This window comes from Emys orbicularis, chromosome 1, assembly GCF_028017835.1.
Source record: "Emys orbicularis isolate rEmyOrb1 chromosome 1, rEmyOrb1.hap1, whole genome shotgun sequence".
In the NCBI taxonomy this organism is placed as follows: domain Eukaryota; kingdom Metazoa; phylum Chordata; order Testudines; family Emydidae; genus Emys; species Emys orbicularis.
Window position 1 is genome coordinate 98129745 of NC_088683.1, and position 69513 is coordinate 98199257.

General features: G+C 50.7%; 3 protein-coding genes across 5 annotated transcripts in view; all 3 read left to right on the plus strand.

Moving 5' to 3' along the window:
- The first annotated feature begins 14120 nt into the window (after window positions 1–14120).
- Window positions 14121–20131, plus strand: DNAL4 (dynein axonemal light chain 4). Its single transcript, XM_065420044.1, has 4 exons — window positions 14121–14191; window positions 15875–16100; window positions 17733–17816; window positions 18882–20131. Exons 2-4 carry the CDS (start codon window positions 16029–16031, stop codon window positions 19044–19046), a joined length of 321 nt encoding a protein of 106 aa, XP_065276116.1. The 5' UTR covers window positions 14121–14191; window positions 15875–16028; the 3' UTR covers window positions 19047–20131.
- Window positions 20132–24473: 4342 nt separating this feature from the next.
- On the plus strand, window positions 24474–41835 carry LOC135891815 (extracellular serine/threonine protein kinase FAM20C-like). The gene is made up of 10 exons (XM_065419485.1): window positions 24474–24970; window positions 27865–28040; window positions 28191–28269; window positions 30325–30417; window positions 32597–32712; window positions 33387–33567; window positions 35211–35320; window positions 40818–40899; window positions 41147–41206; window positions 41562–41835. Exons 1-10 carry the CDS (start codon window positions 24474–24476, stop codon window positions 41833–41835), a joined length of 1668 nt encoding a protein of 555 aa, XP_065275557.1.
- Window positions 41836–53444: 11609 nt separating this feature from the next.
- The window catches only part of SUN2 (Sad1 and UNC84 domain containing 2), a 19990-nt gene continuing 3921 nt past the window's right edge, over window positions 53445–69513 (plus strand). The window contains exons 1-14 of one of the 3 annotated variants that reach the window (XM_065405192.1): window positions 53445–53569; window positions 54622–54812; window positions 55447–55584; window positions 55968–56063; window positions 57035–57128; window positions 57518–57588; window positions 59425–59561; window positions 60303–60512; window positions 60962–61039; window positions 62255–62298; window positions 62988–63153; window positions 63564–63791; window positions 67784–67868; window positions 68361–68476. In XM_065405192.1, coding sequence (XP_065261264.1) covers window positions 53445–53569; window positions 54622–54812; window positions 55447–55584; window positions 55968–56063; window positions 57035–57128; window positions 57518–57588; window positions 59425–59561; window positions 60303–60512; window positions 60962–61039; window positions 62255–62298; window positions 62988–63153; window positions 63564–63791; window positions 67784–67868; window positions 68361–68476 — 1779 coding nt within the window. Of the gene's footprint in view, window positions 53570–54621; window positions 54813–55416; window positions 55585–55967; window positions 56064–57034; window positions 57129–57517; window positions 57589–59424; window positions 59562–60302; window positions 60513–60961; window positions 61040–62254; window positions 62299–62987; window positions 63154–63563; window positions 63792–67783; window positions 67869–68360; window positions 68477–69513 lie in introns of all 3 variants that reach the window. The other 2 variants (XM_065405199.1, XM_065405208.1) reach the window with 2 other exon arrangements.

Below are 69513 nucleotides of genomic sequence, written 5' to 3' on the forward strand. Positions count from 1 at the left end.
ACCCCTCCAATCCCAGTCAATCAAATATATCTTCCATCCTCTTGGAAAGCAGGTAGTTACAGCCAATAGGATGGGTGGCAAAGCTAATGCCAACTTTACTGATACTTTTTTTATGTATAGCTATATTTATATAATATGACTCAAACTTCATCTCATCAGCAAACCCTTTTTATTGCTAAGAATACAGTAAATGCAAACACACACACACACATTTATACTATATAGGGAGTGGTGATAGCCACATGAAAGATGCATTTATCAGGCACTGTTAGCTTCCTTCCCTGCACTCTGCCCAAGAAGCCATCTCCATTAGAAATACTTCTAACATTCCAAACCTCTGAAGTGATTTAAACAGCTGCCTTTAAAAACCAGCCAACCTGCCAAGAAATGTTCCCTAATTCTTCCTGCTCTAGAGGTGGAATGTTCCCCTCACCAAAATTACAAAGCTGGAGGCTTGGGATGCCCACCCATGGACAAGGTCCAATATCTTGGGACACACCAAAGTTAAAATCAGACGCTTTTACCACTGACAAGGAGTTTTTGTTTCCAGCTCTAATAGATCAAGAGGTAGCTTGACCTCAGAATCATGATGTGACGGTGTATTAGAAAGGCCTTTTAGAGATTTTTTAAAAGCACAAGTTGACCTTTCCCTCTGGGCGGTAAAAAAGTAGATGGAAACAGCACAAGGAACTTCCTTTGCACTGGGGGAGAGGGACAGGGGAGCTGGCCAGCTGGGAGGCCGCACCGTTTGCTCAAGGCAGGGAGAGAAAGGGGAGTGCTCCTTCTGCTTTTAGCAGGGGGGATGGAACTGTGCTCTGTCCTTTAATTTCACCCCGCCTTTGAGACTTGTACAGTTAGACTCCTGGTATGCAGGGAACCTGACTACAGGCAGAGGGATACAAGATAGTTCCAATAATGTTGTTAAAACCTCTCCACTATTTCTTAAAGCATTTTTCTGTGGCCTAAACAGACTCTCTGATGAGGCGGGGTGATCTGAGTGTTCTGTTGGTACTGAATTAGGATGACCTGAATAACTTGCTCAGACCCGTGCCATCCAGGAATAATGTGGTCATCCCATGCTGATCAAGCCTCTCTACCACACCAGCATGCGTTCTCTTTCTGTGCTCTATATTTCATATCTACTGTGTGTATGGAGAGATTGAGCCAGATTCAACTCTGGCTTATGTTAAAGCAGCTCCATTGTAGTCAACTGAGTTCCATTTGCACCCGGTCCAAATCCGATTGGCTGTAGCATAGAAACTGGTGTGTTCTCTCTGAGCCAATCAGAATGCAGCTTTTCAAAACTGGGATTGCCGCTGGGTGGTGTGTTCCTTTGCTCAGCCTTCTTTCCCCACCCCCCAGCCATGCAGGGATTTGGGGTGGGCATGTCCCACTTGCAGCCAGGACTGGGAAGCAGGCAGACAAAAAGCAAACAGTGATCCCAAATCTTTCCCCCTAAAACAAGTTCAGGGCCTGATTCTTCTCTCTCTGGCACCAGCCTGATGTAACTCCACTGACTTGACTGAAGTTACTTTAGATTGTCACTGGTATAGTGAGAGATGAATCAGACCCTTTGGGGTCTGAAGGCTTCGTCTTGTATTTTATCTGACCCTGGACACTTAGCTGAGTCAGTAACCAGCTGTTCCCCCCTCTGCTGCTGGAAAGGCCTCAGTTACAGCCCTCGGTGGAAAAAGCGAAGCAAGCCATTACACCCTGGTCTCAGGGTTGCAACTGGAGTCTCTTCTGAAATAGAGCCAATATGTTTCCTCTTTCCATTTGGCCAACAACCTGCATTTCCCCTCATCACTGACTCCCCTTGGTAGGCTGGGGGCAGAGGGTATTTTCCTTGGTGGGAGTGCTCATGGTTGGCTGTTGCACCTGCTTTGCTAGACTCTGTGCTGCCCTCTGGTGGAGGATCTTTGGGGTAGAAAAGGTTCTGCATATCAAGTTCAAAGGCAGTTGGGAGTAGGGCAAGGGCTAGCATGGCTGTGTTAGCGAGGGCACTGCTTTCCCGTGCTGCCCACCAAGTGGTGGGTGCCACCTCTGTGGTGAGCAAACCAAAGGAAAGGGGGAAGAGGTGCTCCCTTGGGCATGTTTCCCAGATCATGGTCAACAGCTTGTGGGGAGACGACGTTAGAGAGCAAGAAGGAGAGTAGGTGGAATCCAAGATGAATTCCCTGGGGCCAGAGTACAGAAATGAAGGGAAAACAATAGCCCAAGGGATAGATAGTCCAGTCCTGAGTAGTCATACCTGCTCCATAGCCCCTTTACCTGCTAATCGCATGTGGAGGTAGTCTGCCTGTGCTTCTTAGCTGCTCAGCATACCACAGCAGATGTGGGGGGGAAAGGGGAGTTGAAGATGGACTTTCACCAGAGCACAGGGAAAGAGCCAGCACCCTTAGAGGGGAAGAGGCTTGGGGGCGGGGGAGTGGAAAGCTGCTGGACTTGAAGCTGCGGGTGGGGGAGTTCATTTTCCTTTGGAGTGCCTGATCACTCAGTGTTTCCAAGCTGCGTGAAGCCACTGATGTCTGCATACACGATTGTGGGGGGGAGGCGGTATTTTGGGGTTTTGTGATTGCTCGTGTCGTGTTTGGCTTCCCCCTCCTCAAAACCTTCCACTTTCCGTGTCTGGTGGTTCCACCTGCTGGATCTTTTCCCTGTTCTCTCTCAACTACCCAGGGTGGGGAAATGGGGGTGCAGGGGAGACAGACAAATGCATTGTTGTTTCCTGGATTATTCTAGTATCTGTTCTTACTGGATCCCCTGCCTCTCCTCCAGCTGCCCTATGCTCACACCGAGATGCAGCTAACCCCTGCTGGAGGGAGGGACGTATTTGGGTGGGGGAGGAGAGGCTCAAACACAATCATATTCAAATTGTAAAACACTGTGATCTTAGTGCACCATGACTGAGGGGGAAAAACCAACTACGCCAAGCCGCTCTCGCTCTCTCGCTCTCTTTTGTACATCCGTGACATGAGATTCCACGTGCGCGCGTGTGTATATGTATCATATATATTTTTCTTTTGTAAAGCTGATTGTGAACAATAAACGTGATGTTTACGTTTGATTCTCTCTGGGGGCTTAAGAACCATCCAGTGACTTGCCAACTTGGGGCAAGGTGGTGGAGCCGCTGAGATACCTAGACAACGGCTAGTGAGTGCCGCGTTCCTGGTCTGAGAGAGAGGTCATGGAAGCTAAACTTAGATTATTGGGACGAAGGCTTAAATCTAGGGCTTTTATGGTTGCTTTCTCTGTAATGCTTCCAGTTCCTCACAAAGGGCAAGCTAGACAGAAGGACCATCTGGGACTCAGCACATGGATGAGAAAAAATTATAAAGAAAAAGAGACTAATGTACATTGTTTATAGTATTTATCTATTATTTGTATTGGGGTAGCACCTAGGAGCCCTAGGCCTAGACCAGGACCCTGTTGTGCTAGGTGCTGCACAAACACAGCACCAAGAGAGGATCCCTGCCCAAAGAGCTCACAGTCTAAATGCAAGGCACTGGGGCACTTTTGAGAAAGAAGAGAGCCACTATGGAAGTAACGGGCCCCACCTTAACTAAAGTGGAACCAGGCGGCGGGTGCAGCAAAATGCCAAGATTTATTTAGCCTACAAGCAGAGAGAAAGCTGACAGTTGTCAAGGCGCATTCAGGTTGGAGCAAGGTGTCTGCTGGGGATGTCAGGCCTACAAAGTTGACTCTCTATTTGATAATAGGACAGAAATTTCAGCTGCCACGGAGGAGAAGCAAAGCTGGATCAAAGAGCGACTTTCTAGAAAAGTAACAGGGGTGTCAGATAAAGGGGCTAATTAAAATAGGTGCCCTGTCACAAATAACAGCTATAAATATCCATAGACCAATGTGGGATGCATAAAGACAAAACAGACATGAACTAGAATGCCTGGCCATGGGAGAGGTGCTTGTTATAACAGACATTTCTGAAACAAACAAAATCAAATGGAAGACTGTCGTGCTTTGGTATAAACTATACAGGAAGAACCGACTAGGGGCCCAAGTGGAAGAGTAAAAGATTCTATAGGATCTAAAGAGAACACTTCTGCACAGAGAGGACTATCCGATGAAAGCGGTAGGAATACAAATGCTAGAACACAAATCTACAAGGAGGGTGGTGCTACCGGCCTCTCGATCAGAAAATAGCATTGAGTATGTGTGCATGTGTCGTGCTCATGTGCTCCCATGCTGAGGGAGCTCAGCTGAGCAAGAAATCTAATACAACAGTAATAACGGGTGTTTTTAGCTACCCACACATAAACTGGTCATACTGGGACATGGTTTACAGGAGAAACTTCTTAGAACAGCTAGTTCGAAAGCAAATGATGGCTGGGCCTACACTAAACTTTTTTCCTTAATATTTCTCACCATTGCTGTCACTGGCACAGCTCCACCAGGGGTAGCAATAGTGGGGGTGCTAGTAGAGACGAGGCACTGGCATCTGCTAGAGTTTTACCCATAGTATCATCCGAACCTGCTCTGAGCAGGGCTAGACGAGATGGTGGTTCAAATACTGGCAGCCAGTCTGCACAAACTCTCCCACTGTTGCTTCTGCTAGTGGAGCTGTGTCTGGTGCTAACTCGGGTGGGAAATTTTAAGGCTATGTCTGTGGTAGCCACAGCCAAGGAGAGGCTATTCTCAGCTTAGGCCCTGAGTCAGCGAAGCACTTAGGCCCAGATGCTCAAAGGGATTTAGGCACCTAATTCCCATTGAAATCAATGAGCGTTAGGTGCCTAAATGCCTTTGAGGATCTGGCCTGTAAGCATGTGCTTAGGTGCTTTGCAGAATTGGAGTCTTACTCCTCAGCAATCCACAGGAGCTGGTTCAAGACGTAGCCATAACAGAGCCACTAAGTAATAGGGATCTCCATATAACTAGAGCAACATCTTCTGGGGAGACATCATCCAAAAGTGACCACTGTGGTGCTAAATGTTAGAAAAGGGGATTTAAAGAAATAAAGAGGAAACCAGTCAAAAAGACACTAAAGTCAAAACCCAGGATACTACAATCCTTAGACTCATCCTGGAGGCTTCTGGGGTGATATCCTGGCTCCACTGAAGTCAATGGCAAGCTGCTCATCAAAGTCACAGAAGGCATCATGCCCCTGTGCTGGAGTATCTGCCCCTACACAAGCCCTGAGCAGGTTAATGTGGGCAAGGAGAGGCCAATTAACCTTAGATGCTGCAACTGGAGGGGAACCAGAGACTGACAGGGCCTAATGGCTGAAGAAGCCCAGCTGGGGGAGGAGCTGGGCTAGCATTATAAGCCTGGAAGTGAGCGCAGGAAGAGGCTGCAGGGAGGAGAACTGCAGTCACTCCCTGGCGGGGAAAAGGTGTTAGTCGGGGACAAGAAGGAGATCAAGCAGGAGAGTAAGACCCAAGTCCTGCCCTGGACTGGGAAGTCTGGCAAGAGGCTGAGAAGGGTGGAGTAGCCATGGAGAGCAAAGGAATCTCTGGTGATAAACCAGGGATAGGCCAGGAGATAGAGAGGTGGGGTAGGAAGATGCCCAGCAAACAGCAACAGGGTTTGAGTCTGCTAGTCATAGGGTCTCTGGGTTGGAACCCGGAAGAACGGGCAGCCCCAGGTTCCCCTACCAGACACTGGCAAAAGGGTCTAGGGCCAGGAGATGTGAACTGGAAGACTGTCTGAGGCAGCATCTGAACAGTTTGTCTGGTGGGACTACATCATGACCTAGTCCGAGGGCTGGGTCACAAAGAGGGAGCACCCCAAGTCATGGAGAGGGGCCACAGCATGAGCAACTGACAAATGGGGGCACCAGACAGGGAGAGAGCTAATTCCTAGACCCAGTCACAAGGAGTTGCCCCTGTAATGAGTGGACCCCTTCAAAGCTCCTAGACAAAAAAAGGATGGTGGAAAGCAAGGAGCAAAGCACTGGCAAGGTTTTAGGGGTTATTGGAGCCAAATAGTTATCCCTTCAGACCTGGAAATCCAACCTAAGGGACAACAATAGAAAGGAACACAGACTGCCACAAGTAAAATGTGAGGTGGAAATTAGAAGGGTTAGAACCAAGTGGAACAGCAAATAGCCAAAGACATAGAAATCAATAAGAAATTCCTTAAGAATATTAGGAACAAGAAGCCTGCAAAAGATCAAGAGCATCTGTTGTATTACCAGAGAGTAAGGGAAGCAATTAAGGAGGATAAGGCAGAGCAGCCTTGATTTCTTTGCCATCATCCTTCACTGCATACAGTGCTGGAGAGAGATTTCACCCAGACCTACTTTATTCAGGTAACCAAGATGAGGCATAATCAGACTGAGTTGTCAAAAGAGGAGGTGCTGGGGCAAACTGATCCCCCAAAGAAGAGTAAGTCACCAACACCCAATGATATTTCATCAAGGAATTCTGAAGGAATGGAGGAGTGAAGTTGAGCTGCTAACAAAAATATGTCATCTCATTAAAATCAGCCATTGTACAAGAGGACTGGAGGTTTGCACATGTACTTCTCTTGAAAAAGTGCTATGAGTGATCCTGGGAAAATTACACTCATATCACTACCAAGCAGAATTATAATATAACTTGATGAGCATGCTATGCTAGGGACAAACCAGCACAGGTTGTGTAAAGGAAAGCCGCATCGCTCTAATTTTTTAGAATTCTTTGGGGATGTCAACAAAATGGTGTAGAAAGACAACCTGGATGATATAATTTATCTAGCTATTCAAAAAGCCTTTGTCAAAGTCCTCTATATGCAGCTATTAAGGAAAATAAATAGTCATGGCATGAGAGATAAAATACTGCAATGGATTAGAAACTGGTTGAGAGACAGAAAATAAACAGTAGGGACAAATGGTCAATTTTCAACATGGCAAAATGTTAATATGAGGTGCCCCGAAGTGCTGTGCTAGAATCAGTGGTGTTAGTTTATTTATGAGTGATCAAGAAAGGAGGTGAAGGGTGAAGTGGCAAAATCTGCAGATGACACAACATTTTGTTGGTTATTGAAAACAGAAATTCCAGAGGGACCAAAAAAGTTAGTTGATTGGGCAGCATGGTGACAGATAACAAGTGCAAGGTAACTCATACTGGAAGGTTTCAGAGTAGCAGCCGTGTTAGTCTGTATCCGCAAAAATAACAGGAGTACTTGTGGCACCTTAGAGACTAACAAATTTAAAATTTGTTAGTCTCTAAGGTGCCACAAGTACTCCTGTTATTCATACTGGAAGGCGTAATTGGAGCTACTTATACACATTGCTGTGTTCTAAATTAAATGTGGCCACTCAGGAAAAAGATCTCAGCACCATTGTGGGTCAGTCAATGAAAACCTCTGCTCTTTGTGCAGCAGCAGCCAAATATATATATATATACGTGAAGTATATTTATATATATATAAATTAAAAGCAAACAAAATGTCAGAATGCATTAAGGAGGGAATAAAAAAGTTATACTGAAAATGTAATAATGCTATTATAGAAACTGATAGCACACTCTCACCTTGAATACTGGGTTCAGGTCTGGTCATCCCAAGTCAAAAGCCATAGCAGAAATAAAAGAATCCAGAGCTAGGACAATGCTCAGAGAGCTGGTGGAAAGACTTGTATATGAAGAGAGTTGAAAAGATTGGTGCTATTTAACTACGAGAAGAGGTGATTAAAAGAGGACATGACAGAGAAAGAGAGAACAAGGAACGGTGTAGAGAAGATAAAGTGAGCTCTCTTCTTTACCCTCTCTCAGCAAGAGTCATTCAATGAACATGAGAGGCAACACTATTAAAAGTGATCAAAAGAAATATTTGTGTACATTGGCACATAGCTAACTCATCATCACAAATATCACTGAGGCCAAGAGCTTAGAAGGATTAGATCAAAGGATTAGACTTGATCACAGTCCATATGGAGACCTACAGGGGGAACAAAAATTTGATAATGGGCTCTTCAGTCTAGCAGGCAAAGGTACAACAAAAGCCAATGGTTGGAAGTTGAAGCTAGACGATTTCAGACTAACACACGTTTAAGTGAGGAAAATGAACCACTGGGACAATTTACCGAGGGTTGTGGTGGATTCTCTATCATCAGCAATTTTTCAATCAAAACTGGATGTTTTTCTAAAAGATCTGCTCTAGTTCAAAGAGGATTTAATTTTGGGAAGTCCTATGGCTGTGTGTTATAAAGGAGGACAAATTAGATGATGACAATCATCCTTGTTGACTTTATAAGCTCTGATAAAGAGACTACATCAGAGGTGGGCAAACTACGGCCCGTGGGACCCTCCTGCCCGGCCCCTAAGCTCCCGGCCAGGGAGGCTAGCCCCGGCCCCTCCCCTGCTGTCCCCCTGCTGCCCCAGCTCGCTGCGCCGCCAGTGCTTTAGGCAGCGGAGGTGCGTGCTCCTGTCAGGCAGCGCGGCGGCGTGCCTGGCTCCAGCCGGTAAGGGGGCGGGGAGCGGGGGGGTTGGATAAGGGGCAGGAGGTCCCGGGGGGCCTGTCAGGGGGCGGGGGTGTGGATAGGGGTCAGGGCAATCAGGGGACAGGGAGAAGGGGGGGTTGGATGGGGCAGAGGTTCGGGGGGCAGTCAGGAGACGGGGAACGGGGGGGTTGGATAGGCGTGGGAGTCCCGGGGGGCCTTTCAGGGGTCGGGGGTGTGGATAGGGGTCGGGGCAGTCAGGGAACAGGGATCGGGGGGGTTGGATAAAGGGTAGGGTCCCAGGGGGGCAGTTAGGGGCAATCAGAGAACAAGGAGCAGGGGGGGTTGGATGGGTCGGGGGTTCTGAGGGGGGCAGTCAGGGGTCAGATAGGGGGCAGGGGCCAGGGTGTTTGGGGAAGCACAGCCTTCCCTACCCGGCCCTCCATACAGTTTTGCAACCCCGATGTGGCCCTCGGGCCAAAACGTTTGCCCACCGCTGCTCTACATTTACAAATACAAGGGATATAAACCCTCATGCTGCAGGGCATAAGCCAACCACTAACTGGCAGGGGGGTAGAAGAAACATCCCCTATTTATTATCAGTATTGCTGCAGCCCATAGAGGCCCCAGCTGTGTCTAGGGTCCCATTGTGCTAGGCTCTGCACATGCACATAGTAGGCTGCCCATGCCCTGAAGAGCTGATGGGCTGGCTATTCATTATAGACTTTCTTGGACTTTCCTCCGGAGCATCTGCTACTTACCGCTGCTGTTGACAGGATACAGGACTAGATAACAGGTGGTCTGATATGAATTGAGGTTACAGTAGCCTCTCTGCTCTGGCGTGGTGTCAGTTTTATCTCTGTGGCGCTTGTTAGAGGCAGAGCGGGAGCGCTCAGCACAGGGAGCAGACAACTTTCCATTTGGGAGCAGGGTAGGGCAAGCGTTACGCTGTGTTCCAGGCCTTCTGTGAGACAAGATCCCACCAGCCAATTTATCTAGGCAGGGAGCTCCTGGTGTCCTGAACTGGAGGACTCACACAGTACTTCCCTATCCATCCGCTTCAGAGCTGCCTCTGCTCCAAGTGAAACTCGACTATGGCATTCCTGTCGGCTAGCCAAAGAACTCCTGCTGCCCCAAGTGAACCGAGATGACAGCTCCCGCTATGAACTGGCTGGAGAGATCTTGCTGCCCTATGCATGAGTGAATCACAACACCTCCTACTGGCCAAGCAGAGAATGCATGGTGTGGGAAACACTAGATCACAGTGCCCTATCCTGACTGGCTCGAGAGCTCCCACTGCTCCATGCAAAACGTGTTTCTAGCCCAGAGAGCACACCTCTGAGAGCTGATGCTCCCTACGTGAGAAGAGAGGCCAGGGCCTTTTTGAGCCAGCCAGGGTTTCCATTGCCCCCAACTAAACACAGTTAGAGAAGCTCCTGTGGAGTTTATAGAGTCAAAGATTATAAGGTCAGAAGGGACCTCTGCAATCATCTAATCTGGCCTCCTGCACAGCACAGGCTATAGGAAAGGCCAAGTTCAGGAAGAGGAGAGAACTTTAGGATTTCCCTCCACACTGGAGCAGAGACACCCACAGAAGTCTATCCTTTGCTTACGGCCATTGATCAGGAGGATATCATGAACGTCTAAAGAAAACTCCCATTAGCTGGAGGATCCAGAACTCACCCTCCGTGGGCTTAATAATTTAGGAGCTGACAAGCAGGCAGTGCCAAAAGGCAGTGACAATTTTTCAACAGGGGCCATTAATTTTTTTTTAATCAACATTTACTGCAATTAATGGTTAAATTTCCCATTAAAAAAAAAAAGCAATGCCACAAACACCATGGTACAGTCACCTCCCATGCTGCAGAATATATTGATTTTTTTCTTTATTGAACATCACTATATAGACACACACAAAAAAGAGAGAGACTTTGGTCTGAACGAAGACTGGGTGGAATGAATCAGCTGATCTAGGCCCTGAGCTCCAGAGAGTCCCCAACTTCCCCCCCAAAAAACCAACATTTCAGAAAAGGAATCGCCCTCCATATGTGGCCACTCCACCCACCCCACTAGGAAACATGCACATCTGAGTACACATGTTCCCAAAGAAGCACCTACATTTTGTGGTTGCCAATGACTAACCCTTGCAAGTAGGCCCCAGGATACCCTGAAAAGCATCCTCTCTGGCCACTTTCTTTGAATGCCTGAAGGGGCCTAGTCCCATCTGTCATATCCTGAACCTTCATACAGTGGGATCTAGTCACTCAGCAGCATCAAAGATTGAGAAAAAAAAAAAAGAAGAAATCCTCTCTAACTTGCTGCTTAATGACAGGGGTGGGTGAACTACACAGGGATTAGAGCATTTAAAAAACAACAATTGACTCTAGAGTTCGTTGCATCCCTGGAGAGATTACAGCAGCTGCCTGGAAACAAAATCGCAATAGAAAGATCTTCTTCCTCCCAGAGATCCTGTTCCTAATTATCTATCCATTGCAAAAGAGAAGATCTCCAGCTTTTACCCATCTCTGGACGGCCTGGGTGCTGCTACTGCCTCATTCCAAGAGAACAGTGACTTTAAAAAAGGGGAAGAGATGAGTAAAACATCAAGTGGTGAAAGCAATTGAAGTGATTGTAAACAAGTGAAGGACTAGAGGCAGCATTAAGTTTCTATCCTTTATGGTAGCAGAAAAAGTTTCCTAATGTGAATCAAATGAGACCAATGCAGTTTCATCTTCCTGAGACAGCTCCAGTGCCACTGCTGCTTTGTCAGGAAAGAGGAAAATGATATTAACAAAGGTCTGATCAGTTTAATTGCTGCTATTTAGAAACCTGTGGCCAGCAGTTAAATTGTCAAGAGTCAGGGCACTCTACTATTGCTTGGGAAAGGCATAAGCAGCAGCCTAGATGAGCTCTGAAGTTATTCAGAGGGGAAGAAGACCCATGTGGAGGCTGGGGATAAGGGCATCTGACTACACCTTTCATGTTCTTCTCCCATGCTCACCTCTGTGCCTTTTTTTGGGTGGCCCCTTACCTCTAGAAACCACTCCTGGATAGAATAGCAGAAAGAACTCCTCCCCACTTATCTCTGGGGAGAGAGCGAGCTCCTTCTTCAAGCTGCTAGACAGGGGTGGGGGAAGCTTCAAACACATGCTAGCGAAAAGCTGATATGAAAGATGGAGCCTGCAAGTAGAGTGCAAGGAGAGCATCCCGGTAGAAAGGCCTGTACCCTACCTAGCAGTTGGGCCTGGGGAGCTAAATTTCTCCCCAGGATGTTGCTGTTGGAGCTTGTTGGGTGGGGACACCATTCATGTATTTACTTTAGGCTAATCTAGCCCAAAGGCCCTATTAAATTGTTCAACCTCTAGTTTAGAAGGGAGTCAATGCTTGGCTAACTGGACAGTAGATATGATCAACATTTTCTGAAGGAATAGTTTTCCATCTGAAAATGCTGATTCCACATAATCAAAATGTTTCACAGGAACATATTGATTTTGTCCAAATTTTCAGTGGGAAATCATTAAAACTGATTGATTATATTATATTTTAGTCAAAATGAAATGTTCCTTATTGAAATGAAACATTTTCATAAGATGGCAACAAAATATTTTCAGAATATTTCATTTTGCAAAAAATGCTGAGCTTTCAACTATTCATCCCAATTCAGGACTAAATGAAATTTCAAAATCTCGGAATTTCCGACAGGACAGAAATTCTGGTTTTTTTTTTTACCAGACCTACCCTATAGTGAGAGATGCATCACTTTGGTGACGCAGAGGATTTCATAGACAACTACAGGTATAGAAAACCCTCAAAGCAAGCAAAAATTAACGGTATAAAGGTCTTTGCTGGGGTGAGGGGGAGGTCATTAGTGTCACACCATCTCCTTGCTGAAGCATAACACTCTTCCCCTGCCCCTCCTCACCCCCCAGGTTCATATAGGCATTTTTCTCCTCCCCTCCCAAGGCATCAACATGAAAGACTTAAGCTTCTCCCAAATGAGTTTACAATGAGAAACTCAAAAGCTTGAGATTTTCCAGACCCTTCCCAACCTCACTCTCTGCTATTTAAAAGTGGTGGGGGCCTAATATCAAAAATGACATGACATCACAGCATGGCAGGTCTGCACATTGTGACAGCACATTGTGACACCCATTGTGGAGTGGGTAGTGCTGTGGCATAGTGGTTCCCTGGCGTGATGGTCTCACAGTGTTGTGACGGTATGGCAGTTTTATGAATTGCCAGTCTCAGTGGCGCCATGGCATGGATAGCGTTGTGGCATAGAGGTGTCATAGTGTCACAGCATGGATTATGCCATGGCATGGCAATGTGATGGTGTGCAGGTCTCACAGTGCCATGCAGAGGCTGCTCTAGCTATATACCAGCTAGGCATCTGCCTAGGGTAGCAGATTCCTGGGTAGCTGCCAAGGGTGGCAGATTTGATCCAGCTGGCCCCTCCATCATGACAGAGGGGCAGCTGGGACAATTTGAGTGATATTGCAACACTGCACTCCAGGTTGCGATGCCACTTGCAACTGCCTGGCACATCACATTTGACCTGGCCGCCCCCTTGTCTTGACAGATCGGCAGCCGGGCCAATTTGAGTGGTATGGGGCGGTGGCACATGGAAGTGTTGCCTAAGGCTGTAGATTTTGTTGAGTGGCCTCTGGTGCTGTACTGTCATGGCATGCGTGGTGCCACAGCGTGGAACTGCATGGTGCGGCGGTCTCACCGCACCCTGGTGCCGTGGCATGGAAGTGCACGGTGTGGCAGTCTCGCAGCACCCTGGTGCCGTGGCGTGGAAGTGCACGGTGCGGCGGTCTCGCAGCACCCTGGTGCCGTGGCGTGGAAGTGCACGGTGTGGCGGTCTCGCCGCACCCTGGTGCCGTGGCGTGGAAGTGCACGGTGTGGTGGTCTCACCGCACCCTGGTGCCGTGGCGTGGAAGTGCATGGTGCTGGTGCCGTGGCGTGGAAGTGCATGGTGCGGCGGTCTCGCAGCACCCTGGTGCCGTGGCGTGGAAGTGCATGGTGCGGCGGTCTCACAGCACCCTGGTGCCATGGCGTGGAGGTGCATGGTGCGGCGGTCTCACCGCACCCTGGTGCCGTGGCATGGAAGTGCATGGTGTGGCGGTCGCACCGCACCCTGGTGCCGTGGCATGGAAGTGCATGGTGTGGCGGTCTCGCAGCACCCTGGTGCCGTGGCGTGGAAGTGCATGGTGTGGCGGTCTCGCAGCACCCTGGTGCCGTGGCGTGGAAGTGCATGGTGTGGTGGTCTCGCAGGACCCTGGTGCCGTGGCGTGGAAGTGCATGGTGCTGGTGCCGTGGTGTGGAAGTGCATGGTGTGGCGGTCACCACACCCTGGTATTGCAGTGTGGGTGGTGCTGTGCACACCACTGGCATGGCATAGCAGCCTTAGTGTCATGCTCTCGAGGGCAGCGTTATGCTATGTGGGTGGCACTGTGTTGTCAGGGTGCTGTGAGAGCTATATCCCATGATGCCGAGGGACTAGTGCCTGCTGTAAGCTCTGAGCACAACCTCTCATGAACCTGAACCACTGACATAGGGTCTCCCTCCCAATACTTTGGGCTCCCATGTGATCAGGCAGATATTGGACACCTAACACCCCAGCCCCGAGGAGGAGGAAGGACCCTTTCACGACATCGACCAACCTTGGAACCAATAAGATGTTTCGAACTTTCCAAACCAACCAATGAGAAAAGGGAGGCGGGACTTCCGGCGCTGGTTGCTAAGACAAGCACGTTCCTCTCCTTAACAACCAAGCGAAGCTGATATTTTGGGTTCAGAGCCGAGGAGGCGCAGGTGAGACCGAGTCCCTCCCCCGCCTCCTCCCTGCCCCCCCCCTCCAGCCAGCGGGCAGGCCCCCGCCCCCCCAGCCAGGGCTCCCGCCGCAGCCAGGGTCCAGCCCCCGCTCGGGATAGCGCCGTCCCCTCCCCCCAGTCCCTTCTAGGTTCTGGCTATAGCCCCTCCCCCGGCCTGTGTGATCTGCAGGGCCCCTCCATGATGGGGGCTCCTGTCCTTATGTGGCTTGATGGCCCCAGCCACCCCAGTGGGGTCTCCACTGTGCTCTGTGCGGGGGGGGCTCTGAAACCCAGCCCGTGCCCATCACCCAGTGAGGATCCCTGCATAAGACACTGAGGCCCAAAACATGCTGTGTGTGTGTGTGATTATATTTCCTCCATCCAGGCCATATTTCTCCCGCCCCATCTCCCCCATGTCAAGTGGGTCTGATGTCTGGAGCAGGGGGCGTGTGACGGAGGTGCAGTGCTCAGAAGTGGGTCTGATGCCGCAAAACAGGAACGGGTTTCCAAGGAAGCTTCCGTGGGGTTGTTATAAACCAGCTCTATTTAAAATTAAAAGACTTCTATGGGTGAAATGTCTCTCAACAGCATTTTTTCCCAACCTGGTTGGGTGTTTAAACTGTCTGCTGTATATGAAGGACTCTGAGATGGATTGTGTGTGTCATGGGGCCTGGGCTTGTGGGTGAGATGTTTGGGAGATAAACCTGAAACACCACAACAACTCAAAGGAATTGCCTCATCCCAGCCATCTAGTTTGCTATCCTGTCTTCCACCATCTGTGATTACTGCTGACTGAGTACTTCAGAGGAATGTGTAAAACTCCCACAATCCATTCTGGGAGAACCCGTAGCCCATGTTACTTTAGTTAGTGTGTCTGCAGACTGGACTTACTATGGCCTCAGAGAGTTGCTGGGTGTGTCATTGCCCAGTGATGGATCATTAGCTTGTCAGGACCTCTTTTCAAAATACATTTATGATGCTCCTGCTTTCTCTGAGGGCATAGGGGAGAGTCTTATGCCAGATAGGAGAACCAGAGAAGAGACCAAGGTGAAAAGTTCTGAATTTGCCCATCAGAGAGTGCTGTAGGACTGCGTCACCTTCTGAGCGACTGGCCAGGCATAGGCCCAGAGAAGTGGTGCAGCAGAGTCTGATGTGGCACTCCCCTGATTGGCAAATCCTGGAGTTGAAAAAAAGTTGAAAAACAAACCAAAACAGCCCATTAACTATTTCCATCCTGAAATGCACACAAAATCTGTTCCTGTTGCATGCACACTTTGGCCCCATTGTGAACTGTATTGTGTCCTGAAAAGAACAGGACAACAGCCTAAGGCAGAGGATGGTTGCTGCCATGCTCTCTGTTTGGCTATTGGAAAGCACTGCTGTAATTTCATTGTGTCCTGCCCCCTCACTAGCAACCAAGCTGCCATCAAGTCAGAGCCCTATGTCTCTTTATGGAGTTGTGCCCCTGAGAGGTGCAGCACATTTGAAATCTTGACTGTGGAAAGTGACAACTTTTTGTAAGCTCTTTGTCGTAACAGAGTTCTCCAGGTTAATTATATACCGTGGAAAAGGTATGGAGAAGCAGTAAGCAATGGAGGAGATGGCAGGATTCACATCTTGCTTCTCATAGTGATCAAACTGGACCTTTTTAAAATTAAACTTTCTTTTCCCCCCCTCTTTTTAGCAGTGTTCTTTGGGCAGAGAACCTCCTGTTTCTGCTGAAACTGTGTTCTGCCTGATTCTCAAGAGTTCCATCCCTCTCGCCCACCTGCACTGCAGCATCTGGCTGGTCCTAAGTAGGCACCTCTGCCCCCTTTCAGGGTCACAGTGGAAGGACCATGGCAGACACCGGGGAGGGGAAAAAGGAGGAGGCAGATTATAAAAGACTTCACAGCTTCCCGCTGATCAGGGTAAGAACAAGGGTGGGCATGTATGATCATGAGAATGTCAAGGTACAAGGATGGGAGATGAATGTATTTCATTCGTACCTACCCTCCAAACCAGTTTGTCCTCAACTTCTGAGTAGCTACAAGAATATGATCACATCATACCAATTCTATTTGAGGGCTGCACCCGCCTACCATTTCCCCATGTTCCACTCTACTGTGAGGCAACTTAGAGGCAGCCTGCTCCAAAGTTTATTAATGTTGCCACTCAGTCAGCCACAGTGAGCTAGGGCAATAGAAAGCAATCCCTTTCTGACCCCACTCCTTCAGCGCTGAGCATGCTGCCTTTACAGCACTCCCACCACATTCAGGGTACTCTGTGCAGCTTGGGGTTTTTTTAGAGGAGCTTGGATAAGAGACATCTCTAGTCAATGAGACAATAGAATAGGGGGGAACAATGTGTAACTTAGATTTCCCTGTAGGGCTTATTGCAATAATATCTAAGGGCTGCCTAGCTACTCTTACCACAATATGAGCACAAAATATTATGATCTATGAGGAAAAGTTAAGATAAATAAATCTTAAATTCAGCTTGGAATAAACAGTTGCAGTTCCATGGGAGCGTCAGGGCTATAATCAGCAGTGTTGTAAATAATGGTATAAATTGTTCAGAAACTAGTTGTAAGTAGTAACGGAGCATAACTTTTACCTATTTGGCATTGAGTGGTTGTGCAGAAATGAGTGTAGCTGACATGTTGATGCTGCACAGGAGAGGGTGGGATGTATAGGAAAAAGAAATTAGGAGAGCAACTAACATACCTTCCCTTTATCTTAACTCCCCCATTAGTTATTTTTTTCTCTTGTACCTCCCTCTTCTCACCCCTTTATTCTGCCCTCACTTACTCTGGTCTCCCATTGACTACACTGATGCAATTGAGAGCAGACCTTGACTCACTGCATGTGTCATGCTTGTCTTGGAAACACAAGGAATGCCAAATTGGTACAAGGCTTGTTGCTTTGTCACTTACACCTATTTTCTTCTCCAACTCTCCCCACTGCTCACAACACTCCTGAATTTGGCCCTAAATATGTCTAACTTGGCTATGTGGCAATGAAGTACACCAAGAAGGGAAAGGGGAATGGTTTAGGGGGATCCCAGAGGTACAGCTAGGAGTGAAAGGATGAAACTGAGCAAAGGGAAAGCCTCAGATGGCTATCACTGCAAGGTCTGTTAGGCTGTGGAATACTCTTCTAACGGAAAAATTGGAAACTTCATCACTTGTAACTTAAGTCACTGAATCATTGGAATATAAGAAGGGAACAATTCTGCATTGACTGGGAGGGAGGGAGGGATGAACAAGAGGTGACCTAATAAGTCTCTTCCATCTTGGACAGTTACATTTCTCCAAAGGCAGAGCTATTTCTGATCTCAAGCCCTTGGCATTTGAGCTTTCCTATGGGTGATGCTCTTGCGTCCTCTGCGGTACAGATCAGAGGAGCTAGCATGTGTGATTTTTTTTTCTGCTTGTATCCAAGAATGTAGGGCACAGCCGTGCCATGATGGAGGAAGCAGGTAACACCAGCGTATCTGCTCTTCTGTCTTGTGCCCAGCTCTTTGGGTTGCTGAGCTCCCTCTTGTTTGCTTGTTTTTCCCAGCACACAGACATGCCAGAGGAGATGCGAGTGGAGGCCATGGAGCTGTGTGTCACCGCCTGTGAGAAATACGCCACCAACAATGAGGTAACAGCCAGTGCTAAGAAGGTTATTTTGTCTGGACCTGCTGGTTGCAGTCACTCTGTCTCCATACTTGGGGAATCTTCTGGAGCAAGAGTAAAGGGGGAGGCAGAAAGGAGGTCAGACACTCTGGTCCCGATTTCTGTTGCTTTGTTCCTGCATTGAGCACAAGGAGAAAAGGGCTGGGGGAGGAAAGGTGACTGGAGTCCCAGACTAGGCTCCCAGCATTGATCAGAGAAGCTTCAGGCCTGTTCTAACTTAGTCTGCTTCCCATGGCCTCTTGTAAGCGAGCTTTCTGTATTCTGAGTGAAGTGGGAGAGAGGTCTCTGATCCAAGTATCACTTGGGGACACTACACAGGTAGAGAGGTTATGCTCCCTCCTGAATTAACATACTTGGCCTAGTACATCCCTTTATCCCTGGTTCTCAGATGATTTCTGGCTGAGCAACAGGGGACTGTCTGCTTGTTACAATGGATGTTCAGTGCTAGGAATGAGTTAGAATTAGAAGGGAGAGTGGGGGAGTTTTTCATACCTTCCATTTGCTCCCCAGGCTGGGGGAAATGCCTTGTGCCACTCTCCAGCATCTCCCCACATCTCCCACCCCTGCTCTAGCTGATGCATGGTATGGTGTGGTGTGCGGGGAAGGAGGTATCCACAGCCTGGCCCAGTCCCAAAAGTTGTGTCTTGCTGATTCGCTGCAAGGAAAAAGGGATTCCCTCAAAAAACAATAAAGAATAGTGATCTGATTCTCCTGTCAAACTCATTCTTGTGTGACTTAAATGGGCCAAGTCCTGATTCAAACCAGTGTGAGTGAGAGGAGAATCAGGCTCTAGATACAGACCTCTAATATCTCCTACTGGGTTTTCAGAAGTCTGCAGCAAAGGAGTCTGGGTGCTCCTCATTGGAGCTCTGCTCTACTATAACCTCACCCTAGCTCTCACCCTCCTCCTGAGAGTCATGTTAAAGGGAGGGCAACAGCGGGGAATTTGTATGCACAAACACACCCCTCCTATCTCTCTGACCTGCTGCTCCCTCTGCATACTCCTGGACTCTTTCTCTTTATTCCTCAGAGTGCCGCTAAGATGATCAAAGAAACAATGGACAAGAAGTTTGGCTCCTCATGGCATGTAGTGATTGGTGAGGGCTTTGGCTTTGAGATCACCCATGAGGTGAAGAACCTGCTGTACATGTTCTTTGGCGGCAGCTTGGCTGTTTGTGTCTGGAAGTGCTCCTGACACATCTCCTCATGTCCAAGGCTCACCACATACAAGGGATTTCTTCATTCCTTTCACAGGTTTTTGTACAATCTTGAGGCAGGGCTTTATTTTTAATAGGAAAATTTGGGGATTTTTTTTCATACTTATGTACTAGCTCCTTGGGATACGCTGTGTGTGTGTGTGCGCGTGTGTAAATCTGCCGAGCTATCTAATCCAAGTTCAAGGGGTATCTCACTTTGATCTTGTGTGTCTCTTTGCTTAAACGATAAGATTAGGCAGGAAGGGATCTGGTGTGTAGGTAATCCTGTGGGATGCTGTTTATGAAGCCATACATCAGATCTAGGAGTGTGTGTGAAAGGGAAAAGGGTGCCAATCCAGCCATGCCATCTTCTTCTCCTATCTTTCCACACTATTTTCTCTCTTCTCTGAAGTCCCTCCTACACCACGGAAAGGTTCTGGTGACCAATGTCTGCCCCGCCCCGACGATCAATGTTGACAGTATTTCTCCCCTCTCGTTTTCTTTCTGTCCCCATCTAGGATGACCTTTTGGAACAGGTCATGTGAAGGATCCTCCCCCACTGTCCCAAACAGTGCTGGGGGCTAAGTCTGCTTTCCTGCACCTCTCTCCCACTCTCTGGGACAAGAACATGACAGCTGAGCTGCCTGGGTGTGAGAAGAAAGTGACAACTTAGAAATCCAAACCCAGTGGGTGGTTGCTATGCAAACTGACCCCTCCTTTTCACACCCACTGAGCAGTGGCATAGCTCTAAAATGTTTGCCGTTTCTGGCACATGGGGGAGTGGGTGAAAACTCAATACAGCATTTGAATGCATCCTTAGGGGAGGCAAAAGCTCTCTGCACACCATGGGTGCCAGTATTGTGCACCCTCCGTATCTTGTTTAGAGACTGGTAGTAAGGGGGGGCTCCATGTGAGCTGCCAGTTTGTCAGTCATCAGAGATTTAATGTACATTTGTTCTTTAGTCTGTTTTATCTTTTTAAAGCTGTGGAAAGGTGTTAAGAGACAGAATGAACCTACTTGTATTTTACATATATGGCTTATTTATATGAATATGGGGATTTTTTTTAACAATAAAAAGTTTATTACAATGGTGGCTTTTGTGTTTGAGATTTTCTCTTTAGAACCCATCAAGGTGGGGGCACAAAGGGAAGGCAGCCAACTGTGACTTAGTTCAGGCATCATGCTTGGGACATGTCTTCACTCACTCTGCTGTTGGCTGGATGACTTGTAGCAGTGGGAGGAAGGAGGTCTGTCCTCTTTAATTTTGGTTTTGTGCTGGTGGAAGGATTCAGTGCCGAGGGAAGGTTGCCAGATCAACAATGCTGGAGAGCAAAGTCTTCTGTTTATCTCTGGAGCAGGTTCAATATGAGCAGCAGCAGGGCAAGCTACTCACACTCCCCACCTTCTGCCAATCTGCCTCGGTCCTGATCTAAAGGGGCAACCTGTAAAGAGGATTTGAGTCTCCGTGGCTCATTGAATTGTTGGCATTCTCAGAAGAGAGCTCAAGAAGTGCTACAGTCCATGCCAGTTCTTGTCTAATGAACAGTTAATAGTTAATATTCTTTCATGCTAATTAATAGTTAATAGCTGTGCACGCGCACACACACGCACGCCTTCTGGTCATGGGTGCTCATGCTAGGGTCAGGCTGACCTGCAGAGATCAGACAGAGGGAGGGGGGGTTACCTCAGCAAACAATCTCTTGGCCCCACCAGCCACCTGTTATCTGGCTGGTGGTCATGTGGCTGCAGCCATGTCTCTGTGACCTGCACAAAACAAGCACATTCTGCTGAAGTTGGCTGGTCCCCAGCAATTAAACCTCACGGCTGGAAGATAAAACTCCTCAGTTTCCTAAAGCAAGTGCAACTGGGGCATCTGGGAGGTTCCCATGTTCTCCTATGCCTTTCCCGACAAGCACTTCCCTCTGCAGCCAGCAATCTTGGGCCTTTCTTGGCCCTACCCCGTTCTGGAATGGGAGTAGCCACAGTCATTTTCCCTATTGGCGGGAGTGCACACCTTACAAACTTGTTCTATGAGTGCGTCAGCAATGGAGTTTCAAGGAGAAGCCTACTGGGCTGGCAGCAAGTGTGTTTCTCCTGTGCTAAGGGGTGCGGAGAGGAGAGGTTTGTCCTAGTGTGACTTTTCTTGCACCCAGTCCATGTGCTGTTACCATCATCCTACCATGGAACAGTGCTTGAGTCACAGGTGGGGAGGGAGGTGGAAAACTGCAGGGTGGCATGTGTCGGCACCAACCAGCATGACCCTTCCTATCTGCCAGTTGGGAAAGGCCACGATCCTCCAAAATCCAATTCTAAGCAGTGCATCATGTGTGACTTACTTTACTGGGGAGGGGAGCAGGGCTCCATGACGTTCTGCTATTGGATTGCGTGGTGGGGAGCCCTGAGTCCATGAAAGCACTGGAAAGGTCACAGAGGGAGTGGCCATCATGGACTCTCTGCCCCAAGGGAGACTCAACTCCAGCAGGCAGGAGATGGGAGGCAGGAATCTGATCATTTCCCTGCAATGATGTCATGGCAACAAGATGCACTGCTACACAGCCAGATGAGAAGTGTTGGCTTTGAAGCTCTCCAGCTCTCGTTTTGCTGCAGGCTCAGACCTGACTCCATGAAAAATCTTTCAGTTAATATTTAATGCTAGCATTGAAGTGATGCAGAGCCTGAGGGTTGCAAGCGTCGCGCCCAGCCTACTTTCTGCTTCCCACTGTGACACTAACTCACTGCTGCCACAAGGGATGAGGATTTTGAACACTTCTAATGGGATCTCTGTTAACGGGCAGGCTCCCACCCATACAGTGATGATGATGAGCCCACAAGCTGGGTATAGGATCCCCGCACACAGACTGACCTCGAACCCAGCTCTGTGACCTGGGGAGGTGTGGGGTCCCCACACACCGACCCAGCTCAGACCTGGCCCTATGACATAGGAGATGATAACCCCACTGCTCAATTGTGGGGGTCCCCACACACAGAGCAGAGACCAACCCATTTGTCATAAGCCACTGAATAGCTACTAGGTGGTAAAAACTTTTGGGAAGCAGGAACCTAATGGTCTGTATTCCATCCACAATCCCTTTGAGCCTCTTTGTTCCCCAGGCCAGGGCCGGCTTGGAACCAGTGATCGCCCTGTGAAAGGCTCTGTAGCCCTTCCCCAGTCCCTCAGCATTATCCACTCCCTGCTGCCTGGCTAGGTCAGCAGGACTTTGAAGTCAGACATTTTGCTGGAAAGCTCTGCTCATGTGAGCCCAGAACACAGATGCACTTAAGAGTTAATGTCTTTAGCACAGACTAAAGGGGGAAATAAGACCTGTGCATTTACTATTGGCCATGTTATTACTGCAGCGCAAGGAATGAAATATAGCATTGTCAGAATCTGGGGCGGCCGAAAGTGTCAGCTGGAGACAGTTACTAGGCAACCATTGCACCATGGGACATGAGCAAGCAGAGAACTCATCGTTCTCTCCACAGCAGCTCTGTGTGGATGTGTTCAAGAAAGTGTGCGTGTGTCCTAGAGAACGTATGACTGTGTGTCAGAAAGAAAAGTGTGAAAGGGAGGAAAGTGATACTGAGTCAGAGGAATGTGTGTAAAGAATGTGGGGCTCTGTGTGTGTCCACAGGTGCCATCCAACCCCCTAGACCTGGGCCCAGGTTGGATCAGCTGACATGGCCACAAAGGGCTTCACATCTTAGCCCCAGCTCCCTGAGTTACCTATTCTCCTTTCCCCAGATCTCTTAGGTGAAAGGAAAATTTAAAAGGGAAAACTGGCATCTCTTTCACTCCTGTACCCCAGTGCTGGCCTCTCACCCTCAAGATGGTCTGGGTCCCACTGCCTGTTGCATTAAGTTTGTGATGGCCAGCTTTGCAGGGTTGGTTAAATCCAGGAAGCTCTCCTGTCTGTTTCCCTTCGTGGTCTTCCTGATGGACCCAGCTTTGTGTGACTATACATCACTGGAAGGGTGAATTTCCTGCAGGAAGGTTTGCCAGGGCTAAGGAGCTCTTCAAAAGGATTGAAATCCTCCAAACCCATTTGGCTTAGAAAGTCGCTAGCAAGCTCATTTGGAACCGATTGAAGATGCAGCTTTCTCTCACACTTCTGATTCCTGCTTGTCCCATTCTTGTAAAGTATATAGTGCGGTATCAGCAGAAACAAGGTAGTGCAAGGGGCAGGTATCATATAGTGCAGGTACTTGAATAACGCTTCCATGGCACCTTGAGCATGACATCAGCACCCCTTGCTAGTCCAATGCTGGAACCCCAGATTTGATGATGCACCTAAATTCTGACCCAAAACATCCTCTATTATTCCAGTTCTAGGATCTCCAAAGTAGTTGTACATCCACCTTGCTCCTAACCTACAGCACCAAGCCTGGAACCCCTAAAGCAGCTTTGCCAGCACACCTCACTCCTGATCTGCACCCTTGATGTGCCAGTCCCGTCCCTCTCCCCTAGCTCTGCCAATACTTAAATTGTTGATATATCCAGTATGAGTGTCTCTGTATGTACGTGTCAGTGAAGAGGTTGGTATGTTTGAGGGGCCTTGTAGGTATGAGGGGGGATGTTAGTGTATATGTGGTTGAGTGAGTATATATTTACATGTGAGTGGGGATATCTGTCAGTGTCCCATTGTGAGCAGGAGGTGGGAGCAAGTTCTTTATAGGTAGATGCATATGTAGATGTAGGTGCATGCACGTAGATATAAATGCAGATGTAGATGGGGGCATATTAATGCATATGTCAAGATGACTGGGGGGTATGTGAGTGGGAAGGAGTAGGTGAGTGGGTCCTGATGTAGGGGTGAGTGGGCATGTCAGGGTGAGTGTGTGGGGCTATGTACGATGGTATGTCAGTGTGAACGGATGGGGGTACTTGGGTGAGTATGTGGGGAGCAGTCTGGGAGAGAGGCTGCAGGGTGGATTAGGTGAGGGGATTGTCTGCAGTCACTTCTGTCATTGAACAATCTGCTGCAACTGATCTGGAACTTGCCCCGATCACTCGAACCTTGGCACTGCCAGCTCTTCCCTTATCAACACTGATAAACCAAGCTGCAACCTCCCTTCCTCTCGCTGTCCTGCTGATAGCTGCCACATCCAGGGGGTCCTCTCCACAAGGGACCTGGGAGCTGCTCCGGACTCACTGCCATGGACAGACACAATCACCTTTTGTCCTGAAACGGCAACAGCAGCAGAAGAGAAGGTGACGGGTGTTGCTAGCTTAGTTTTCACCTGCAAACCCCAACTTCTGCATTGCCCTTGCTTTTTAACACTGAAACTCTAAATCCAGGGTGCTACACTGCTCGGGACTTCTCCATCCTTCTTGTTTTTGGCAAGGGGATCACACTGCATAAGTATTAACTCTTTCCTACCCACCCGTGGACGTTTGCACCTTGCCACGTGTATCAGCCTGGAGAGGATGTTACGCCGATTGCAGACTCTGCTCCAGAGGAAGTTTAAAATTTTGCTCTTCTTTCTCCTCCTCTTGGCTCTCCTGATGCACATGGCATTGGACTTGGCTCTCCCAGTTGCTCCCAGCTCCTGCAGCTGTATCCCAAAAGCAGCGAACCCCTTGGGCCTCCCGCCATCCGGCCCGTTAGTTTCAGTCCAAAAAAAGTTGAGCCTGCGGATCCTTCAGGATTTCAGTGGCAGCAATGGCTCCTTGGAGAAAGGCTCCCGCTCACTGGAAGGGAGGCCACCAGCAGGTGGTGGAAGCAAGACGGTTCTCAGAGATCGTGACTTTAAGCACCAGTGGGCAGGGGTGAAGTCGGCATGGACAGGGCGGTCAAAGATGGCAGCACTCTTTGAGCATCCCCTCTATAAGATCCCAATCCCGGAACTGGTGAAGAAAGACAAGCTCTTCAGTGTCAACCCCAAAGAGAAGTTCACGCTGAAAAGCAGTGGGAGTGATGAATGGTGAGAGACCACCTGACATAGTATATTCTTTAGGAACACAGTAACCAGACCAGCCTATGGTCCATCTAGCGTGGTATCGTGTCCAGGGCTGGCCCGAAATGTATTTGGACCCTGGGTAAATAATTATTTTGGTGTCCCCACTTTTCCTCCCCCCTTGGTTTAGAAGAGCCAGGTCCCAATCCCAGAATGCCAGGATGCAATGCCGGCTGGCCAGCCAGCCTTGTGTTCTAGCACAGGGCTATGACCATAAATGTGGCATCCTAAGCTGCTACCCACGTATAGATAAAGCCAGCCATGGGCCTTCCTCTGTGAGTGGCCACTCTCAGATCCTTTGCAGGAAGGCACAAAATCCCCATAATGCACCTAACTAACTGTGCGATACCATACCATATTTTTGGGAGGGTGGGGAGGTTTTGAATTCAGCGAGTGATCAGCTTTTGCCCTGGAGCATGGGCCATTGTAACTTTATCCTAGTCAGAGTCACTGTTATTCCACATCTCATAAATGGCCTCCTTTTGAACTGTACTAAGCTATTTGCCTCAGCTGTCCTGCGGCAGTAAATTCCACAGGTTAGTTATTGGCTATGGCCTGTGTTTTCAGAAGTCACTAGTGATTTTGCGAGCCCCACTGGAGGCTCCTCAGAGGGCAGGTGCACGGCACTTTCTGACAATCAGGCCTCTTTAAAGTGTCTCAAACTGGGCTGCCAAAATCAGACGATATGAGCAAGTATTTCCTTTAATCCATTTTAAATGTACTTCCTTGTAATGGGAGGGCCCCCTTGTCCTCGTCTCCTGAAAGGAAGTCAAATGGGAGCTTTTGGGCTGGCCAGCTCTATACAATTCATTATAGTATATAATTTTTATTCTAATAAATATTTATTCTATCTCCTCATCTCCTTTCCAAACTCAATAGCCTTTAAGCTCTCAGTGCATAAGAAGTCCTCTTCCCCCTCTCCATAGCACTAACCATTTGCATTCCCGTTCTCCAGACTGCCCCCCTTTGAAATGAGATGACCAACAGTTAAGTTACCTACAATCTCAGCGTTACTTCCTGCCTTGCATTTCATGAGATGCTTTCTGATCTGCCCAGGACTTGGTGGTGCAACAATCACACTGTTGGCATGTGGTTATTTGCGTCCCCACATGCCTGTGTCACCACTATTGCCTAGATGAAGAATTAAAAGCCAGTTGGTAATTAATATTGTAAATACATAGTAGCTACTTTAAAGGAACCACATTGTAGTTATTAAAAATAAAAGTTAGAAAGAATGGAAATTCGGAGCTATATTCCACAAACAACCTTAACCCTATCTATCTCAGAGGATTAGTCTGTCATATGGCTATAATTTAATCTGGAAGATGGATATGTGTTGTTTAAGGTAGAACTATTAGATGATGTAGTTTCAGTATACTTCCAGGGGAGGGGAGTATATTTAGAGTATAAACTCTTTGGGGGTGGGACTGTCTCTTTGTTCTATGCTTGTACAGTACCTGGCACAATGGGGCCCTATTCTCAAGTGCCCAGATCCTCAAAGATATTTAGGCTTCTAAGTACATTTAAGGATCTGGGCCTAGGTGCTACTGTAATGTAACATCATAATGCAAGTGTGCAGAAACTACACTGTCTGATAGTTTTAACAGAGATAACGTGAACTCCTCTCCCCAGGTAAATCAGATGTATATGACAAACTAATCAAAGGGAAATAGTGGGTCAGGATAAAGGGTCAGTGTTAAGGTTGCATCTGAAGAAGTGAGGTTCTTATCCACGAAAGCTTATGCTCCCAATACTTCTGTTAGTCTTAAAGGTGCCACAGGACCCTCTGTTAGTGTTAAGGTTGTTTCTGGAAAATAACTATGAATCTCCTTTGTTCTGACATTTTAAAATATATAAATACAGGTGTCTCCTTTAAAGTAATTGATATCATACAACTAACTGTACACACCGGTGGTAATTCTTATGCTGGGGGGAATTCAGTTAGATTTGGACTCCAAGTAAAAATACAGGCAAAACAGGGCTAAGAAGTTTAAATCTATTGCTTTTCTTAAAGTGATACTGTGGAATCTTTCTTGGATCATCAAATAATGCATCCTCCCTCTTCTGTGCCCAGCAGGCACTGTGGGCCAAAGGTTTGGTCTACCCTAAAATACTTCTCATGTGGTAAGACCAGATGCAAGGGGACACTTTGGAGAGGCCCAGTCCAGGCAGAATCAGGGATGCTGTAGGTCAGGTCTGAGGTGTGTGTAGGAGCCTAGGCCTGGAATAGCAGGGAGTGCTCTCCCACCTCTCTTTGTATTGCCATTCCTCCTAGCTCCTTTCTATCGGCCGCGCGTGACTCTTGCATTTGGGGAGGCTGGATCTGAGCGCTGGAAGCTCCCTAGAAATGGGGCAGGGCCATCGGTGCCCGGACTGTAGCCCTGCTCCCGCTTGGCTTCCTCCCCGAGGCTCCACCCACCTGACGCTCGCTTCTCTCTGCCTCCTCCTGCCTTAAGGGCAAGCGACAGGGGGAGGGGGCGGAGAGGAGGGGGCGGGGAGGGACCTTGGGGCGGAGCATGGGCGGGGCCATGGTCTGGGCGCTGGTGGCATTCCCACCTCTCAGGAGCTTCCGCCGGCGGCGCTCCAAAGGCGGCGTGTCAGCGCGCCTCCAAAGGGAGGTGCGCCACATCCAGCATTGCTTGCTCCATATGGTGAGGTTTAGCCTCCCCAAGCCTCTTATACCCGCCACCCATGTTCCTCTCCAACCAGTCCCCTCCCAGCTTCTTGTTTGCTGATAGATGTGTGAGAAGGGGCTGATCTTGTCTTGGTGTGACCATAAGGGAGCACTTTGGAGATGGAGAGTACATTGTGCGTGTCCTAAACCCTGTTGTTGTTATGCGGGGGTGGCTTTTGGGCTGCAGGGTCAGCAGCAGTAAAGCAGAGATGGTCCTTCCGACCGGGAAGACCCCATATGATACCTACCCCACATGGCTCAGGTTCCACATTGGCATTAATCGCTATGAGCTGTACTCCCGGCAGGACCCCGTCACTCCTACGCTGCTGGAGGAACTGGCTACGCAGAAAATCATCGGCTCAGGTACCAGTCTCGCTTGCCTCCCCACGCGTGCCCTCTGTGCCTGCGTTGCTTTTCGTCCCCCTTTCTGTGTCTGTCTGTCTGCCCCTCTCCTCATTCTCTTTCCCCCTATTTCTCCTGCCCTGGCCCTGATTCTTATCTGTATCATTTCAGTCCAGAAACCTGGAGGGACCCAGCTGAAGTTGATCATGACGTTCCCAAATTATGGAGAGGCACTCTTCAAACCCATGAAGTGAGTAAGGCCAGCAGGAGAGGGGCCAGGGCCCGGTCAGTTCCAGAGATGGGCCTGTACCAACATCCTGGATCCAAACACCCCGGGCTTGGGCTCATCTTAAATCATTTCATTATGTGGTGAGGAAATCCAGCTAGGAAACGGAGGGAGGCAGGAACTCTAGCCTTATTCCATGAGCTTACTTACCAGAGTCCCTATAAGGGAAGCTGGTGGGGACATGTGGTGACCTCCCCCACTGACACCTCCTTCCTGGGAACAAATGAGACGTGCTGGTCAGCTGTTTGTTTCTGATGGGGTGGTGCGACCTCTTGTGGTAGAGGGGAGCAAATCCTCAGAGTGGATCATTTTGTACATTGTTTGCACAACTTGTAGGACTTACGAGAGGTGGGGGGCAGGGAGGACGGTTGTACCAGGGGGTCCCGAGCAGGGTGCCCCCGAAAACATCTGTAATGTCTATGTAAATAAAGAAATGGGAGGAGGTGGGCCCCCAGCCAACATGATATACTGGGGCTGCTCATTTCTCTCTACGGGCCTGACAGCATGTATATGTAAAGAATAACAGCAGGAATGTCAGGATGGGGGACTCTATCCTGGGAAGCAGTGACTGAAAAAGGGTTGGGGGTCATGGTGGATAATAAGCTGAACATGAGCTCCCCGTGTGATGCTGTGGCCAAAAGACCTAATGCAATTCTGGGATGTATAAACAGGGGAATCTCAAGTAGGAGTAGAGAAGTTATTTTATCTGTTTCAGAGTAGCAGCCGTGTTAGTCTGTATCCGCAAAAAGAACAGGAGTATTTATCTGTGTATTTGGGATTGGTGCAAGCGCTGCTGGAGTACTGTGTCCAGTTCTGGTACCCACAGTTCAAGAAGGATGTTGATAAATTGGAGAGAGTTCAGAGAAAAGCCACGAGAATGATGAAAACATTAGGAAACACACCTGACACAATGATAGACTCAAGGAGCTCAATCTATTTAGCTTAACAAAGAGACAGTTAAGGGGTGACTTGTTTATAGGCTATAAGTATCTGTATGGGGGACAAATATTTGATAATGGGCTCTTCAGCCTAGCAGAGAAAGGTGTAGCATGACCCAATGGCTGGAAGTGGAAGCTAGACAAATGCAGACTGGAAATAAGATGTAAATTTTTAATGGTGAGAGTAATCAATCATTGGGACAATTTACCGAGGGCCGTGGTGGATTTTCCATCACTGGCAATTTTTAAATCAAGACTGGATGTTTTTCTAAAGATCTGCTTGAGGAATGATTTGGGGGAAGTTCTATGGCCTGGGTTATACAGGAGGTCAGGCTAGATAAGTGGTTCTCAACCTATTTACCATTGTGGGCCACATATGCAGCTCTCTATGTATTATGTGGGCTGCAGCTGTGTGCTGTATGGCCCTGAGGGCGTCACGAGGGCTGCAGCTGTGTGCTGATTGGGCCACAAGCAGCCCCAGGGGTTGAGAACCACTGAGCTAGATGATCATAATGGTCCCTTCTGGCCTTGGAATCTATGATTCTATGAAACATATAGCAAACGATGGGGTGACACTGAGGCAGTTAATGAATGGGGATGGGAGGTGGTTTCCACAGCTCTGGTGTCCACAGTGAGTTTGGAGAGGGAAGTGACATAAAACATGCACCTAGATCAGAAAGTGAATGACTCTAAGGCTACGTCTTCACTACCCGCCTGAATTGGCGGGTAGAAATCGATCTCTCGGGGATTGAATTATCGCGTCTCGTCGGGACGCGACAGTTGATCCCCGAATCGACGCTTGTACTCCACCAGCGCAGGTAGGAGTAAGCGCCGTTGACGGGGGAGCCGCGGAGGTCGATTTGCCGCCGTCCTCACAGTGGGGTAAGTCGGCTCGGATACGTCGAATTCAGCTACGCTATTCGCGTAGCTGAATTTGCGTATCTTAAATAGATCCTCCCCCCCCCCCCAGTGAAGACGTAGCCTAAGTTTCCCCCATAGTGGTGAGCAGGCTTAGACTCAGCACTGGAGGCTTTAACCTCCTCTGTCCCATCTCCCCTCCCCCCCTTCCCTTTCATTTCAGGCAGACCCGGGACCAAGAGACCCCAGCAGATTTCTTTTACTTCTCGGACTTTGAACGACACAATGCAGAAATAGCAGCCTTTCACCTGGACAGGTGAGCCCCTCAAAGCCCTTCCAGCTCCCAGCTCTGTTCTTCAGGGGACAGAGAGTACATCTATTAATGGAGGCTGGCAGCAGCCCTGAGATCTTAGCCACAGGATCTGCCATCTGCAGGGAGCCCCCTTTCTCCATCTGGTGGGGAAAGAGGGGAATCCTAATTCAGACTGTTAGCACCTTGGGGAAATAATTGTGTATGTCACCAAAACATCATGCACATCTACGATGCTATGTAGATTCAGCTCCATGTTCATTCATTTATAAGATCCCGCACACAGATTGCTTATTCAATGGGCCCAAACCTGGCTCTGGAAGGCATATGCCTTTGGCAATGCACCTCAGTCTTGACCTGCAGCATTTCCTACTCTAGCAGTCCTGGGACCCCCTGATAAAAGCAGCTGTCAATACCCTTCAATCCTGACATTAGAGCACCCCTCGCCTTCCCCCCAATCCAGCTCTGTCCATGTACTCTTGTCCGGACCCATAGGATCCCCACTGGCCTGCCCCTGGCCAGTTCTAGCCTGCCACACAGCTCTGCTGATGTACCCTAATACTGACCCCATGCACTTCCAATCAGGGCCGGCTTCAGGGTTTTGGCCGCCCCAAGCAGCCAAAAAAAAAAAAATAAATAAAAAAGCCGCGATCGCGATCTGTGGCGGCAATTTGGCGGGAGGTCCTTCGCTCCGAGGCGGAGTGAGGGACCGTCCGCCGAATTGTCGCCGAATACCTGGACATGCCGCCCCTCTCCCGAGCGGCCGCCCCAAGCACCTGCTTGACAAGCTGGTGCCTGGAGCCGGCCCTGCTTCCAATACAGGCCTCTCCTAAACACAGATTGTCCTGCCAGATTGTAAAGTAATTTTTTGATGTGAACCAATATCTACTTAGGGACAGACCCGACTGAAATCTACCACCATTGCACGTCGGGTGCAGGACACAGCCCCAATGCGACCTATTCTTTATTTCCCCAATGACAAAGTCAGGGAGTTTCTGGTGAATTCCCAGCCTTCATTAGACAAATTTATTTGGTGGCCTGAGAGTGCAGCCACCAACTCTTGCTGGTGGCCGCTCTCACACTTTTCCCTAAAATGCTTAATTAGCTTTAGGAAAAACAAATAAATATGCCCATATACACGTCCAAAACATTGTAATTTATTTATGGCGAGCTAGTAAGTCTGTTGTGAAAAGTGATATTAAACATATATCACTTTTCACAGTAGATTAACTCAGCCCCGGCAAGCCTAGGGACAAATTAAGCCCTGGATGGGGGTTGGGGGAGGCAGCGGGGGCCAGGGGCAATGGGGGGGCGGTGGATGGCCGGGGAAGGCAGCGGGGGGCCAGAGCCTGAAGCCCCGCGAGTGGGGGATGGAGCGTGAAGCCATGTGGCTGGAACCTGGGGCCCTGCTACTGCGAGGCCAGAGCCTGGGGTTGGAAACCAAAGCCCTGTGGCAAGAGCCTGCTGCCCCACCACCCCAGGGCTGAAGCCCAAAGCCTGAGCCCCACTGCCCATGGGAAGTTGGGGAACTCACTGGCTGCCTGCTCCTCCAGTGTTGTGCCCCAGGTGTCTCCAGAGGGGGGCATGACCCAACCCCTGCTGGCAGCCCTAGCAACCAATACCAAGGTCATGCATCTAGGAGCACCAGGGAGGGGGAGGGGCTGCTGCTTTGCTCCCCCTCATATCCCCCCCAATCACAGCCGAGGAAGCTGTGGCCGCAAGAAAAGCCCCTGGTGGCCCCATGTGTCTATGGTGGCTGCATTTGAGAAAAGCTGCATTAGAGTATCTTCTCCAGGAACTTAGGAGTTGTTGTATTGGATCAGATCATCTGTATTCAATCTCCACCTAAGAGAGAGCAGGGCAATGACCCATGGGCCATCTAGGCCGAAAACCTTTGTCCAACACCTGCCAGTATCTGAAGCTTCAGAGGAAGGTGCAAAATCCCCGTGATTTGCACGTAATTGTGCAATACTACAACAGTGGGGTAGTGGAGATATTCCTGACCCCACATCTTACACACCAAAGCATGGTGATCAATAGCCCTTGTCATTTTTACTCTAGCTAAAGTCACTGCAGATGTTGTTCTTACCATCTTCCATCTGGTTGTGAAACAAGCACTCAGGGAAGAAACTGCTTTGGTCCTGTGTTTTGTTTAGTTCCTTGTGTGCTCTCCTTGTCCCCGAAGGATCCTGGATTTCCGGAGAATCCCCCCAGTGTCTGGTCGTTTGGTGAATATAACTAAAGAGATTCGAGACATCACAACTGACAAGAAACTGGCTAGAACCTTCTTCATTTCCCCAGGTGAGTGTTCTCTGCCTGTGTGCCCATCACAAGCTCCCTGGCTGGGCTCCTGTGGGGGGAACTGCAACTCCAGTGACACGCATCTTCACACCCCACTTGCCACTGCCCAACCCACATGTAATTAAGGAATGATCTGCAGTGCATCTGGATGGAGATCACCTGCCTGAGTGCTCTGGAGCCACTCCCGGGTTATCTGCCTGGGTTCTATGTCTTCCTCCAATCCAGATTATCGGCCTGGTTGCTCCATCTCACTAGGGATTACCTGCCCAGGAATCCCATCTTCCCTTGGAGTTATCTGCCTGAATGCCTCTTTCCCAAGATACAGGACTTCCCAACTACTTTACCCAGTGGGCAGATCCTCTCCCCAAGCACATCAATCGTCTGCTAGCTGTGTATTTCAGCCTCTGGGTGTGATAGTGGGATCCCAGCTATGTCCTTGCTGCGTTCCAGCCACACTGGAGCCCTTTTAGGTTAACTGAACAACGAGAGCAGACCTGCTCTCTTCTAATCTAGATGGATTGCTGTACAGAATTACTGTCCACGTCCTACAGGTGAGCTCTCCTCAGCCAGCGTGCCAGCGTACTCACCAGATAGGCTCTGTTACTCCTTGCGGGGTTGGGACTGCTGCTTTTTGCTGACCTTTGCTCTATCCTGATTTGACCGGCTCCCCCCAGCCAGCAATGTCTGCTTCTTCGGCGAGTGCTCCTACTACTGCTCCACGGAGCACGCCCTGTGTGGCAAACCGGACCAGCTCGAGGGCTCCATGGCGGCCCTTCTGCCCGACAAGGAACTGGCCAAACGCCACTCCTGGCGCAGCCCCTGGAGACGCTCGTACCACAAGAGCAAGAAGGCGGAGTGAGTGTGTTGGGAGGGAAGGTTCAGGATGCAGGTGGCATGGGTGGCGAGTGTGGCAATGGGATGGGGGCTGCAGGAGAGATGTGGCTGGGGGACAGCAAGACCTACAGCTGTGTGGGGAAGAGGAGGGGGTGGGGAAGGTGGTACAGAGTCCAGACAGTGTCAAGGCGCTGGGTCAGGGATGCAAACTGAAGGTGGTGGTGTTTCCCACAGCACGGCCACACATGATGGGGGACATGAGGGTTGCCAGGTGTCCGGTTTTCGACCGGAACGCCCGGTCGAAAAGGGTCCCTGGCGGCTCCATTAAAAGTCTGGTCAATGGTGCAGCGGGGTTAAGGTAGGCTCCCTGCCTGCCGTGGCTCCATGTGGCTCCTGGAAGCAGCAGCATGTCCCCACTCTGGCTCCTACACATAGGGGCAGCCAGGGGACTCCGTGTGCTGCACCTGCCCCAAGTGCCAGCTCCTCAGCTCCAATTGGCCGGGAACTGCAGCCAATGGGAGCTGTGGGGCGACGCCTGCGGATGGGGCAGTGCGCAGAGCCACCTGATTGCGTAGGAGCCGGAGAGGGGACATGCCGCTGCTTCCAGAAGCTGCTTGAGGTAAGCGCCACCCGGAGCCTGCACCCCCCATGTCCCAACCTCCTGCCCCAGCCTTGATCCCTGTTCTGCCCTCCAAACCCCTCAGTCCCAGCCCGGAGAACCCTCCTTCACCCCAAACCCCTCATCCCCGACCCCACCCAAAGTCTGCACCCCCAGCCGGAGCCCTCACATACACCCCGCACCCCAACCCTCTGCCCCAGCCCAGAGACCCCTCCCGCACCCAAAACCCCTCATCCCTGCCCCCACCCCAGATCCCATACCCCAGCCAGAGCCCTCACCCCCTCCTGCATCCCAACCCCCTGCTCCGGCCCATAGGCGCTGACTCTGTGAGTGCTCCAGGGCTGGAGCACCCACGGAAAAAAATTGGTGGGTGCTCCCTGCCCTGCCCCCCCCACTCCAGCTCACCTCTGCTCCACCTACTCCGTGAGCGCGCTGCCGCGTCCTGCTTCTCCCCCCTCCCAGCGCTTGTGCCACAAATCAGCTGTTTCACGGGGCAGGGAGGGAGGGGGGAGTAGGGGGAACGCGGCGCGCTGGGGGAAGAGGTGGGGCTAGGGCGGGGATTTGGAGAAGGGATCCAATAGGGGCAGGGAGGGGGTGGAGTTGGGGTGGGGACTTTGGGGAAGGGGTTGGAATGGGGCAGGGCCAGGGGCGGGGCCACGGGCGGGGGGGCGCGAGCACCCACCAGCGCTGGAGAAAATGGGCGCTATGTTACAGCCCAGTGAAAATGAGCAAGTGAGAGAGGGTGGGGAGAGCAAGCGACAGAGGATGGGGGGATGGAGTGAGCGGGGGGTGGAGCCTTGGAGAAGGGGCGGAGCCTCAACGGAGGGGTGGGGCAAGGGTGTTCAGTTTTGTGCAAGTAGAAAGTTGGCAACCCTAGACATCTACCATGGACTGTCCCTTGAAATCCATTCCTGGGGGTGGGGATTGAGAAGGCCCAGGGAAGCCCAAACGGTTAAAAGAAGTCATCCGAAGTTTCTGTGATGCTCTCCCCCGGTCCCAGAGCCCAGGACACCTTGTGATTTCCCCCTTCGGCCTCTCTTCTAAGGTGGGAGCTGAATCAGAATTACTGTGCTCAGGTGAGAAAGACACCGCCCTACGACAGCGGCTCCCGCCTGCTCGACCTCATAGACATGACTGTGCTTGACTTCCTGATGGGTGAGTGGGTGCCCCTCTAACAACCTGCCCATGCCCTCCCAGGCCTGGGCCTACAGATCTGCCCACGTGTGATGCACTCATGCCTGCAAGGAGGCTCTGAGGCTTTTGCATAGATATTTTTATTCACAGACGACTAGGGTTGCCAGTTTTGGTTGGATGTATTCTTGGAAATTTGATCACATGACATAATCTTTAATTAAAGATTAATCTTTAATTCCTGGAGACTCCAGGCCAATCCTGGAGGGTTGGCAACCCTACAGATGACCCCTGCCTGCAGATAGTAGGGGGGCAGAGTCAGGGCAGCTGGCTTCAGTAGTGTTACTGAGCATGCTCAGTCTGTGTGAGCATGCTCAGTACAAGCCAAGCAGCAAATCCTTGAGGGCACGTGATTCTGCATGCCACTTCTGCTTTTATTTATAGATCAGACAGATCTCACAGGGCAATGACAGGGCCCCTTCTGGGGAACTTATCTGTCTCCACTTCCTGTTTTCCCAGTCTACCCCTTCACAGCTGTTACTCAGTGTTACTGCATGAGTCCCACGCTCTGCCCCCTATTGGCTGCACTCTGGTACTGCACTTCACACCACATTAGCTATTTCCATCATTACACTTAATTTTAACTTTTAATTTCCAGAATTTTGTTTTAATTCTGTTTTAAACCAAATGAACCCTGGGCTCATCCACTTTCCCCCGTTCTGAAATGTCGTTCTTAGCACTCCGGTTATATATTACACTTTCTCCATTACCAGCAGAAAGCTGTTTCCTTCTTGACTGTTATTAATGCCACTGGTACCATAATAACCTGCCCTAGATCACTAAGGTTCAGGTTGTTGTTTGGGAGGATGAAGTCCAGCTTATCAAGTGTTCCAGGGTAACAATCACAACAGTGGGTATAATATTGTCCTTTCACATGCTTCCTTGTTGACCAAACTACAGCATTGTTGGTCTACACTACACTGGGAGAGCTACTTTCCTCTTAGTAAAGGTGTCTTTTTATCTTATCTGTGCCAAGGTTTGCGCCCCCACACATCTAACTTCAGCATCCTGCTTTGCTTAGCTGGCCAACATTTTCTATATCTGTTTTTGCATCCTCTGAGCTGGAGTGTACAGCCAATGGCTCGCCCCTTCGAGCACTGCCAACAAATCACAATTTCCTGTACAAAGGCCATAGAAATAGTACCAACTAATGAAAATAGCTGTGCTGAAATTATTCCATTCTTGAGTTGTTGTGGCCCTGGGAACTCTTTAAATCAAGGCAATAAGGCTCGATAGCATCTATGAGCTTTGTCATTCATCTGTCTTCTCCCTTCCCACAATCGGCATTCAGAGCAGCTAGAGTTATGGTGCCATCTATTTTGAAGCAAGAGGGCAAAAAAATGGTTAAATCCTGCTGTTACAGTAGCCACAGAGAGTATGTCCACACAGCAAAGAAAAACGTGGGCTTGCGGGACTTGGGCTGCAAGGCTGTTTCATTGCTGTGTAGACTTCATGTCTCTGGCTGGAGCCCAGGCTCTCGGACTCTGCAGGTTGGCAGGATCCCAGAGTTTGGGCTGTGGCCCAAGCCCGGATGTCCGCACAGCAATGAAACAGCCCTGTGAGCCCAAGTTGGCTAGCGCAGGCCAGCCACAGGTTTTGATTTGCTGGGTAGACATCCAGAGTCAGTGCATCCTGACTCCTGCCATGTGACAGGGACCTGATCTTTTGTAACCCCACATCTGATGACTGAAGCCAGGAATAAAGACCAGTCGGTTATGTTCTGAATGTCTGTCATAGGATGGGAGAAGAACTTACATTTACTTCAGTGGGGCCATATGGGATGTAAATCTATGTGGCCTATATGTCTTGTGCTCTTACACTGGGTGGCTGGTGTTTTTAACGTATCTCCAAGCTGTTGAACAGTAGGATCTACATTACCTTTCCTACAGACAATATTCAGTTTTACAGCATTTGCTGCACAGGTGCATTCAGCCGAAGGACGATGATGGCTATTGCCCAGTCACTGGCTAATGCTGTTAGTGTTTTTTTTCCCTACCACTCTCATTCCTGCCCCTCCTGTTTCATACCCTTCTTCTTTGCTATGGACGTATTCCAGTGCCATGCCTCGGTGCTGTTCACAATGTTCTGTTCACTTAGGGATCTGAAGAGCATGTCTAGATCACTGCTTGTTTGTTGTCTCTGCTGAGTCCCAATTTCTTTAACTGGTTACATAACTTGGATAGTTTCCCTTTTCCACTATCTTTTGTCACTGATGCAAGCAGTTAGGCTGATTTTGCTGCTGGTGCCATTGGACTTACTTCTGCTCCATTTATGGCTATTGTTCATTAATAGCTTTCAGGGTGCCCCAGATTGTTGCAGTGGGAATAGTTGGAGGCCTTCAGTCTCAGCTCCATGCTGGGGATAGATTGATCCTCCAAGTCCCACACACAACTTAGACTTTGAAATTAATGTCTTAGATTTGTCCTCAGTGATCTCTTCTCTTTCATCCCTTTCTCGATTTTTATTCTGCTACTTATCTGCCTCTTCCTTTTCCTGGATTCAGTTCAGGTTACACCCTATCAAATACCACCAGATGGATTAACTGGGCATGCTGTTGTGGAGCAATAAGACTCATGTATGTATTGCTGAGCACTGCAACTTCACTCCTTCTTTGGGAGTTCCCAGTTTCTCTGCAGGCCATTTTCCTCCCTTGACCCTTCTGTTAGCATTATCCATGTTTTCAAACACTTCTGTCCTTTGACCCCAGAGTTGAAGGTTGTTCCCTGAAGCAGATGTCTGAATGTTGATGCTCCAAACTTTAAGGGGTCTGTAACAGACGATGCCTCCCTCTCTCTAATTTTCTTCCTCTGGAATAAATGTGGAACTATGGCCAAGACTTTCAAAAGTGTTGAGTGATTTTAGATGCCCAACTTGAGACATCTTAAAGTGGCCTGATTGTCAGAAGGTGCTGAGTACTGGCCCTCTGCAAATCAGGCCTTTTAAGCTGTCCAGATCAGGGACCCCAAATCACTAATCATCACCTTTTAAAATCTTGGCCTGTGTCATTGTGCTAGCCAGTATTCACTCTCTGGTGCAGGCCTTTTCCTGCACCCGGATGCCTTACGCCTGACGACATACTGGAATAGTGGTCACCATTTTTCTTCTCGACTCTTCTTTCTGCAGCTTGGACAACAGCTACATCCCTGGTATCTCCTTGGCTGGTACCTCAACACTGTCCTGCAAGGGACTTTGGAGATCTTCCCCATTAGCTTATTTCACTTGTTTCCCCACATAGGCATATTATTGGATAAATTGTCCATTAAGCAAGTGTTAAACTTTCCTCTCAAGTGTATTGCACTGGCCATTGCTAAAGAGAGGGGGCTGGGCTTGATTGACCATCAGTCGTGACTTGTCTGCTTATCTCTGTTGTCATGATTAGCTGCTTAACTCTACTGGAGTTTATTTTCCCTGGCCATTTACAGTACCTTACAGTTCTCAGGGTCCTGCCATAGTAAGTCTTCCATGAGACTGAATTTTGGTATCTGGAGACAAGCAGATCCAATCAGTTTCTGCTGCCTTTTTGCTTCCAGTACTACCGCTGAATCCATGTGTTCAAGCAGAAATTCATCAGACCTTGCTTCTCTTGAGGTCACTGCAGGTGAGGTCACAGTTCAGTCTGAATGCTGCTGTCAATAAATCTGTCAGCAGGGTGTGAAAAAACAGTTTGTGGACATGAGCTGCTTCATATTTTGTCCCTGAGCAGGGTGTCCAGGTGCAGACAAAATCAGATTGCCAGGATCCCTAGCACATCCAGCAAAGTCTGATGTGCTCTCTTTAGAGCTCTGTGTCAATCCCACCTGCTGCTGGTACAATTCTGTCAAAAGCCTTGCTCAGCATAATATCTTAGCCTATAGCTTTTGCTTTAATTAGGGTGAAGTTGGAATGCATCTCATGGCAATTCCTCACGGGGGAACCAGGAACCATGGCTGATTTAGCTGTAGCAGTATAGTTAAAGCAGTACAATTGTTGTGTGTAGACAAGCCCTTAAATCCCTTTTGTTATTTCTCTCTCCTCACTGGGGTTTGCGGCTCCTTCCAGTTTAGTACCATCTGTGAAAGCCATTAACATACTATTCACTCCCTCTTCCAGATGTTAAATGAGATGGCTCCACCACTTATCTCTGCAGTACCCCTCTCTAGGCTGCTCCTCCAACTCACGACTGTGTCATTGCTTGCTAGTCTTTCTTAGAGTTTCCAACCAGGTTCCAGTCCACAGGACAGTGACATATCCAAGATGATATCGACATCAATTTTAAGAGTAAGATTCTGTGAGCCACAGTATCCAATGTTTTACTAAGATCCATTGACTTTGTAATTTTATCTAAAAAGCAGGAGAGTTTGACTGACAAGATCTATTATTGATAAATCTTGTGCTGTTTATTGCTCACATGGCTCCATTATCCTGGGTGGTGATTGCTAGGATCATTCTTCTTTCCTTTTTTAAAGATCAGCATCTCAACTGCTTTGTTCTAGTCTCTGATGATCTCTATGGATGTTCAAAAATAATCAGGGGTCCAAAAATATGTTAGCTTCTTCCTTCACTACCTGAGGATATATAGAAACCAGGCCATCTTCTGTACTCCCTTCACAGTTCCAACCTGCTCCACTCTACTCCCAGCTAGTCCAGTCCTGCCCAATCCCACCGTACCTACAGCTGTACCTTTGCACTTCAGTCCTGGCATGCAGCTCTCTCCTGCAGTTCCATTTCCCCACACTACAAGCACACAGACCTGAGCTGTAGCATCCCCCACTGTCCTAGTCTGGGACCTCCCCTGAAGAGAAATAGCCACTCCTGTCAAACAAGGCAGTGATTTTGAGGCCCACCAAACTCATTTCACTGATGACCCACTAGAAGTTCAACCCACATCTCTAAAGGAGAAAGGCTACATACAGCCCTAATTCAGCCTCTCCCCGCCATGAGACACTTTCTTTGCCTTGGTCTACACTGCAGAGTTAGGTCGACATAAGGCAGCTTACGTCAACCTAACTCTGTAAGTGTTTATGCTACAATGTTGCTCCTGCTGATGTAACTTAAACTCACCCACTATGCCGACTTAATAACTCCACCTTCACAAGAGGTGTAGTGCTTAGGTCGACATGGTTAGGTCGATGCAGTGTCTGTGTAGACACTGCGTTGCTTACATCAACCATTGCTGCCTTTCAGAAGCCGTCCCACAATGCCCCACACTGACAGTTAAATCAGTGCCCCTGGCTCCTGGTGAGGACATGCACTGCTGACACAAGGAGCATAGTGTGGACAGGCAAAAGTGATTTAATTACTGTGGTGGCTGTGTCGACGTAACTTAGGTCAACGTAATTTTGTAGTGTAGACATGCTCTTTCTCTACTCTATCCCTGGAGCTCAGGATGTGCTTGAAGCAGAATGTCCAATTTATCTTCTCTGCTGCTTTCCCCCTTCCCCTTTGCCCTTCCCCTGTCCCCATTCTCCTCTCCCTTCTGCAGGTAACATGGACCGACACCACTATGAGACCTTTGAGAAGTTTGGTAATGACACCTTCCTGCTTCACCTGGACAACGGCCGAGGGTAAGAGTGGGAGATGGACTCCTGCTGACAAGGAGTATGGAGAACAGCAGACACAGGGAGGCCATGGGAAGGATCTGGCAGGGGGTGTCTCTGCACATGCTGGGAATGATGTGGCAGCCCAGACATCACTTGTGATGTCATTGCCATATTGCTGTTGAGGTCTCTGGCCCAGGTGGGCTGGACAATATTGCACAGCCCATAAGGGGCACATTACACTCATAATCAACACTGTCTTTGCTCTCCTTAGATTTGGGAGACATTCTCATGATGAAATGTCCATCCTGGCCCCTCTCCAGCAGTGCTGCAGGTAATGGCTCTCTTTACCCCTTCCCTCCTGCCCAGTTCCACCCCAGAGGGGGTAACTTTCTAAGGAATCAGTGGAAGTCTGATTGTTCTGGTTCAGGAAGTGCCCTGTCTGGGCTTGGGTGACTGGATTTTTAAAGTGAAAAAGCAGGATCTCTGTCACATGGTGTAGAGTGGCTGCTGCGCCCCACCCCAGAGGTGTCGGTTTCAGCAGTGGGCGAGCGATTCCTGCATATACTGTCTGCAAAGCACTTTGGGATCAGTCAGGCTGGACAGCACTGCATGAATAGCAGGTGTTGTCAGGGCTTGGTTGATTTTTCTTTTCTCCTTTCTTCCCTGCCACCCACCCCCACTCTTAGTATCAAGAAGTCGACATTCTTGCGCTTGCAGCTGCTTGCCACGGAGCCGTACCGCCTCAGTGACGTCATGCGGGAGGCGCTGGCCTCAGACCGCCTCTCACCAGTCCTATCAGAGCCTCACCTGGAAGCTCTGGACCGGCGGCTCCAGCGAGTACTGGACATGGTGCGGGTGTGCATGGCAAAGGGAGGCCAGAAGGAGGTGCTGGTGGATGACATGGGAAAGCTGAAACAGGCGATATGGCAGCGCCAAGAGACAAGGAGCAAAAAAGCGTGATGTGCTGAGCAGACACTCCTTCCCACCATGACCCCGAGGCTGCCTCTGCAATCTGGACTCTTGCTGAATGAGAATCAGCACTGGTGCAGCCACGGCTAGGTGCCCATATTGGGGGCATAGTCCCTGGATCTACTGATGGTGGGGAGAGGGAGACAGTTTAGATGGGGAAGTGAGTGGGGCAAAGAGACAAGTGGGAGGTCTGGCTGTAATCAAAAGGGGAACCCTACAAAGTGAACCCAGGGGAGGGAAGTAGATTTCAAACTCCGGTAAGCGTTCAGCTCCTGCAGAGTCCTGGAGCCAGCAGGGCTGGTCTACACTAGAAACGTGCATCGGCACAGCTGCACCGATGCAGCTGCGCCGCTGTAGCACTTCTGGTGAAGACGCTCTAAGCCAGTGGGCGAGAGCTCTCCTATCGGCATAATAGCTCTGCCTCCCTGAGAGGCGGTAGCTGTGTCAGCGGGAGAAGCTCTCCTGATGCCATAACGCTGTCTACACGGTGGGTTAGGTCGGTATAACTACATTGCTCAGGGGGGTGGATTTTTCCTGAGCGACGCAGTTATACTGAAGTAAGTGTGTAGGTTAGGCCTGGGTTTAGGTAAGGCTGAGGAGCCCGGGCTACTTAGGGAGAAAGGTTGCTCTTGTGGATAAGACACTTCTGGAGACTAAGGAGATCTGGGTTCATTTTTTGGCTCTGCCATCACCTCTGTGACTTTGGGTAAGTCACTCATCTCTCTGTGCCTCCGCTCCCCTTCTGTAAAAGGGGGATAATAATCATGCCTTTCTCTCACCTGTGTCTGTTTGTTTGTAAGCTCTTTGGGCCAGGGACTGTCTCTCACTATGTGTTTGCACAGCACCTAGCACAATGGGGCCCTGATTTTGGTTAGCGTCTCAAAGCACTGCTGGAATACAAGTAAATAACAGATGAATATTTAGCAGGGGGAAAGCTCCCAGTGGGGACTCCCTGTCTTTACAGTGACCATTACATTAAAAATCATAGCTCCTTAGCCCACATTTAAGTTGTGTCAGTGTTTTTGTTACTCAGAGATAAGCGTGTGATGTGTGAGTTAATAAATAACCCTCGCCTAACTGGGAGCGCACTGCCATGGCTGGAAACTCATGGACACAGTAACTGGGGGGCTTTGGGGGTGCATCAGATCACCAAGGAATCATAGTCTAGTGATTAGTGTGTGGCTTGGGGAGTGAGAGGACCTGGGTTCCGTTCATGACTCCTCTACTAGTTTGCTGTGCGCAGCTTGGAGAATTCAGAGAAGTGCTGCGTAAAGCAAAAGCATTCGTTACTGTGATAGTGGTGGATCTCGTGTTGCCACTGCAGACTTTCACTGGCATCTCAGCCTGTGCCACTGCCATTACAATGCACTCTTCCTTTGCTCGGTATGTATCATTGCCCTCATCCTAGCATGAAAACAAGGTGCTAGTGACTGCTGGCACTTTAAATCTCTAGAGCTGTTCTGAGCAGGGTTGGATGATACAGTGGTTAAAAACATTGGCAGATAGCCTGCAGGAGAGCTCCTGCCATTGCTACCACCAGTGGAACTGCCCCAGTGACAGCAATGGTGGAAAATTAGTCCAGTGTAGTAGAAAAGCCACAACAGAGCTGGAATTATCAAATCCCTGGTACACAGAGCAATGGAGTTGCCCCCTCCCCAACCTCCAATAGGGAGGCAAACCTTTGCAGATTCTCATATAATTGCCTTTCACTACTTCTTAATTCTCCCTGAAAAAGGGTAATAGCAATATACAGGACTGTTCACATTCACAACACTTTACCTGCTAGATCCTCACAACCAAAAAAGAGATAAAAGATGGTCCAGTGCTCCAGGCATTAGCCTGGGGCTGGAGAGAGCTGGATTCAAATCCTTCCTCCGCTGCAGACTTTCTGTGTGACATTGGCCAAGTCACTTAGCCTCCCTGTGCCTCAGTTCCCCCTCTGTAAGATGGAACTAACAGCGCTTCCTTACCTCAGGAGAGGATTGTGAGGAGAACTCAGGGCCGGCTCCAGGCACCAGCGTAGGAAGCTGGTGCTTGGGGCGGCCAATTCAAAGGGGTGGCACTCTGTCCAGTATCGGGGCGGTACGTCCAGGTCTTCGGCGGGAATTCGGCGGCGGGTCCCTCATTCCCTCTCTTCCTCTTTGAGCTGTCATCTTTTTTTTTTTTTTTTGCCGCTTGGGGTGGCAGAAAAGCTGGAGCCGGCCCTGGGAGAACTACATTTAAAACTGGGGTGCTCAGGTGCGTGCTGTATTAATGGGGGTGGGGAACCCAAATCTCCCCTGCAAGGTGGGTAATTCCCATTTCCAGATGGGGAACTGAGAGGTGAAGTGACAGGTCAGAGAAGGAGCCATTGGCAGAGCCAGGACTAGTACTCAAGATTTCCCACCCTGTGTCCAAACTATTGGATCACGTGTCTCTCCAGATTTTTTCCCTCCTCCCTCTTTCTTGATAAATCCTTCACAAACTCTGCAGTGGTGACATCACTGCATCTCCCATGGGAACAAAAGGCATCAGTCTTTTAATTACTGATGGGATTACATGATTTTGCACTTGGAAGAACCTGGATTGTGGTCTGGTGAGGGGGGGGGGAGGAGAGCAAGTGAGCCACAGTTTCAGCACAGTTATCTAAAGTCATAGCAAAGAGAAACAGAAACTAGCCAGCCAAGGCTTTGGGAGAACAGCATCAATGATCTGCCTTTCCTCTTCAAATGCCCCCTGCTTGAATTTTCTCTCACCCCTGCACGTGAGAGTTGTTCTTTTAAATGGCACAGATCTATTCAGGGACTAGCACCATATTTAGTCCTGGTGGCTCAGCACCTAGATTATCCCCCTAATCCCTCTAGGGGGAGTTGGAAACTAATCTGCAGTAGTTTTCCATCAACAAAAGCTGCGATGGGGGCAGGGGGAAGGCAGGTGCTGCTAGCACTGTTGGTGGTGCTACTGTTAGGCTGTGATAGCATCCAGGATGTGCTAGGTACTAGTGTTCCTGCTTTAAGGAATGGAGAACTTGTGTTACAGGGAGAGGTTAAAAGAGTTTTAAATACATCTAGTTTGGTCAATGATGATAAACAGGGGATTCAGTCTCTGAGTAACCGGGTTGTACACAAGGAGAGAGGGGCATACGGTGGGATTTAAAGGAGTATAACTAAGGCCTTGGTTGCACTGACGGTACATCTACACTGCAATAAAAGACCAGTAGCACGGCCGTGGCGGGCCTGGGTCAGTTGACTCAGACTTGGGGGGCTGTAAAATTGCAATGTAAAGGTTGGGGCTTGGGCTGGCGCCTGGGGGCTCAGATCCGGGGGGAGGGGGTCTCAGAGTCTGGGCTCCGGCCCCAGTCTGAACGTCTACACTGCAATTCTGCAGCCCGAGCCCAGTGAACCCAAGTCAGCTGACCCAAGCGCTGAGACTCAGTGCCTCAGGTGTTTTATTGCAGTGTAGACATACCCTGAGTTACCAGCAGTCCAGCCCACCAGTGGTAGCAGTGGGGAGAGCTCTAATGTAGGCTGGCTGCGAGGGTGTCAACCCCCATGTTGTCTAGGCCTGCTCTCAGCTGGGTTAGATGACCTGGCAGTATAAACACCAGAGCCTCGCTTACACTAGAGCTCTCCTCAGTGCCACTACTGGTGGAGCTGCACAAGCAGCTGTACAATGGTGGTGGTGGTGGGGGGTGTTAAGGAAGAGCTTGGTCGAGACACGGACGTAATGGGATGAAATTGAGCAAAGAGAACATTTTAGCTGGATGTCAGGAAACCTTCCTACCTGGCAGCCTGTGGTGGGTCTATTGCATTGTGACCTATCCTCCCAAGGGAAAGGATGGGATAAAGCCCTGGGAACTTACTATAGGGAACAGCCCTGCTCTGGGCAAGGGGCAGGCAGGGACGTGCGAGAAGTATCCGAATAGGTCTTTGCCATCTCCAACACCTGTGATTCTACATCCTTTACAGCTTTTGGGAAATAGAAAAAAACTTTGACTGGGGATAGGCTGTGACCCACCAAACTCGTGTCATTTGTGGCTCCAGGACTGGATTTGAACCCATGTCTCTAGAGATCAAAGGGCAGCATATTTTCCCCCCAGGTTTTATGCTTCTGAAATGGCAGAAACTACCAGTCATTGTCCTGGCTCCAGGAGACAGGAATTTCATATTTCCTGCCCAGGGCTCTGTCCTTAACGGTTACCAGGGGCTTTGATGTTCTTTGTTTGGGTTTGAGAGCTTTTTTTTTTTTTTTTTTTTTTTTCTTTGTTTGGGGGGTGGGGGTTGGCTTGGTTAAAAGGCTGGCAGCCCCTGTTCTCTGCCAAAATGGGGGGAACTTGCCCCTAGTTATATAGTGATGGCATGTGTGTGTGTGTGTGAGAGAGAGCCGGACAGAGGAGGGCAGGTCAAGTGCCTGCTGAGTGAGCTAGGATGAGTGCTGGTCATTTTTTCCACAGAGGATGGGAACAGGGGAAAAGGACTTGCGGGAAAGAGAGGAGCACTGTTTGGGCATGACTGATTCCTACAGCTGCAGGAGGTGCTGTAACCAACACTGGCTGTAAAGGCACCTGGCTAGTGCGAAGGATTTGGAGTCAGTGAGAATGTGCCCATTTACACTGGGGCTAAATTTGGGTCTCTCTCTTTGACATTCCATATAAACAGTTCCCAGCACAGTCGACTCCTGAAAGCAGAAGCAGCACCACAACCCTAGGATATGGGAACCCCTGAAGTGGCCAGGCCCAGGCCATCAGAGGTGCTCAGTAGGGGTGGAATTAACCCATCCCCCCCCCCTCCCCACCACCACCTATTAAAGAGAGAGAGAGCGCAATATCAGAGGGATAAACTGTCCAGACATGCTCGTGGTGAGCTAGAGATCACCAACTGCTCCCCCGCCCCTGCCCCAACAGGGACTTTGAGTCATAATGCAGGAATTCCTGAAAAGAAGGATTCCAGTCTGGGGACTACAAAGGAATCCAAGTGGCAGAGTCCTCAGGGGTGAATTGTGACCAGACTGAATGGATTGGCCAATCCAGAGACTACATCCTGATCCAGCAAAACACCTAAGCATGCAAGAAATCCCATTGAAATCCTGTGCTTAAATGTTTTGCAGGATTGGGGCCTACATGACAGAAGAAAGACAAATCATAAAACAAAATGATTGTTAAGAAAGATAAATGATCTGGAGGGGGAGGGAAATCAATGGAAACATTAGAAAAGGGTGAAAAACTATAGACAAATCAGTTGGGGGAAAACAGATTCTGCAAGCCTGTAGAAAAGGGACTGAATTAGAAGAAAAAGAATAGACCAGGAAGAGAAAAAGGAAAGAAAGAAAAATACATAACAGGCCTAGTCTATTATTTTTACTGTAGAGAAAGTTTGCTTCATGCAACATTTTGAAGCTGTGGTTTAATGGTGAATTGGCTGCTTCTAGCAACAGCAAAAAATCCATCCATTTCCCTTGGCTATGAATGAGGGACGGTGATCTTCCTTTCCCAGGCCGCTTTGGATGCTGCAGAGCCACCTTAATTTTCTTCCTGAAAGTTGACAGCTGGGTCTAAGAGATTGCTATCATAGCTGACATCACTTCCGGTCACCTTATTTACATACTTCAGCCTATCTTAAGACTGAAAGGTGAGACCTAAGGTGAAAAAATGGGCTTGTGCCCTATTGTGATAAACACAGGAGGCCCAAAAGGTGTTTTCCATACACACCCCATCCCTGCTTGTTTATTTTTATCTTTAAACTATCCTGTCAAGACTCTTTCTTCCTGTCCTGCTAAAGGACTCATGGGTCTCAGATATACCTTGTGATTCTTATCTTCCCTCTCAAAGCTTTATAGTGCTCGACAGATTTTTTTTGGTCATGCTTAGAAATAATCAGGTTTTTTAATTAAAATGTCCTACTTTGTCAATGTTTTTCAAGTCCCCTGTCTGTCTTGCATAGACATGGAAGGTCCCGTAACACTTTTCTTAAGAGCATGTTGTTGCCCCCATGTCTTTGGCCAAAATTTCCCTGCATCACGTGTACAGCATACTGCACCACCAACTACCATTCCCCACCTCAGGGGGGCTGCAATTCCAAGCAGGTTTTTTGTCTACATTGTGAAAAAAAAGTCTTAAGCAATCTGCAAAGAGAGCAGCAAAACTCGTCTGCCTGGTAGAGTTGGTTCATTAACAAGAAGTTGAACCAAACTGTATTGGAAAACTTGGGGATGTCATAAAGTAGTTGCTTAACCCAGGGTGTTGCCTTTTGGCAATGGACTGTTTAGTACAGGTTTCACTGTATTTTGTAAAGAGCTGTGGTTCTTTTAGTGCTATAGGATGCAGTAGAATCTTGCTCTGGTAAAGTCTTCGTGATCCCCAAACCCTAATAAAACTGAGGGTTGGCAAAGTCGGACATGTATTGTAATAAGGGCGTAACACGCAAGTGCTGGGACCTTAGGAGCTTGATCTTTATTTCCTGTCTCCATCACCTGACATAGGTCAGTATTATAATTACAAAAGGTTAATACCCCATCACAGTTGTATCCACTGACTACAGCTACTGTTGCACGGACGCAGGGCTGAAGTTGTGCTTTATTTGGTGGGAATTTATGTGAGGGGTGGAAGCTTCTGCTCTGTAATATGTATACTAACTGGTGCAATATGGCCAACCCTGCACGTTCAAAAATCATGAGTCAAGCCCCAAAAATCATTAGATAACTTACAAATCATGGGGTTTAAAAATAATAAATTGTGAGTCTTTTTATTTCAATATATGCATTGCTATAACACCTCCAGTCTTTGCCAGAGACTTCCCATGTGACCATGGACATGTCACTTAGCCTCTATGTGCCTGTTTCCCATCTGTACAAGGTGGATAATAGTATTTCCCTATCTCGCAGGGTTATTGTGACGATACAGAAATTAAAAATGACGGTTAGACCTCAGATACTATGGCAATGACGCCATTTAAGTACCTTAGACAGACTGACTGCAGCGCTTAGACTTAGACCTGGACCCCAATGCACTAAGCGCTGTACAAACAGAATGAAAACACTGTCCTTGCCCCCAAAGAACTTGCAATCTAAGTATTTGCTTGCTTGCTTTTGAGCATTCACATTTTCAAGCTTATAAGCTCTAACAAGGTCCAGAAATGTACTTTAAAAAAAAAAGAGAAAAAAAAAAGAAAAGAAAGCAGAGAGTCTCACATCATCACAGGACTCCAGGAGCTAGGGCTTTAAGAAAACACACATAATAGTGCAAGCCTCGCAATGAAATCACAAGAGCTGGCAACGCAGCTGGGTATTGTTACCTTGGGGGCAGGGCCGGCTTTAGGCCAATTCAACCAATTCCCCTGAATCGGGCCCCGTCCCTAAGAGGGCCCCGCGCTCAAGCCCGGGTACGGCGTACCGGCAAGAGCCAGTGGGCTGTACCCGGGTGGTCCGGCTTCCCCAGGGGGCAATTTAAAGGGCCTGGGGCTCCCAGCAGGGGCTGGAGCCCCAGGCCCTTTAAATTGCCACCAGAGCCCCACTGCTGGAGCCCTGGGGTAGGGCTGCGGGGCTCTGGGAGCTATTTAAAAAGTCTGGGGCTCCCGTTGCTTCTACCGCCCCAGCTCTTTAAATAGCCGCTGGAGCCCCGCCGCTTCCCCAGGGTTCCCGTGGCTATTTAAAGGGCCGGGGCGGTGGAACTAGGGGAGCCCCGGGCCCTTTAAATAGCCCCCGAGTCCCGGGCTGCTGCTGCGACCCTGGTGGGGGAGGGAGGTGGAGGGGACACTTACCGTACAGGGTGGGATGTACCCGCACCCTCTGCCTGCACCAGCCCCGCACCCCCTGCCCTGTCTCCAGACAGCCCCGCACCCCCTGCCCTGTCTCCAGCCCCGCACCTCCTGCCCTGCCCGCACCAGCCTGTCTCCAGCCAGCCCCACATCCCCTGCCCTGCCTGCAGCCAGCCCCGCACCCCCTGCCCGCAGCCAGCCCATCTCCAGCCAGCCCTGCACCCCCTGCCCTGCCCGCAGCGAGCCCCGCACCCCCTGCCCACAGCCAGGCCCTGCCGCACCCCCGGCCCTGTCTCCAGCCAACCCCTGCTGCACTCCCCTGCGGCCCTGCCCGAAGCCAGCCAGCCCCACACACACCCCTGCCCGCACCAGCCCTGCACCCCCTGCCCTGCCTGTAGCCAGCCCCACACCCCCCTGCCGCACTCCCCTGCCTGAAGCCAGCCCATCCTGCACTCCTCTGTCTCCAGCCCTGCCAACCCATGCCACACCCCCCTGCAGCCCTGCCTGAAGCCAGACAGCCCACCCCACACACTCCTGTCTCCAGCCAGCCCCGCACCCCTTGCCCTGCCTGCAGCCAGACCCTACCTCCAGTCAGCCCCATGTCCAGTGGTGCCCTGCAGTTCCCAGGGCAGTAACCCTGCACACCTGCTTCAATGAGGGGGGCAGGGAGCAGCTGGGACCCTAGGGTGACCAGACATGTGCACACCCTAGGGTGACCAGACAGCAAGTGTGAAAAATCGGGACAGGGGATGGGGGGAGTAATAGGATCCTATATAAGAAAAAGACCCCAAAATCGGGACTGTCCCTATAAAATCGGGACATCTGGTCACCCTAGCACACCCCCAGGGAGTGGCAGGGACCCACACATGTGAAACGGAGCTCATTTCTAGTTCAGGCCCATCTTTTTAAAAAAGAACTTTAGGTAGGGTTAACATACATCCGTATTTTCCCCGACATGTCATACCGGACAAAAAAAAAACATTTTTGGTTCTTAAAAATTCCTCCCAGGAAAATACGGACGTATGGTAACCCTATTGGTACAAAAAAATAAAAATAAAAAATACCGTGGCACATCCCTTAAATCAGAACTTTTTATAGGGAACCGGTTGCTAAGAAATGAAAGGCTTTTTTTATTTTACATGTTTTTTTTTTTTTTAAGTCATCCCTGCCGGGGCGCCGCCGAAAATGTTCGAATTGGGCCCCGCACTTCCTAAAGCCGGCCCTGCTTGGGGGAGGAATGCGTTGCTGCTTTGGCTTTGTAATTCTTTGTAATAGAGGGAGAGCTGGGGTTACATTCCCCTGCGTTCCAATCCAGACTGAACAGGAAAGTCAAGAAGCCACCATTAGACTGGGGATGGGGGGCAAGATGGTCCATTGTTACTGCAAGGCAGATACTTTGATAAATAGTAACGGGGATGTGGATTAAAGCTAGAGCGCCATTGTCTACCCGGGTCTGTGGGGCTGATTAGCGATCGCCTAGTTTGCCCGCTCCTTGGGGCAGGGGCTGTCCTGTTCGTACAGCGCCGGGCACACTGCAGCCTCGGGCTCTGGCCTGCGCGGGACGCCGCCGGAGAGCTCACAGGTTAATGGCCGCCCTTGGGCCGAGCTGGCTTCCCGCCGCCCGGGCCAATGATGGAGCCAAGCGGCGGGAAGGCGGGGCCCAGCCGGGGCCTTTGTGTTCGAACCGCCCAATGGGGGTGGCCGGCGGCGGGTGAGTGGCAGCCCCGGCCCGGCGGCTCCGGCAGCGTGTGGCAGTGACAGGCGCCCACCCCAGGCCGTGCTGCGCGCCGCGCCCGGAGCCAGCCGCTCTCCGCGGGGAGCCGAGGGGCCGCGTGCCCGGAGCTGCGCGGGGCCGAGCCGGGGCGCTGCCAGCGGGGCTCAGCGTCGCCCCGCGTGGGACACAAAAGGCGCCGACATCGCGACGGCTGGAGAGAGCAGCGGGGCGGGGAGCGGAGCCTCCCTCCCGAGCCAGCCCGCGGCCTGGAGAGCGCCGCAGCCAGGTGACAGCGCACCCCTCGCCCCCGGCCGGGCTCGCCCACCCCTTCTCGCGGCGGGCAGCGCCTGGCTGGTTGCCGCGGAACGCACCGCTGCAGGAGGGGATGTCCCGGGGCGGGGAGACTCAGTGGAAGCAGCAGCCCGGGAGGGGGGTTCCCAGTTTACTCCCCTTCCCAGTTTGCAAGTGACCGGCTCCTGCCCCTCCTCCCCCCGCGCCGAGACTCGTTCTCCGCCCCCCCCCCTCCGCCGGCCCGAGGGGGGCTGCCGCTGGCACCCAACTGTGGAAGTTGCAGCTCCTGCCTGAGCCGGGCTAGGATCCGGCTCCCTGTCCCCCTAGCTGGTCATGGCCCCGCAGGCCTGGCCCGCCCGTGGGGCGTGAGGGCACCCAGGAAGCAGGAGTGAAGAGGGGCCATTTCTGCAGAGTGTTTGCTTTGACAAGGGGCCAAGCTTATCCCATGCTTGTTGATCTCAGTGGCGTTAGCCCAGGGCTGAACGTGGCTCCCTAGCTGCATTTGGAGGATGTCTTGTGCTACTGTTGTTGGGATGTAATTAGTTCCCCCCCTCCCTTTCCCCCAATGTATCTAGAAGGGAGAAGTTTGGAGGCAGGATGTAAAGGGGAGGCACGCACAGAAATGTCTGTGCTCTAGCACGGTGTGGAAAGAATCTGGGCAGGATGCGTCCACAGAGCGGGAGTTGCCAGGGTGGGGGTGGGAAGGCGCCAGATATGGAAGCATCTTGTGGAATTGTGCCAGGTCACAAGGTGGGATTGAAAGTTGTTACTTTGTTCGATTTAACCCAGGCTTTGGGGCAGTCCCTGTCCAGCAAGACAGCAGTTAATGTGAGGAGTTTGTGCCCATGTGGGTGGGCTCTTAGAGGGGGGAATGAAGGGAGGAGGAGGAATTTACAACCCTATAAACGGTGGAACATAGTGGTGGATTTGGGCCAAGTATCTGCCTCTACGGCTGTTTCACGTTTTGGTTGGTGTGCTGCAGGGAGGCTGCTTTATAGAAACAGGTGCCAGGCAGGCACTTACATGGACGAAGCTTTGCTCTTTCTGCAGGACATGTGTTCTTTTTCTGTCCATGAGACCTCTAGTCCCAGTCCGAGCCAAGCTGTTTGGCTTGTGACATACTGGAAGAAATAGGCTAGTGTCTGCCTGCTGGCTTGTGTAGAAGCTGAGCTAACTTGTTGTTGTTGGAGCAGCCTGGGGCACTGGAAATGGAGGTCATGGGGAAGGCTGCAGGTGCTGCGTCAGGCCATTTACTGGACTAGTGCTGATGCCCACCTGGCCCCCTAACGCTGCCAGTGCATCTCGGTCCTGACCCATGGCGTCCCTTGCTAAGTTAGCTTGGCCTTGGCTGAGCAGAGATTGCTTGGTCATGCTGAGCTGTTGGGTAGTGGTGAGAGGAGACTGGCTGAGATCCACTGAACTCTCCTCGCTTTTGGCACAAGGCAGGATTTGAAACCATGTTTGCAGGGGTGAGAGGCCAATGCAATAACCCTCGCCCCACCCCACCTCCAGGATAGGAGACCGCCAACCCAGTCTGTTCTGAGCTGCTGCCTTTCAGGCTTTGCCTGTCCCCATGACTCTCAGGTGATGCAACCCCTGAGACCCCAAATTCCAGTGACATCTCAGGGAGTGAGGCTGGGTGAGTGAGGATTGCATCTGTGCATTCAGAGCATCTCCAAGGCCCTTTCTCCTGTCTGCCCCACTGCAGGGCATCCCTTCCTCTCCCCCACAACTGAGTGCACATTCGTGGGCCTACCCCCTGTTCAACCCAGCGCCAGGCAGTACCTTCGAGTTCTCATGCTCCCCCATCTCTTTCTGTTGCTCTCCCAGGTACCTTGTTGGGTAGTGATTGAGTCTCCTCTGTCATGTCCAGACGCAGCCAGCGCCTCGGGGCCACCCGCTATTACCAGGGTGATGATGATGGCAGCAGCAGTGGTGGCAGTTTGCTACTGGGTGGCCAGGAGCCCCCCTTTAGGGACAGTCCTAACAGGTAAGAGGGTGCAGGGTGGGGGGCCAGTATACCTCACCCCCACCTGCAGCAGGGTTGCGAGGTTTGTCCGTAGCCCAACTTGAAAAAGGTGAGGAGTCAGTTTGCCGTAGTGTGAATTTCCACTCCTGAGCCGCAGGTCAGGGGTCACTGAGAGTCTGTCCAGAGCTCCTTACACCGTTCTGTGGGAGGTGAGGGCCTGTCCCTGAGCGCTCCGCGCTTATCCTTAGAGGGTCAGGGTAGTTAGGGTCTGCCCAGGGCACTGCATCCACTGGTGGTGAAAGGAGCATAAGAGAAAAGCTACTGCTACTTTCCTGGCTTTATCAGCCAGATTTCCTTGCCGCACCAGCCCACGGCTGGCTCTGGGTAACCCCTGTGTGCCTCACAATCATCTTGCACCTTATTCCTCCCCAGCAGGAGCACAGCGCTCTCGCTTGTCATGCATACTTTGGCATTTCCTGGCCTTGCCCTCGCTCTTGTAACACCGAGGGGGATGCAATGATCAAAACGGGGGCGTGGGGTCCAGCTGTGTACAGTAACACAGAGCTGAGTCGTCAAGCTTGTGCCGGGAGGCCCCCGGTAGCCTGGGTTATGGGTTGTTGTCAAACCGTCTTCCCCAACCCAGCAACCTCTCCTGATCACAGATACCTTCCAGGAAAACCACAGCAGCTACAGAGGAAGCAGACAGGAAGCAGAGGGCAGGGTGTTCGCTTGAGGGTGGCAGGATGGTGCCTGTGATAGGCCAGAGGTGTGTGTGGAGGGAGGTGGCAGGGGACTGCCCCCAGCTGGGCTCTTATTTTGCAAGGATGGATGACAGCAGTTTACACTGTTTAAAATGTGCTGCCGTGCTCTGGTTCTCTCCTCGCTCAGGCTGGTTTCACTCCAATGACTTCAGCAGCGGTGTGAGTGAGAGGAGGGGAGGCAGGGCCCCGGGCAATGTAAAGCCTGACCGGAAGCAAGGCTGGCTCTGGCTCGCCACTCTCCACTTCCCCCTTGTCACCCTGCACATGTGCACGCAGCGTAGGAACTCTCTCTCATTTCCTTGCTCCGGGCAGGACCCTACGGAGGAAATCGAGCAGCATGAAGCGCCTCTCTCCAGCCCCCCACCTGGGACCTACCCCTGCCACCCAGACCTCCTACTACAGCGAGTCTGTGATCAGTGAGTCCTACCTGGGCAGCAGCAGGGGACTTGCTGGTGGGGGCAGCGCTGCCTTTGATGACCCACAGGACAGTGACTCCTACTGGGGTGAGTGCTGTCTCCCCTCGGTGCCAGCTGTACCCTGTCCTGTCACCCAGTGGGACCCCAGCCCCTGTCCCTGCAGCAACCCTGCCCCCCCTCCCCTTTGATGTGAAAGAAGAACATATTAACTGAGTCCTGGGCTTTGTCTCCAAACTGCTTCACCAATGGGACCCCAGACCTGCCTTGGAAGGTGCCCCTTTGCTGGGAGCAGGGGACACATGAGAGGGAATGGAGTCTTCTCAGCTCCTGTCCACTGACTGCGCAGGTTGCCAATGACTTGAGTCAGTGGTCAGAAAGCCATGCACACACACATCCCCCTTGCAATAGAGCAGCCCTGAGTGAAGGAACGCAGCCCCACAGGGGAAGACTGTTGCCCTTCTTAGCCAGTACTGATGGGGCACCAAGATCAGTCCAGGGGAATTATCAGGGTAGCAGGTATTGGGATTGCTGAAGACCACAGTAAGTGCATAGGGGTGGGCCTCCCTAGTACTGCGAGGGTAACTGGGCACACCCTGAGTCACCAGCAGCGAGCCCGCTACCCTACAGAATTCTGTCCCCTCCACCGGCCCCACTCTGCCTGGGGAGGAAGAGGAAAGAGGGTGTTGGCTAGTTTCTCAAGGGGACTCTGTTTCCTGGACAGGTGGGGAGCTCTCCGCGAGGAGGAGGAGAAGAGGCACAGGAGGTACGGAGTCCAGTAAAATCAATGGGCTGGCAGAGAGCAAGACTTATGACACCTATGCCTCTTCATCTGGCTACTCCTCTGAGGATGACTATGCAGGTAGGGGTGGCTCTGACACCCTGAAGGTGGCAGCAGCATGGGTAGCAAGGTTGCTGGGGGAAGAGGCCTCCCAATAGAGACCCACTTAGGTCCTGGCTCTATTGCATGGGGAGAGAATAACCTCACAACCAGGGCAGGCGATCATCATTCCAGGCTCACCTCAAGCCCGGCTCTGTGACCGCAGAGAGGTTGGAGTGGGGTTCCCCCCTCACCTCAGGCCTGTCTCTGCGGCTGGGGGGAGAATAGTTAACATTCACTCACTAAGGCATCAGGGCTCCCCCACTGGATGCTGGAAATCCCACCCGCTATTCCAAAGCCAGTGAGTGAAGACATGAGACCTCACTTTTGTGATATACGGCCTTTCCTTCCTTCCTTCGTGCCAGGTCGCACTTCCTTGGACCAGAACAGCACTGGTTCTGGGTTCAGAAATGCCATCTCACGAGCAGGCTCTTTTCTCTGGCTGGTGGTCACTTCTCCAGGTAAGTGTGGGGCCGTCAGCGTTCTCTGTAGGCAGCATTCTTCCACGCACACTGACGCCTGCCACCCTCTATGCGCACACATGCAGTAGTCACGGGTCAGAAGGTATTTTCTCATGTGCTTTTTAAAAACAAAACAAAAAAAACCCCATGGAAGTAAAAACCATGCCCGCTAAAGGACTGTGAAAGTTAGGAAAGAGAGATGCATGTTTTTTTAGGGGACCCGGTACCAGGGCAGGAATGAGGGCATTGTCACAGGTCCCAGAGCTGGAATAGCCGGAGTACTGAAGGCAAGTCTGCAGTGTGTCTGTCTTTGAGATGGATTATTCTTACTTATCATTTGTTTAGCACCATTGGTGTGCTTAGTCTTTGCAAACCCGAGAGAGAAAAAGTCTTTACATACCTCAAAGGACATTATAATAACATTTATTTCTATTGTGGTACAGTCCAGGGGGCCCATTAATACTATTTATTTATATTGTGCCTAGAGGACCAAGTCAGGGATCAGGGCCCATTGTGCTAGGCGCTGTACAAACACACCACTAACAGATGATCCCTGCTCCAAAGAATCATTGCCCAACACACTAGGTGCTGTACAGTCTAAGTTAGATGGTGATGCTGGGCTAGATCATGCAGTAGGTGAGCAGGGATGGTCAGCACTCCTAGCAGAACAGATCTCATTCAATATAATGGATTTCTTTCTTCAGGGAATTAATGCCTCAGGGAAGAAGTGCTTTTAAGGTGGGATAGGCGCTTCTGTTTGTGCAGCACCTAGCACAAAGGGGTCCTGGTGCATGACCTTGGGCTCCTAGGTGCTATGGTGGTCATAATAACAACAAAGGGTGAATAGCCTTTCTAAAGAGCAGGGAGAGGGCAAGAACTCCGGAGAAAGGAAGCAGGCATGCTGGCCAGAGTGCGAGGAAGATACGAAAGGGGCATCTGACTGTTCTGATGCCATGTGTGGGTCTTTGCAGGCCGGATCTTTGGACTGTTGTACTGGTGGATTGGAACCACATGGTACCGCCTCACCACCGCAGCCTCTTTGCTGGACGTCTTTGTCTTAACAAGGTCAGTGCGGATTGGAACCAGAGACAGAGGGAAGCAGGTTGGTGTGGATCTGAACCTGGATCTGGACAGGGCAACGGACAGGTGGAAGGTGTGGGGTGGGGAATACAAAGTCCCCACAGGGAAGGAACTCAGTGAGATATTCGTGTGAAGGACCCCAGTAAAGCTGTGAGGACAGGGGTCAGTTTTTTTTTGTTTTGTTTTTTTTTCTTGTGGCCAAAACTGACTGGACCCAAGCTGGGCTGTGTGGGTTGAGATTCAGGGTGTAACTTGCTTCCAGAACTCCCCCTTCTCCGCTGCCTAGTACTGTCCAAGTGGATGCAGAAACTCCCTGGGCAAGAGGACATGGGTAGCTGCACTGACGTCTGTTCCTCGTCCCCTCTGCTCTCCAGGCGCTATTCAGCTCTGAAGAAACTCCTTCTGCTCCTCCTGCTGCTGCTGCTCCTGGCTTCCATTGCTTATGGTGAGTCATCCCAGGCTCCCAAGCTGTTCTCCCTGCCCCCCTCTCTTATGCCCTGGACAGAGTGGCTCTAAGCTCAAGAAGACATCCTGAGCTCTCTGCGGCAATGCGATGGTCCTGTGAGGTCACAGGAGAGCCCGCATCCCTCTGTGCTGTACATGTGTCTGTATCCAAAGGCCCGCTCCCTAAGGCAGGTTCCAGTGAGCAGGAAATACTTTCACAAAGGGCCAGGATGTTGTGAGTTTGGCCCTGGCCCATGTAAATCCAGCATTAGCGCTATGCTTGGTAACCACTGTTTAATATTCTGAACCCATCCCTGGGTCCCAATCCCCTGGACTGTGAGGGGATCCAGCTCCAGTTCCGAATGCTACAGCTGACCCTTAACTCCAGAATGAGTGAAACCAAACCCTCCCATCCACCCTCCCCTTGTAGCCCTTGGCTTTGTGTTCCCAATTTGTAGTTTAATGATCAGAAATAAAAACCAAACTGAATTCTTTAAGGTTCGAGCCTCCAGGGTGGTTCAGGTAACTTAATTTTGTGGAGGACTGTGAATGACATTATTTAATATATCAAATACACCTCTACCCCGATATAAAGCTGTCCTCGGGAGCCAAAAAATTGTACCACGTTATAGGTGAAACCGCGTTATATCGAACTTGCTTTGATCTGCCGGAGTGCACAGTCCCGCCCCCCCAGAGCAGTGCTTTACTGCGTTATATTCAAATTTTGTGTTATATCGGGTCGCGTTATATCAGGGTAGAGGTGTAGTTAGTTAAAGAAAACAGGCATGCTCTGCATTTATGCTTACGTTCTAAGATGAAATGATGTATCCCGTGGAGATCAGTCCTGGATGAGAAGAATGGGTGTAATCCTTTCTCTGTACCTGGTTGGTAGATGGGCGCGCCAATCTAAAATTAGCGTGCTGTCCTTCTTATAATCATTTATAACAACACTCCATAATTAATTAGCATTAAGCCTGCCTTTTACCATATCTATATTTCCACCACCATAATTAAAATACCTTCTACTCCCTCACTGGCAATTTAATATTAGATTTGCCTTTAATTAATAGCTGCATAAATGCCATACCAATGACTATCCATATAGATAACATTTTCCAAAACAACAACGTTTTATCTAAAACTGTTTTGAAAAACAGCTAGGACCAAAACATGTTTTGCAACATGACAGGGAGGCTATTTTTAGGAGATAGATTTATTTTTTTTTGAGCCTACTTATGTTTCAGCACATTCCTGTATAACATAAGCAAACAATCTCTGTGGGCTACACCCTATAGCAGCAGTCCCCAAACTTTTTATCTGTTTCCCACCCCCCCTTACCTATAATGGACTGCCCCCCTCCCCCTCCCCCCCCCTCCAGGAGCCGGGGCTGGGAACTGAGCTGGGGGCAGAGCAGGGCTGGGTGGTGCTCCATTCCTGCCCCCTGTGGGGGCTGACCTGGGCCCTGCTGAACCTCCGGGCACACCCCATAGTTTGGGGACCACTGCCCTAGACCATTTGGGTCAGGAGCCGAATTCTATTGCTTTGTCCTAGCTTCAGCATCTACAACACTGCAGGGGGCTCTCTGCTGCCTCCTGTTGTGGTGATGGTCATTGCTGTGAACTGCAACAAAAATAATGTGTACCTGAATGAGAGGAGCCCACCTTCTGGTCACTGTGGTGAAGTCACAAGGCCTGTTTGCTTTCTGTTCCCATCTGTGAGCAAACAGTCTCTGAAGCCTGTCTGGGCATTTCTAATGCACCTCCATTTGTGGTCTATTGTACACACCTTCCCCGCCCCCACACACTTTAACCAACCAGTCCCCTTTTTGTGATGCCAGGTGCTTGGTATTTCTACCCCTTTGGATTCCCGATGCTCTACCCTGCCATGTTTTCTTGGGGAGCAGCAAAGCTTTCGCCCCCTGTTGCTGGGGAAGAGGAGGTGCTTAGAGCCGGGGATTCGTCTGCGTTATTTCGGGTGAGTGCCAGAGGGATCTGGGGTGAGGGGAGCTCCAGCATTTCTGCTCACCCCTCCTGCTAACACACCTACCCCTTAAAATCTCCAGCAGCAGGGTTAGGCAGACTGAATGTGGCTGAGGGACTCCGTCTCTAATCTTGAGAGCAGCTCCCTCTTCCTTGTCCCCGCATCTTTCATTTTCAGGGCATGGAGACGTCTTTAGCCTCTGGGCCTGGATCATTTCCCACCTGTGTGCATACAGCCCCCTCTGCTAGCTGAGCAGAGGTAGGGTGACCAGACAGCAAATGTGAAAAATCGGAACGGGGATAGGGGGTAATAGGAGCCTATATAAGAAAAAGACCCAAAAATCGTGACTGTCCTTATAAAATCAGGACATCTGGTCACCCTAAGCAGAGGTGCCCCTTTAGTCTGAGATGGATGCGTGTGCCTGCATGCGCATCACTGCCCTCTGCTGGGGTGTGACTTATATAAGTGCTCACTTATATAAGTTCCTTCCACTGGCTGAGTGTGGGGCTGCCCTTCAAACACCTCTGCAGTCCAGTCCTGCCTGTATTTGTTCACACACCACTGCCCCGTGGTGGAGAATGGAGGACATGCTTGTATATATCTGCTCCCTCTGCAGCCTGCGCTGGTGGGTCACGGTTGGGTACAGAGCTGTCAGAATAGCTGGGTAAGGCTGCCACTGTGTGTATTGTTTGTGTTTTTTTGTTTTCTTTCTTTTTGCCACCCTGGGGGTAAAAGGCAGAGCAGCAAATCCTGTCTCGGTTTCAAAGTCTGGAGAAACGCTTCCAGACCCTAGAGGCGGAGGCATCCCGGCTGGAGAAGCTGGAGCTCCAGAGAGGGGTGGCGGCCGGGGGAGGCCTGACACACGAGGCCACCCTGACGCTCCTGGAGGGGCTGGTGAGCCGTCGAGAGGCTGCGCTGAAGGAGGACTTGGCCTTGCACGTCCAGGTAGGGGAGGTGGGGGCCTCTCCTGGGGAAACCTGGCCTGCTCCACCTACTTCTCCTTTAAAGTCACAGCCACCTCTTTCCTTCCCATCCCCCTGGCCTGTTGCTGTGGGGGTGGGAGAGGGAGAGGAGGGATCATAAGGCTGTTGTGGGGCTGGGGGTCAAGGTGGGTGGGTGGTGGGAAGGGCTGATGGTGGTTAAGTGGTAGGATTGGGGTCAAAGTGGATGAGGGTGGCATGAGTGGGGGTGGGGTTGGGTGTGTGCAGGTGAGGGTGGTGGGTACAGGGAGTATGATCTGGGGTGTGTGTTGTGTAGTGGGATAGGGTTGGGGCAGCTGGAGTATGGCAGGTATGCCATAAAGGTGGGTGGACAGCAGGTGTGGGGGAGAGGATAAATTGTGGGTGAGGTGGTGTATGTGCTGATCTCGCATCTGCTCACCTATCTCCCTGCAGAGCGAGCTAGATACCATCCAAGGCCAGCTGCAGAAGGATTTAAACGGGCGCCTGGAGAAGATTACTCAGGCATCTCAGGTAAACTGGCCTCCCTCTTTAAAGCATGCAAGTACCAAAAACAGGGGATGCTACAGTCCAGGAACTTTGCTCCTGTTCAAAAAGAGGTGTCACTATAGGGGCCAACCGCGCTTAGGGAAGGAGGTGCATTTCACTTCAGTGCCTGCAGCTGTGGGACTGCAAGCGCATAGGGTCCCATAAGCTAAATGCAGTTGGACTGGATCAATTCTCGAATAAGGAGACCACCAAGGAAAACCCAGGTGCTGCAGGAAGTGCTGCTGGTGATGCAGCAGGATTTGCTCTTCCCTTGAATTAGTAGGTGTCCTGTGCTGCTGATGGAAACCTAAAACCCAGGCCCTGACCGCTTGTGTGAGTCAGGATCTCATACCACTTTTCACAAGCGATGAGGCGTTGGCTCTGAAGAGCTTGCGTGTTCTAGGCACAGTCATACATTAACACACAACAACGCCCTTCCTAAAAGGTGGCAGATTCAAAACATACAAGCAATACTTTTTCACACAATGTCTAACTAGACTGCGGAACGCACCGCCACAGGAAGTTGTTGAAGCCAAGAACTTAACAAGACTCAGAAAGAGATTGGACACTTACATATTTGTAACAAGAACATCCAGAGTTAGCATAATTAGGAACAAAAATGTTGTAGGGGATACTAACCTCATGTTTCAGGGTTTCAGCCGGTCTCTGAGGATTAGAGACCAGGATGAGACCTAATGAGGGGGGCAGATTATCCCATGCATGCCTACTAAGGGGTTCTTACACCTTCCTCTCAAGCATCTGGTGCTGACCACGGTCACAGACAGGATACTGGGCTAGATGGACCTGGGACAGGTCCAGATTAACTGTTTGTGGGTCCAGTGTCTGGACTGTGGTCCGGCCACCTACTCTGCCCGTGCTCCAACCTGAGGCCCCGCCCTTGCTTGGGCTTTTTCCCCAGAGCCACGTGCATGGGGGGGCAGAGGGGGTGGAGAGAAGTGAGCGGGGCCAAGGCCTCAGGGTGGTGCTCGGGGGGGGTGTGTGTGTGGGGGGGGGGCTTCTGAGTGTGAGCACAGTGCAATTGGCACCATTTGTAAACCCGGTACTGACCTGGGCTCTAATCCAGTCTGGCAATTCCTGTGTTCCTATGCGAAGTTGTTAGACACTCTCCCCTCCCTTCCCCACCCATGTGACAGATCTCATCCTGTCATGTTTGTTTCCTTTATACTGCTGCTTTCACAGGAGGTGGAGGCCCGGATGCTCCAGCTGAATTCAGAATGGCAAAGGTAATCCTGCCCGTCTCTCGGGAACTATTCAAGTGTAACCGTGCAGTCATAACCTGTCCTCAGCCTGCTTGGGCTGATGAGATTTCTAAAGGAGCCGGTAGCGGGAGGCGTCGGTTGGGATCCCGCAGGGATCGCTCTTAAGCCTGATCTGGAACCCGGGGCTCCATGGCACATCTACGATACCAAACTGGGAGGGGTGTCGGATTCTGATGCAGCCTGGAAAACGGCAACAAACGTGGGCAGGAGCCAAGATGAGATTTGACTTGGAGACCAGCAAGGCAATATGTGGAGGGGAAAGGATCCAGCACACAGCTAGTGGGCGGGAGAGAGCGAAACCTGGAAAGCAGGGATGCCGAAAGGGAGGTGGCAGCAAGGCTCGGCAGCCTGGTGGATGTGCTCTTGCAGTTTTGAGATGGTGGCAGAGAAAGCCAGTGTACTCTTTGGCTGCCTGTGCAAAGGCGGTGTGTCCGGGAGCAGGTAGACGGCCGTCCCTCTCTCTGTGACTCTGCCAAGATGGCACCTAGATCACTGTGCTCAGGTCGGGCACAGCAACCCCAGGAAGACATCAATACATTGCTGCTCTTCTCTGAACTGGAGGCGCCATGGGGTAGCTCGCTGCCTCCATTGCACCTAGGCTGCGTTCTGCTCATTTTGCTTTATTCCCCCCCCCCCCTTTTTTTTTTCTGTAGCTCGACACAAGAGGGCCTGCAGGGGAGCTTCCGGCAGGAGATGGGCAGGCTGGAGGCGCAGCTAACAGGCCTGAGGAAGGAGCTCGCACTCCTGGCGTCTGACCAACAGGCGGTGGTGAAGCACGTGGAGTCACTCCCGGGACAAATCAAGGGAGTGCGGGAGGACGTGAGTCTTAGACCCCGGCCCGTCCCCTTAACGGAAGTCCCATTTTACCCATTCTCTGCTAAACTGTGACATGGGAATGTCTGGGTGATGTAGGACTGTGTGGTCCCACCATATGCTAGGCACCTCTGGGTTGATGATTTCCTCCTCCCCTCCCCCGTCTCTCCTCACGAGCTGGACACTTCCAGGAGCGGTGACCTTTTCTTCTGCCACAACCTGGGCACCGTTAGGGGTGGTCCTCACGTATCCGGTATCATCCAGGGATGGAGGCTTCCCTGCACGTAAGGGTCTGTAGGCCAGACTCCCAGGGCCCTTGTGTGGTGTTGCTCTGCCCACACGCTCTCCATCGTTTGTCATGCTCTGCGGTGCAGACTCCCTCTCCTGGGCTGAGCTCTTTCCCTTGGTGGTTTCAGGTGGAAGCGCAGTTCCCCCGGTGGATCAGCCAGTTCCTGTCGCAGCCCGGGGAGGATGGAGTGGGCAGCCTGGTTCTCCAGCGTGAGGAGCTACAGGATCAGCTCCGGAAGCTGGAGCGCAAAATCCTCGCCAGAGTCTCTGAGGACCAAAGGGTGTCTGCGCGGGATGCCACGGCTAGCATTGGGGTAGCGCTGCAGCAGGAGGGAGTCACAGGTGTGACCGAAGAGGTGAGGCCCTGCCTTCTCAGCAGCTTCCCCTGAGTAACTTACTTGGCTTGGGGATTGTGGCATGGCACACTCGAGTGTCAAAGCAGCATCAGCCTGTTTGAGTGTGTTGGGCTGTCCGTGCATGTGTGCCGATGTGGGGCAGGCCAGCCCTGAAACCCTTACATACTTGCATACACGGGGTGTGCCAGGGCATGTGTGTGACAGGCCGGGGCTCCACGTGTGTGTGCTCATGGTTAGGTGTGATGGGTGCAGTGTGTGTGGCTGAGCTGCTGTCCCTAGCATGCACACAGGTGTGTATATGCCAAGCCTGCATGTGTGGCTATGTGCCAGAGCAGATGGGGCTGTGAGGATCAGGGGTTTAGGGCTTCATACATTTTCTATGACCTATTTATTGCTTTTTTTCTTACTCCCAGAACCCTGACAGTAAATTGGGTTGGGGTTGCCAGGGACTTGCTTTGGTGGTTTGTACATCACAAAACTGATTTCTTTTAAATATTTTATTAAACCCTCATGGAGAAAAGGAGGAGACAGGGTGGGGAATCAAGTCACTTACAGCCTGATTTTTTTTTTTTTTTTTCTTTTTTTTTTTTTCAGAAGTGCTGAGAGTTTGCAAACCCCGCACTGAAGTCACTGAGTAGTGGGGGCTTGCCACCTTTGATAATCAGACAATTAAAACGCAAAACACTTAAATATATCTTTATATAAGAGGAAGGATGAGCTTGTGGCTCAGGCAGTGGATTGGGACTCGGGAGATCTGGACTCAGTTCCTAGCTCTGCTACCGACTCCCCGTGTAACCTTTTAATTGTATCATCTCTCTGTGCCTCAGTTCCCCCCTCTGTAACATGCAGGTGATATTCCCTTTCCCACACCCTTTTTCTGTCTTGTCCATTTATGCTGTAAAGTCTTTGGGGCAGGCATTGCCTTGCTATCAGGGCTGGATTAATTCTCCTGTGGGCCTGCGCCTATTAGATTTTTGTGGGGCCCCTGTATACAAGTCTTTCCTAATTTAAAACAAAATTATCACAATTATGGCATTGAGGCTATTAACGCTATACTAAACTTGCCTTTTAATTAACACAAAGCCTTTCTGTGGTTACATTTCAGTCTTAAAACATGTAGAATATAGTTAATTCAAAATAGCCTACTTACCTTAGAACAGCTGTTATATTAGTTGCTTTCTGGGAGGGAGTTTGGGTGCAGGAGGGGATTCTGACTTGGGGCAGAGGGTTGGGGTGCAGGAGAGGGGGCGAGGTGTAGGCTCCAGCCAGGAGGCGCTTATCACAGGTGGCTCCTTGCTGGTGGCGCAGCAGGGCTCAGGCAGGCTGCCTGCGTGCCATGGGGTCAAATGGGGTGGTCACAGGTGTTACTCCCTGCCGTGGCCCTACGCTGCTCCCGGAAGCAGCTTGCTGCTGACACGTTTCTGCATGCCCCTCGGAGTGGGATAGTGTCTCCGTGTGCTGCCCGTGCCTGCAAGCGCCGCCCCCGCAGCTCCCATTGGCCGGTTCCCAACCAATGGGAGCTGCAGGGACAGTGCAGGGGGGTGGGGGCAGCGCGTGGAGCCACTTCCTCCGCCAGGGGCCGCAGAGACATGCCAGCAGCTGACCACTTCAAGGAGCGGTGTGGGGCCACGGCAGGCAGATAGCCTGCCTGAGCGCCCTATTGCACCGCGGAACTTTTAGCGGTTGACTGGCAGAGGCTCCAGGATCGACCAGTTGATCGTGATCGATGGGTTAGTGACCACTGAATTGTATATAATTTATTTTTGCGGGACCCCCCTTAGCCCAAGGCCCTGGGCTGCAACCCCTAAAGCCCCTGTGTTAAACTGGCCCTGCTTGCTATGTGTGTGTGTGTCTAGCATCTAGCATACTTGGGGGCGGGGCGCAGGCTCAGCTGGTGTCTGTAATACAAATACTGTATATATTCGTTCATAAGCCAATTTTTTTTAGTAAAAATGGGAAGCACCAGAGAAGGGGGTTGGCTTATGAACGGGTATAAAGAGGGAGAGGTGGGACATAGCCCTTCCCCCAACAGAAGGAGCAAGGAGAGGCAGCACAGCCAGAAGGGAAGAGGTGGGGCCAGAGTCTGTCCGCTTCTGGCCACCTGTTCTCCCCCCAGCCTCCGAAGCAGATGCAGCTCCTGGGCTGGCGGGCTGCAGCCGCGCCGCCCGGCCCCGCCCCCCGGAGCAGGCTGCGGCCAGGCCAGAGACATCCTCCCCAGATAAGGTGGGAAGGGATGGGGAGAGTGTGGGGGTCCTGGGCTAGGGGTGGGGTCATACGGGGGGTGGTCACAGGTGTTACTCCCTGACCCCCAGCTTTTTCCCCAAAAAACATTTCCCCACCGGTTGCTGTCCCGGCCCATCAGGGTAAGCAGCTGGCGCGCCGGGACACTTTGTTTACTTAAGTTTACCTCCGTGCCTGCGGACACTCGAGGTAAACAAACCATCTCAGCCCACCAGCGGCTTATCCTGATGGCTCGGGAGCCAAAGTTTGCCAACCCCTGAATTATAGGGTTGGCTTATGAATGGGTCATAAACATTTTCCATTTTTGCTTATCCATCTTGGGGAAGTCGGCTTATAAACGAACTGGCTTATGATCGAGTATATACGGTAATTAATAACAAATAGAGAAGGAATAAGAGTTTAAAAACTTTTTACAAATAAAGGGAAAAGCCCTGGTTTGAAAGTCTTTTAAATAGTATCATGTCTTTGGGGGGAGAAAAAGTGAGTCCATTTTAGGTGGTAGCTCTCAGGTTGTGGTGTTTAAAGTTCCATGCTGTTTCTTAAGACAAATGCATACAAAAAGAGGAGATAGGAGAATGCAGCCGCTGCTGCCCGCTCTTTTGCTTGCAGATCAGTTGGTGGAAAGAGAACCTGCGGGAACTTAAGGGCTAGTCTACACTGGCGACGCTAAAGTGCTGCCATGGCAGTGCTTTAATGTGGCTTGTGTGGTCGCAGCAGAGCGCTGGGAGAGAGCTCTCCCAGCACTCTTAAAATACCACCTTCACGAGGGGCGTAGCTACCAGCTCTGGGAGCACGGCTCCCAGCGCTGGTGCACTGGCTACACTGGCGTTTTACAGTGCTGAAACTTGCAGCGCTCAGGAGGGTGTTTTTTCACACCCCTGAGCAAGAAAGTTGCCAGTAAACTTTGCCAGTAAAGCGCCAGTGTAGACAAGCCCTTAGGGTCACATCTCTGGAGGGGCTCAAGACCCAGCCATGGTTGATGGGAGGGGTCTCGCTTAGATCCTGTTTTTTGCCTGGTCTGGCCAGCACATCTTTCAGGATCAGGAGAAAGGAAGCCCAGCAGCGTGATGGTAATTTCCTGGCATGCCATGGTGATAACCATAATGGTTATGCTGGTGATGTGGTGGTTACTGGGCACCCTGCCACTGTGGATGAGCTGTCAGGGTCTCCCCAAAAGAGACCTGTGTGAAAGGGATGAGGTCACCACACTATCATGGTTCTTGACCCATAACAAGGCAATACTGGCTCGTGTTTTTAGATGCTGTCTCTCATTTTAAGAAGATTCTGGTCTGTGGCTGTAACAATTCAGTGGCCTCACCTGAAGCCCATAATCAGCAGTTCCTTTAGTTCCAACAAACACTGTTCACATTACTTCTGTTCTGGGACTTCTTTCAGTGGTTTTAGACACCATGCTTGGGGTGCAAATGGCTTCCCTGCCACCTTTCGCCCACTTGGGCAAGTCAGCGTTTCAACCAACGGCAGAGTTCAACCCGGGGGGGGGGTGTCCGTGTCCGTGTGTCCGTGTCCATGAGTGGCTGTATAAAAATGCGTGTGCCTAGGGACAAATGTAGGTGGCAGGGGTTTGCGTGTGATGGGCTGCACATTATGTGCTGACCATTGTGCGTGTTGGTGTGTGCATGCAGAGGCTGCACCTATGGATGTGCACGTGGGTGTGTATTGGGATTGTGTGTGATCAGTGTGTCTCCAGCCTTTGCATTCAGCTCTGTTGTGTCCTTTACTCCTTGTTGCAGCAAGTGCACCTCATTGTGAACCGAGCCCTGAAGCGCTACAGCGAGGATCGTACTGGAATGGTTGATTATGCCCTTGAATCAGGGGGTAGGTGAATCAGTGGCTGCCTCACCTCCCTCCTCCAGTGGCCTCAAAGTATAGAAAGGGGGTGTCAGACTGAAGACCTCTCACTGTGTTAATCAGAGGAAGGACTTGCTAGGAGACAGCAAGTCCTGACAGCTTAGCGCATAGCCAGGCATCTGGGCATGTGAAGAGGGAGGGTATTGGACTGGCTCTCACGCACGCAGAGCATTACAGTGGGACTCAGCTGGCCAGCCCAGCCTCACCGGGCAAGAGTCCGTGTATGGCACAACACGCTATGGTTAGAAGGGGAGTTCAGCCCTGCCCGTAGGATGGTTCTTGTCTATCGCCCTGTGAGCTGAGCTGGAATATCTCCTCCCTGCCCTGTACGTTATGCTCTGTTTGGGATCTTCTCCTCCCCAGGCAAGACCATAGTTAGATATACAGAGAGGGCATAACTTTTGTCACCTGGCGAGGATGCTGTGGTCTCATGTGTTCTTGTTTCCCTTTCAATCCCAGGGGCCAGTGTTATTAGCACCCGGTGCTCAGAAACCTACGAGACAAAGACGGCACTGCTGAGTCTGTTTGGGATCCCCCTGTGGTACCATTCTCAGTCTCCACGGGTTATCCTGCAGGTAGGGACCAAGCTGAGTAGAGAGGTGTCCGTATTTCCCCCTGTGAACTGAGCTGGAACTTCCTGCCACTGTGGACTATTCCCTGCCTGTTGCCCCAGTGTGAGCCTAGCTGGATAGTTCTCGTAACACTCCCTTGACCCCCTGATTTAGCTAATTCGTCATTGGTGCTCAGACTGCCATCACATCACTCTTGACTCATCTCCTCTCCCGTCGCTACAGAGTCTCCCGTCCTCAGAAGTCACACTTCCTCCATTTCATTCCCTTTCTCTGGGTTCTCACAGTGTAACGATCGGATCTGAACATGAGGATAGGGATGCCTCCCTGACACCTTGTGTTACACAAGACGTCTGTCCTGGCGCGAGGAAGGGGGAACACGGGAGTTAGATGTGCCGTTTGTCACCTGATCTTACCTTAGCTGTGATCACAGCTGTGTCCTCAAACTCTGGTCGTTGGTATGTGCCCACTGACCTCATTTGTGGCTTTAGTTCAAAAATCAGGCTGTGAATGTCCTTGGAATTTCCATAGCAGATCAGGCCCATGCTCCTTCCAGCCCCGTGTCCTGGCCCTGACAGCGTCCAATGCCAGATCCTCCAGAGAAAGGTGTAAGAAGCACCATGTGTGAATGCAATGCTGTAACCAGGGGAAGACCTTTCTTCCTCATCCCAGCTAGTGAGCTCTTTGTCACGAAGCCTGAGGGCTGACAGCACTTGTAATTGTTAACAGAGCTAGCTAGTGTCACTGCAGATGCTGCACCACTTTCTCTGTGGCAGTCAGGTTCTGGGTCAGCTCCTTTGAGTCATTCTGCCACCTGAGGATAGGCCAAACCCTCTCCTGCCCCTGATCCAGAACCAGCCCCAGGGGCACATCTGTGTCTTCCTCCCCACAGTAACTGTGGGTTTCACACCAGCCCAGGCTTACAGTGACTCCTTTGCAACATCTTAGAGGTAATTTTGTGCCACGGCAGTGGGGCAAAGTGACCTGGGGGTGGGTTGAAGATCAGACCCAACGTTTTCTTCATGTCTTGCACTGTGGTGTGT

Coding starts and splice junctions, on each gene's coding strand:
- DNAL4 (XM_065420044.1), top strand. CDS start 16,029: ATGGCAGACACCGGGGAGGGGAAAAAGGAGGAGGCAGATTATAAAAGA. Junction 16,101..17,732: donor ACAGCTTCCCGCTGATCAGG/GTAAGAACAAGG, acceptor TGTTTTTCCCAG/CACACAGACATGCCAGAGGA. Junction 17,817..18,881: donor AATACGCCACCAACAATGAG/GTAACAGCCAGT, acceptor TTTATTCCTCAG/AGTGCCGCTAAGATGATCAA.
- LOC135891815 (XM_065419485.1), top strand. CDS start 24,474: ATGTTACGCCGATTGCAGACTCTGCTCCAGAGGAAGTTTAAAATTTTG. Junction 28,270..30,324: donor GCACTCTTCAAACCCATGAA/GTGAGTAAGGCC, acceptor CTTTCATTTCAG/GCAGACCCGGGACCAAGAGA. Junction 41,207..41,561: donor CCTCTCCAGCAGTGCTGCAG/GTAATGGCTCTC, acceptor CCCCACTCTTAG/TATCAAGAAGTCGACATTCT.